This window comes from Equus przewalskii, chromosome 6 (genome assembly GCF_037783145.1).
Source record: "Equus przewalskii isolate Varuska chromosome 6, EquPr2, whole genome shotgun sequence".
In the NCBI taxonomy this organism is placed as follows: domain Eukaryota; kingdom Metazoa; phylum Chordata; class Mammalia; order Perissodactyla; family Equidae; genus Equus; species Equus przewalskii.
Window position 1 is genome coordinate 91249286 of NC_091836.1, and position 72089 is coordinate 91321374.

The 72089-nt window shown below is 38.8% G+C and overlaps 1 long non-coding RNA gene across 2 annotated transcripts; it reads right to left on the reverse strand.

Annotated features, from left to right (window-relative positions):
- Positions 1 to 8492: 8492 nt before the first annotated feature.
- On the reverse strand, positions 8493 to 24840 carry LOC139084016 (uncharacterized). 2 transcript variants are annotated; one of them, XR_011541292.1, is made up of 3 exons: positions 24716 to 24840; positions 22603 to 22708; positions 8493 to 9245 (listed from the first exon to the last, which is right to left on the reverse strand). It is a non-coding gene; the product is annotated as an uncharacterized lncRNA (long non-coding RNA). The 2 variants fall into 2 exon arrangements; XR_011541293.1 differs by lacking the exon at positions 8493 to 9245 and adding an exon at positions 21485 to 22512 and having other exon boundaries at positions 24716 to 24837.
- Positions 24841 to 72089: the final 47249 nt, after the last annotated feature.

The window sequence follows — 72089 nt, forward strand, 5'->3', positions numbered from 1 at the left end:
ATCTCATTTCACTTGATTCTACTAATGAACTTACAAATTATTTCATACACCTTAGAGCTGTAGCAGAAGAATTAAAATAATATTTGACATATCATCCATCATATGAAATTACAGTACCATTCTCTATTTCTTCCTAACAGAAATGACCTTTTCTTTCCTCTGTGCCACATATCCCCTGTGATTGGAGTTGTGACTAAGAGCCATTGTTCAGGAAAATCTTATTCCATCTGGTTTGTGGCCATAGCCAAATCCCAAGTATCATAGCACAGTGTTGACCAGATGCGTATTCCCAGTAATCGTTAGGTAACATGGTCAACCTACCTCTTATAAAGGTGATATATTTATCCAATCTTGGACTAGTTTCCTTTTTATCTGTGGTGACTGGGCTATTATAGACAGTGACAAAGGCCAAACTGTGCAATAATGCCCTGTCATAACGTAGGTACAGTCTCATGTTCCCATAGACATCCACCCCTCACCTGGCCCTCAAGATCACTGGACAACAAAGACTCAGATTCCAAAGTAGACCTTGATTAGAGGACAAGTCCTCTCCCAGCACTATTGATGGGGAAAGTGTTCAATTGGAGTAATTATTTCACTAGCCAAGTTACTTATATCTTTGTCATCCTCTCAGACTGATTTACAGCCACAAGCAGTCTTCTGGAAGGGACTTCCCACTAGCATTACTATGTGGCTAGATTAGCAAGCCTGTTTCTTAATAGTGAGACTTTAACAATGCTTTTTAATTTGCTTCAGTAGTAGCCCCCAAACCAGCACTTAAGATCACCACAAAGCATTTGGCAAAATTTGGCCCCTACAGACCAAGCCTCCACATGTATTGTTGCCATTGAAACTATCAAGTTCATGCCTTTTGGAACAATAATGAGCAACCAAAAATGTTATATACTAACGGGACTTTCATTTGTGCATAATCTGCTATCAAAGACATCTTCACGTGGCTGGAAAATTAGGCTTCACATCAGTGTTCCTGGTGTGCCTCTGGAGAGGAGTGATCTGGACATCAGGCCACCACATCACACCCGCTTTACCTTAGTTGAGACTATCTGGCATCCATTTCCCCTTTTTTAGATGAATTTCATCTATATTCACTTTTGATATAGTCAAATGAGCAAATCAAGCTAGAATAGGCATTGTCTGGGTTCACATCTGAGATATCATTTATTTGCAAGAAATGTGAGGTGGGTTACTTATCTCTCCGTGCTTCACATTTCTCAACTGTAAAGCAAAGCTACTGTTAGCATTTACCTCACAGAGTTGTTTCAAAGATTAAATGAGTGAGTGTGCTTATGTAATAAGAATAGCAGTTAGTGCATAGTATGTGCTCAGTAAATGATATTCATCATTATGGTAAATTGCAAAAATTTAAAATAACTTTGAAGATGGACTTACGGTCACAGACATTTGAGAGAAACAAAGTGGGGCATGAGCTGAGCGAGACTGTATAATTGGAAGAAAATGAAGACGTGCCTTGCCATTTATTCTATGACTTTGCTAGTGAGATTGAATGGAAACCTGGAAGAATTAACACCAGTCTGATTATTGGCTGATTACTGTTAATCAGGGAAAATTACAATGTCAAAAAGAAATACCATGGCTCTTGGCAATGAACCATTCCAGCTCCTCTCAAAAGAAACAGACGTGATCAGTTCCGGAGACCTACATCACGAGAGGTGAAAAGAAGGAATTACAATAGAAGCCCTCGGAGCCGGAAATGGGATGCATTTATCAGGTAGTGCTATGGCATTTGGCTGTATCAATCACATTTTCTAGTTTCTGTATCTGATCTTTTGACATCTGGGGCCTTGCTGAGTAGGGAGGGACTGACTTTTCCAGGGTTAGCAGATTCCTAAAGACAGCAAACAATTCTCCCAGGATGCCAGCCAATCCATCTGAAGCCCTGAGCACCTCCCCCTCCACCCCCTGCTGTCTTCCTGGGCTCTTGCACTTGCTCTTCTCAGAGGAGTACAGATGCTGTTCCTCTGCCATAATCTCTCAAGGGCCAGGCCTCCTGCAAAGAGGGACAGTCACCACATCCCAGAGACCACTGAAATTATTCGAACTAGCCATTTTACAGCCTGCTTAGCCCGCTTACTCCGCCTCCCCACTTCCTTCCCTCAAAAACTACGGCAAAGGCTCTTCTGCAGTCCCCCTGCCTCTCTTTCTGCCACGGTTCCCCTCAGTGTTCTCCTGCGTGGCCCCGCCTGGCTGTGGAGTGCCCTTTCTCTTGGGAACAGTGAGTTATAAAAAGTCTTTCAGCAAGATCATTTCCTGGTCTGTTGGCCTAACCATACCCGAATAAAAACAAAATCCCAGATATGTTTTGAAACACTGGCAGATACAGTTTCTTTTTAATTCTGCAGAAAAGCTGTGAAGCTTGACAAATTCCTCAGAAATGGTGATTATATCTTTTTTTATTAGGTGGCTACTATGGGCTCAATGGTTTACAAGGATTTATTGCAAAATGAATTTTTTGTTATAAACCTACTTGGTTTTAACCATTTTTAGGAGGAAAAAATAAAACACTGTTGTCAAGGCATCAACTAATCTAGATTTTACTAAAAATGCAAGGGAATATTACTATGATGAAAGTGGCTGCTTGTGATAGCTAGTTTTTAGATTAGAAAAAGGAGTAAGCAAATATCTGATGTAATATATCACCTTCATAATAACTAATAATTCTTTTCTTTTTTGAGCACTTACTATTGTCCTGTCATTGCCTTAAGAGCTTGGCTGTGCATTATTTCATTGAACTCTAATGCCAAAATTAAAAGGTATATACTATCATAACTCTCCTCCAAGTTATTGATGAAGAAATAAGCTTAAATTGGATAAGCCACTTGTTTGAATGACACAGAGTTAATAAGCAAGAAGTTAAACTTGGGTAGTCTGGCTTCAGGATCTGTGATTTTTACCACTGTAGTGACTATCATTGAACCATGACAGTCACCGTTGTCAACCACTGTCCACATTCTCACGTGCGTTCATCTTATGCATTCATGTGATGACGGTGATGACGACGTCTTCAATTTATTAAGTATCTGCAAGGCCCTGTGTTAGGCGCTCCACCCATATGATCACATGTGATGGTCACAGAAAGGCTATTATTGTTATCCTCATGTTAGAGGTGAACACACTGAGGTCTGAAAAGGTTTAGTGATTTTCTCAATAACACAGAGTGAGTCAGTTTTCAGACACAGGATTTGAACCCAAAGCCAATGCTTTTGAACCAGAATTTGGGAAAAGTATAGAGAACATGGGACTAAAAGGAAAATGTTGTTCACCATCAAGAAGGGCAGAGAAATCTACGTAGTAGAGAAGGCAGGATGTTTGGAGCATGAAGGAAGAACTGTTGTGGGGGCACATGACCTAGTTTGCATGGAAAGAGGGTAAACAGAAATGGGCTCCTCAGCTAGCACATTAGGCAGCAACTTGACATTGAGTGAAGAATATGCCAGTTGAATAAGGTTGAGGAGGGTGTTGCCAGCATCTGTACATCACAGAGTCTTGAGAAACATAACACGTCAGAGCAAGGCAAGTGCATTCTGGAATTCTGAGAAACTGTGTAACTGGGAGTGATTCTAAGGGGATTTATGCTTAAAAAACTCAAGGCACTAGGTTTCTCTATGATTGGCTGGAAGACTTGGACAACACACCTGACTATGAGCTAGAAAAGTGTCTGGTATATATGTCCTTAAGGAATGTTAAAATAAAATAAATTATAAAAATTATATTTATTACATGTATACTAAATGCCAAACATTGAGCAAGGCACTCATTTTTTTATATTTTATTTCATCAAATCTTGTCAAGAGAAATACAAAGCAAATGTTATTAGACACACTTTACATCTGAGGAAATAAAACATGGATTGGTCAAGTGAATTGCCCAAAGTCATACAACAAATAATTGATGACCTTAGACTTCAAATCCAGATTTGAATAAGTTCATAGATCACTGTAAACAGTTTTCAAAGTAAGCTCTCTGAGGTTAGGGACATTATATATTTTGATCATCACTGTATCCATAGTACCAAGAAGTGGTGGCATTTCTACAGCACATGGTAGGCATTGTGTTGATTAAGTGATCGTTATATCAACCTTCGGTATCCTGAAAGAATCCAAGATCATTTCCCAGAAGCATGCCCCCACTTTCTTGGGCTTTGCTGAGGAAATGTTCATCATCTGTGCTGCAGCTCTTTGCGTCGGTCATTCTTGGTGACCACTTCTCAAAGAGGGCAGTCCTTGACTTTCATATCTTGATTTCTTTCTAGAGTAATAATTATATGTGTAATCCACTCTTTGCTAAGTGTATTTAGACGTCAATGGTCTCTTTAAGACTTCTTATAACCCTTTGAAGTAGGCTGGTCAGAATTATCTTATTTCACAGATGTGGAGAGCAAAGCACATATTTTGTGATCGGCCCAAGATCAGATAATCTCTATGCATTTTTGTTCTCTAAATCCATGTTTGGTAACTTATTTTCTCACTTTAGTCTCACTTCTGGCTTTCTTCATGTTATAACATCAAGTTTTTGTTTCCAAATTGGCAGAGCCCTTTTACATTGGCTGTTTCTTTTTATTTTATTTATTTATTTATTTATTTATTTTCTTTTTGAGGGAGATTAGCCCTGAGCTAACATCTGCTGCCAATCCTCCTCTTTTTGCTGAGGAAGACTGGCCCTGAGCTAACATCTGTGCCCATCTTCCTCCACTTTATATGTGGGACGCCTACCAAACCATGGCTTGCCAAGTGGGGCCATGTCCGCACCCGGGATCCGAACCAGCAAACCCCAGGCCACCGAAGCAGAACATGCGCGCTTACTACTGCGCCACCTGGTCAGCTCTTCATTGGCTGTTTCTTGATAATAGACTTTGAACTCATCAATCATTCATTGCAGGGAGAGGTTCCTCTTGCACCACTGCTGTAACACCTATCACATGGTGTCGTAATTCATTATTAGCCTGAAAGGTTCAAGATGACCTGTGCTCTGCCTTTGGAGAACTCTTCATAACTTTTGGAAAATTATAGTTGTTTAGTAAGTATTTGTTAAGTAAACAAGTGTTTGTTTTCTTTTTATCATCACTACTCTCACCTGTTGTAGCTACTACAGCTAGAAACCATGCTATACTCTCTTATTTTCAACTTCTACTATAATAGAAATGAAGTTATCTTGATTGTTATAAGTAATTATAGTGTTCAACTACAAAAGCTCTTAGAGAATACTTAATAGGAGTATTTGTTATCGACTGAGATATTGCTAATACCTCAAAATGTAGTAGCTTGAAAACAACATTTATTATCTCAAGTTTCTCTGGGTCAGGAATCCAGGTGTGGCTTAGCTGTAATTCTGGGTCAGGGTTACTCACAAAGCTGCAGTTACAGTGTCAGCCCAACTGTAAGAGACTCAGGAAGCGATGATGGGAAGGTCCATCTCCAAGATCACTCTTCTGGCTCTTGTCAGTCCTTTGGCTTTCACAGGCTGTTGGCTAGAGATGTAAGTTTCTGGACACATGGGTTTCTCCCTAGCGTAGCTAACAGGGTGGTAGCTTATTACTCCCAGAGTGAGGATTCTGAGAGAGATGAACAAAGAGAGAAAGAATTGTATACAAGAAGTGACAGTTTTATGGCTACTTAATCGCAGAAGTGACATCTCATTACTTGTGCTGTATTCTATGGTTGGAAGTCACTAGGTCCAGCCCCCACAGGGAGGGGGTTATATATACCAGGGAATGTGTGCAAGGAGGTGCGGATCATTGGTAGTCGTTTTAGAGGCTGCCTACCATAGAAAAGGATTGGTGACCTTTTTTGATTAATTCATTGTGTGCTAGTGTTGACTTTTTTAGATGAAATAAACATTTACTGATTGAGATAGTATATTAACAATTTACCTTAATATCCTATCTTTATAGACCAATTTTTTTAACATGGATTCCACATTTCTTTGAACCTAATGCATTGATCATAAATAATACATAGGAAGCACCAAGCTGCTACTCGTCTTTGACTTCTTTGGTCAGGATTTGTGTGATGTTTGGCTTTATGTAGGGCCACTATTTATTTCCCTTGTATCTGTAGAAACTAAGCTGTCCAGGTGTTATCATACCCACAGCGAACACAGGAAAACTTCGAGGAGCGAGCAGAGGTACTATTTTTATATTCTCTTACAAAAGGAGACTTAGATATTTATAGAGCAGTTTCTCCACCTATTGAATCCACAACGGCCAAGACTCAGCTCATTCAGTTTGACTCAGTGGGCAGTGAAGTGCGTCAGTAGGTGTTATAAATTCCTATTTGTGTTCTTAGAGCCGTAGCTGCTAGCGTGGTTTCAACACTTTGCTGTTTCTGGGAGTGAGTGCTAACACATCATGGTCCATAGAGCCGAAAGTAATATGAGCCTCCATTTTTCACCAAGAAAACCTCCTCCCTCTCCCCTTTTTTTAACAGTCTTTGGAAAACCACAAGGAAGCATCCAAAAGTAATGCTAGAAGCTTCTACAACCTAGCGTTAAGAAGCCCCTTTCCTTCTCCTCTGCTTTTATTCTCCCTCCCAATCCCCATCCCCAGATGTGCTTGCCATAGTGGCTACTGTGAAATTGTAAATTTTTATTTTTCCAAAATAAGTTCTGAAATGTATCACAGTGATGGAGACAGGAAATCAAGGGCAACAGTTAAACAGTTAAAAAGAGAGAAAAAAATTTCCGTGTTGTTCAAGCTATATGTAAAGAATCTGTTGATGTTTTCTTGTCTTCAACAAGTATCTGAAAGGTAAAAAGGTCATTAAACGTATAAATGTATAATAAACAAGTTCTAGTAACATTATTGAATGTAGCTTGACCTCCTGGTTTTCTACTGTACTTTCCTCTATCTACTTTAGTCAGATAGACCCCAGTAAGTTTCTCCCATCCATAGGAAGGCAAAATTACACTGACTGCCATGAAACATGTGTAATGGCCCCGCATTGGAGCAATGGGAATTCAGTGTTCAGCAACTGCAAAGTAGCTTGGTCTGATTAACCCTCATATAGATAAAAATTATGAAATTTAGACAAAATATTATCCTTTAAAACATATTTAATGGAACTATAGATTTAGCAAAAGTAGGCAGAAAACAGAAGGAAGTCAGCTTTTGAGTATGGGAATGATACTGGGTAAGATTTGAATATCTGTGGCTTTTTGTCTGAGGGTGGGCTATTCAAAGCTTAGTATTTACTGGCTGGACATGTCAGAAGACAATTTTCAGGGCTGTCAGACTAGCAGGAAAAGCATAGAGTCTTACAAAGGAGGGAGCTGCAGGGAGAGAAAGCTTCAGAACCTGTACATAAATCCTTTCTAAAAGCTTACCTGAGCACTAAACTACACATGCATGGAAGATACTCCAGAGATCTGGGCAAACACAGCAGCTGGAAGCTGAAAGAACTGGGCAAAGATTTTAGATTTCTCCTAGCATAAATGAGCTAGAGATGGGAGTTTGAGTCCAACTAAACAAAGAGTTATCAAACAAATATAAACTTTTCAGAGAGCTTGAACTTAGTCCAGAGTCTCTGAAATATATTCATCACAATTTCTGGACATGTTTTAAGCTACGTTGTGGAGATTCTGGGTTCTGTTGTTCTTCTCCAAAGAGTGTTGATGCTTTGTTTTATCAGGTTACACTCAGACTCCTAGCTCTGTCTTGTCTGTGTTGAACAGCATTTCCAATCTGCGTAGTTCTTCTGGTCTTAGCAGAAAGCCACTTTGAGACTGCCGAGTATATGCATGTTTCAGGAATCACATAACTCTGCCAATTCAGTAGAGTTTATACAGAGAATTAGCGTTTATGTACGGTTAATTGTCATTGCCCTGAGCCCAGTTGGTCAGGCCAGAAAGATGAGTTTTCAGTCAGCGTTACAGCTGCCCTGCACTGCACATGCAGTTGCCCCTCAAGCTAAAGTTGGAAAACTGGGGAACTTACCCAGTGCTGGGCCCTCTTCCAAGTTTTGACTCACTGCCAAAATCTGACAGCTTTTGTCCATCCTCCGGGGACTGTGTAATTTTCCTCAGAGTTTATAGTCGTTTCTTTTGGGAGAGTCCTGTGTTAGGAGCTTACTACATGACACTGGAAGCAAAACTCTCTCTCGGGGACTAGAGAGGGAATTTTAACATAAATAGGAGAGTTGTAAATTTTTTAACTGATTTTTCTATGCTATCTTTTTTGAAGGGAGTTTGTTCCACCAATCTCAAAGTTTTTGAAGAACAAAGAAACAGAAATGAAAAACAAAAGGAAAAAGATCTCATCTAACATCAGATCTTTCCGCAAAGATATCTTATTGGTAGTATCAATGCCCTCTAGGCCAAAACCATACCATCAGAGGGACAAACTTGGGTTTATCGGAAAGAGGCAATAAGGGAGACAGCACGCTAAAGTGAAATGATAGCGGTCTCAGTCAGAGGGTCTAAGGAGAGGTTTTTAGAGGATTGAGCACATGACAAATTACTTAATTCGGCAGTTAAATAAGTTTTTATTTAACAGTTGGGAGGCAAAGAGGAGGGCCACAGCTATAATTGATATAGATGCAGTCATCACTGATGTTTGCGAGAAGAAGTGGAATTTTGGTCACATGTGTGGTTTTGTTCTTCTTTTTGTCTGTGTTCAGACATAATTACAGTGGTCTTGTTTTTGTCTCCTGCCATCACAATCAGCTCTGTGAATTGGTTTCTGTTTGGTACGGCATAGTCTGTAGAGCCAGATTATCTCCAGGCTGACAACAGTCAGGGCTGCTTTTTCTCTTTTTCAGTAGAATTATGACACACAAGTTATGTCATAAAAATAGTGATACAGTTAAAGAAAAAAGAAATTATTTGTGAAGCCATTTTGGTAAATGGCAAACTTGTAGAGTAAAAAATATTCCTTGGATTTCTTTTCTTTTATTTTCGACAAGGGAAGCTGAGCCCAGGCTTGTTAAGATGATTGTTACCCAAAGTGGTAGTGTGCTTCTGGCATGTGCTTCCGGCATGTGCTTCCTTCCTGCGTTCCCGGTCAGAGAGGCCACTTTAAAGTTCAAACTGAGAACTTCTCTTTCTTTATTTTTGGAAAAAGACTCAGTCCTCACAAAGAATCTTTGACGCCACATAGCTCCGAGTAAGCGAGAATTAATCAAGCAGGAATAGCACAGGGGAACAGAGATGCTGCTCTATTAGCAAGGCTTCAGCCACTTTTCTTCTAGCTGGTGACTTCACACCATGGGATGCTGTCAATGGAAAGAGCTTTCCAGCATTATTATATTAATTGCATATCTTTTCTTTCTCTTTTCTATTAAACCAAGGAAGCAATTAGGTCTCTTAAGAAGGTCATTCAAAATCAATTCAAAGTAACATCTGAGAAGGAAATATATATTTTGATGATGAGAAGCAGCAGAAAGAATTTATCAATAGTATTCCTTCTATTCAAGAAATACTGAGGGGAATTCTTCAGGATGATGGAACTGAATCTACATGAAGGGAGGGAATTATCGGAGGAATAAACATTACCAGGAATATAAAAAATATGTGAGGAAAAACAAATATTAAAAAATAAAGACTATTGCCTGTTTAAACAACAAAAAGGGCAATTTGTTGCAAAATTTATAAAATAACATTAAGATACATAACTATAGTAATATAGTGAAACTGATAAACTCACAAGATTAATTAAGACAAAAGAAAATAGCATTAATTATTCATATCAAGAACAAAAGAGAGGGTATAGTAGAGAAGAGTAGATCATAGGAATTTTATTGATGCCACGTTGGTTTATAACATTATGTAAATTTCAGGTGTACATCATTATATTTCAGCTTCTGTATAGACTGCTTCGTGCTCACCACTAAAGGTCTAGTTTTCATCCATCACCGTATGCATGACCCACTTTACTCCTTTGGCCCTCTCTCTCCCTCTAGTAACCACCAATCTGCTCCCCATATCTATGTGTTTGTTTTTTTATCTTCCGCATATGGTGCAAACATTTCAGACATTCTTAGTTCACAGTATTAAACTTACATGCTTCCAGTAACCAAGAGATGCTTTTCCTAGGTAAACATTCAAGAGAATGAGTGTGTTATGTCCACAAGAGACTTACTACAATAATGTTTATAACGAACTTCTTCATGAGTGTCCCACAGTGAAAACAACCCCAAAGTCTATCGAGAAGGAAATGGATAAACAACTCTGGCATCGTCATGCAACAGAATGCTACGCAGGAGGAAAAAAACAATGATGCACACAGCATGTTGCAGACCACTGATGAAAGGAATGATTGATAGCACAGAAAAGCATGAAAATGAAAAGAAAGAAAAGAGAAATCACCCATGATTTCAGCACCTTAAGATGCTAACAGCTTTTGTAAAAAGCGGAAGTTTTTCTCATTGAAGAAGTTTTTCCAACTACGTAAAGGTGTGTCTGGTGTCTAAGAAGCACGCATGCCACATGTATGAATGAGTCTTTTTTCCTATCTTACATGATTGTTAATTTTTCAGTTGAAAGGGGAACATTTCTTCAATGACTCTAAGATATTTAATAATTTCAACTTTTTACTCTAAATATTAAACAAGAACATTTCAATTCTATTTATGACAGTTATTAAAGCCCTTCCTAGATTATTTCTTAGAATTTATTATTTTTATTTGATTATGCCTTTTGTCCAATAAAAGAAAAAAAAGTATGCATGTTTTATGCAAAAAAATGTAAATATCCACAGTACTTAGTAAACTCGTAGGTAAATATGATGAAACTTAAAGATGGCGTTAGATGTTATAAAATATAAAAAGGACAATTTTTAAAAAGAAGGAAACTTGCTTTGATCCAATTCTGTTCTCAAATACTCTTTTCTGAGATTTGTACTTTTTTCCCCCCAAGCTAGTTAACAAAATGACAAATCTATCCTAACCTCTGTTTCTAACAGGAAACCTCAGAGACTTCCAAAGTGACTGTGCCCTCCTGCGTGGCCGAGCATTTACAGAGAATCAAGCGCATTGGACGCATTGCACACCTGCGGTGATCGTTATGGCTTAACTTGTTCTAAATGAAACACTATTTGTCTAAAATTAAGAGTTAGCTTTAAACTCTGTCTCTCATTAAGAACAAAAGATTATTATATTATACCATTCTTTACTCAAAATGAAAAACTAGACATTATCTTTCTGAAATTTGTTTTATAACTGTTTTCTAAGAGTACTTATGTTTTTGACGGGGTTAAAACCTGCTGGAATTCTATCTAGGCCAATAGTTTCAAAATGCTAATACTGTTGAAATGATCTAAATATATTTTAAAGCTCTGAATATTTGAGTGTTGCATCCCCATAGAAACAGTACTATTGCATCCCCATAGAAACAGTACTATCACTCTGTTTCAACACGAAGTGAGCACAGTTTTGACATTGCAGTGTATCTTCATTAAATTTTCCATTAAGTTAAAATTAGTTCCTAAATAGGAAAAATTTATATTGAACAGGAACAATATATCAGAATTTGAGGGAAATAATTTGCACCAGTAAATAAACAGATTATTGTAAGCTCTTGACATGTAATTTTTTTTAAAGTAAAATTATACCTCTCACTCAAACATAAAGTGATTTTAGTTGATTCATTAATAAATGAGAGCCATTAAGATGTTAAGCCAATCTAAAGGCCACCTAAGGAATTAGGCATATAAAACAGTTAAAAGAATTTAACATAAAAATGTTGAGTTAGATACAAAATTGTCTAATGTCCAGTATGGTCATGAAGCACAATCTCTGTGATTTTCTGTTCCACTGGACAGAAATTATTTGCATCTTCAACAGACAAAAAGCAGCGAGTAAATCTCCGTCCCTACAGAGTTGTAAATTGCATAGTCAATAGAAGTGGAAGTCAGCAGAAGGTGAAAGAAATTTCACCAAGAAGTGCTTCATGCCATTCACCAGCTGGGCTTGTAGGAAGCACTAAAAGCCCCATCTAAATATGCAAATTCCATGTCAATTTCCACTGGAAAACTTAATTGTTAGCAGAAGTTTTTCTTATGGTATGACTTTCTTAATTAAGACCACAATTTACTTATATAATTGCTTTATCGGAAAAAAATATACAAAATTTGGAAACAGGTTAAAGATCACTCTGTGGCCATCTGACTAAGAATTCTGACCTTCAGGGCTTCAATGGTTGGGAAGGTTAATTGCTCACCTATCTCCAAGAAAAGGAGATAAGATTGGCTCTCAGCCTCTCTCTCACAGGACTCTGGTTAGTGCTTCTAGCTAGACCATGTAAGCCAGGTCTTAGGCTGGTTGCCTTCTTGCCTAAGCAGCTTATTTCAGAGGACGCTACCATAGATGGCTCTCACTAGTGAGGAATAAGGAAGTGAGCAGAGAAGTCTCAAATTAAATAAAAGGAAGTAGTGTGAGGAAAGTCTGCCGCTTTAAGAACTATGACTAAAAAAGTTATTGGGACATGATGACTTTATTGTGTATTTATGTAAGAAAATAGACCAGAAGGGAAGAGAGGGTTGATGGCAGTGGGAGAATGTTTAACAAGGAATTTCTACCACCGCTCCAAGGGCAGGGGTCCTCACCATTCCTGTCCGTCAGGATTACTTTGTTGCAATGGAGCAGTGACTGCTGATGTCCCCTCATCCATCGTCTGCAGGAGTTCTTTATTGTAGTTTGTTGCTTCTACTCCATCATTATATATGGGGGGGATTAGACTTTCTGTGGAGAGGACTGCTTGTCACCCCAAAGTCCTGTAATTAGAGCTGGCTGCAAAACTGCATTGAGCTTTATTTGCCTCTGTTGTGGAAAGGCTCATGCTCTATATGTGGGAAGAGTGTACATAGCTTCTTAGGCATCCAGGGGTGCAGATTCTGATAGACACCATTAACTGATTCCCAATATTGATTTCCTCCCCTCTTTACATAGTAGGAGCCCATGCCCCCAGGTGTAGTCACCAAGCAAAATACAGCATGCCCAGTCTCTCTTTGCAATTAGGTGAGGTAATGTGACTATGGGTGCGCTGACAAGATATGAGAATAAATGAAGTGTGCAATATTCCAGTCATCTTAAAAATGCAAACCTTTGCCTTGAGCTTTCTCTCCCCGACCTCCAAACCCACTCAACCCGGAATACGGCACAGACTAGAGAGCCATTAAGTACCGGGTCAAGGTTGGCAGCACCAATCTCTCAGCCCTGGGTCACTCTGTTTGAACAGCACACTAGGGACAAATAAATTTCCATTTTATTTAATCCACTATATTTTTTTGATCTCTTTGTTGGGAAAATTTGTTTTTTTCCCTAAGTAATACAGATGCCAACTTACATTCATTGGATAGGAAAAAAAATTACACCTGCTAGGATGAAATATTAAGGAGCAGGAACAATCGCTTTGAGGAGCAATTTGGCAAAGTCTAGCAAAACTGGCAATGCCCATCCATATATTACCCAAGAATTCCACTTCTTGGGTCAACTCTAGAAAGATGTTTTACACGTGTGCACAAGAGGACATGTGAGAGAATATTCAATGCTTCCTCGTGTGATAGCAAAACATAGAAGAAAATGTAATAGCAAGAGTGTTTGAAAAAAGATGATCATGTGTGATAGGAAATTTATAAGAGTAATTTCGACAAAGAGAATTTTGGGGGAAATTTCAGGGGAAAAAAGCAAAGCTTACTTTGTTTTTTGGGAGAAAAGAGAGGGTGATGATATACCAGGAAAGCAGACATGAACCTGAACTACATAGTCATCTGAGAATGGGTTAGTGAAGACGATTGCTTCATTCACCGGGATGATAATGTAACAGTTACAATGAAAGCATTCACTGGGTATAAACATTAGTAAATCTCAAAATTATAAAGTTGAATTTAATTTTGTAAGCAAAAATTATTTACATATTTGACGTATGCAAATATTAACACAAATCCATAGTATGTGTGATGTTTCCTATTCCTGCTGTAACAAACTAACACAAATTCCAGTGCTTAAAACAACATAAATTTATTCTCTTAGATTCTGGAGGTCAGGAGTCCAGAATGAGTCTTACTGGGCTCAAACCACAGTGTCTGCAGTGCTTCTCCCTTCTGGTCCCTCCAGAGAACATGTTCTCTGTCTTTCCTCTTCTAGAGGCTGCTGGCATTCCTTGCCTTCCAGTCCCGTCACTCAGTCTCTGCTCCCATGACCACATTGCTTTCTCCTCTACTGTATTCAAATCTCCCTCTGCCTCTCTCTTGTAAGGACATTTGTGATTATATGCTGGGCCCACCAGGATAACCTCCCTGTCTCAAGATCCTTAATTTAATCACATCTGCAAAGTCTCTTTTTGCCACGTAAGGTGAGATTCTAATTCAAACAATGCAAACTAGGGGATTAGGTTGTGCACACTTAGGGGACTATTGGTCAGCCTACCACAGTATGTATAGTTTATGTGTACGTACACAAGTGATAAAAGTATAGAATATGCATGAGACTGATACACATCAACTTTAGGATGATGGTAAAATCTGGGGAGGGAAGGAAAGAAAGAGACAGGTGGGGCTTCATCACTTTTTGAAACATTTATTTTCATTACAAAAGTGCGGGTGCAAATTGGACAAATGCTTGCATTTGTTTAACCATGCTGTTATATTTCTGTATGTTTAAAATGTTATGTAGTGAAGTAATGAGTTGTTTTGTAGAATGTTCCTCAAGATGGGTTGGTCTGATGTTTCCTTGTGATTAAATTCAGGTTATGCATTTTTGACAAGAGCACCACTCAACTGGGGTTGGACTCTTCTCACTGCATCGGACCAGGAGACATAAGTGTCGCTATGTCTCATGATTGGTGATCACTTGGTTAAGATGTTGTCTGTGAAGTTTCTCCACTGTAAAGTGACTCTTACCCTTTGAAATTTATAAATATCTGTGGTAAAAAGTTTGAAACTATACAAATATCTTGTTTCTCATCATACTTTCACCCACTAATTTTAGCATCCATTGATGATTATTGGCCAGAAATAATTATTGCTACAGTTTTAGTCAAATATTGATTTTCCATTTCTGTCATTTCTTCCATATTTGTTATTTGGAATTATACCATTAAACAGAGCATTACCTAATACTTATTTATAACAGAATGGGGTCATAAATATTTATTTTGTTCCATGGACATTCTGTTAAATAACTACTGTTATTCTACAAATGTGCCAAGGTCATGAAACACCAAGAAAAATTGAGCTGTTCCAAATTGGAATAGACTAAGGAGACACGACAGCTTAAATATGTGTGACTCTGTACTGAATTTTAATTTAAAAAAGGACATAGGTGGAGCAATTGGCAAAAACTGAATAATTTATATCAATGTTAATTTCCTTGTTTTGATAATTTTACTGTAATTATAAAAGATTAACATTTGGAGAAAGTGAGTGAGGTGAATTCAATAATTCTTCGTATTATTTTGGCAACTTTTTAATGTCAAGGTTATTTCAAAAGAGAAAGCTAAAAATGCAAATAAATTTTTTAAAAACTATAAAGTGAAATTTAACCTTCATATCACTCTAAAACAGACTCTTTTCATTCAATCACACATCTTCACATATCTTTAAAAATAAAAGTTACATAAAGTTTCCTAATGTCCCACAGTTGGTAACTGTGATGGACGTCCCAGGAAGCACTTTTCCAGTCTTTCCTTGCGAAGTGGTGGTGTGTTGTGTTGGCCAATCTGTTCTGAAAGAGCTGTATGACCCTGAACCTCTTTCTTAACATCTCTAAGACTCATTTACAAAGTGAGGAAAACTGCACTGACCTCACAATATCATCATATAGATCAAAAGAAATAACACATTTGAAGAGGTTGACACAATTTCTGGAACATAACATGGCAAGAGTTGCCAGATTTAACAAATAAAAATAGACAGTTAAATTTGAACTTCAGATAATAATTTTTTTTAACATGAACACGTCCAAAAGTATAAGACATGCTCATAAACATACTAAAGAAACATGTCCTGTACTTTATCTGGTGACCCAAAATAAGGCAGCTATAACTGGTAGCCATTTTTATCAGTGAAATTTGAAAACGATTACCATACATCTCCAGTGGTACATCAAGGAGGTTTGAAAAGCACAGAGGAGTTGGGATGGGGTGAAAGGTAGTTGTCAACTGGGGAAATAATATTTTTGTGGCAGCCCTGATAAAATATCAGCTCCGACAAAGTCCTTTCTTTCCAACGAAGAGGAAAACAGAAGACGAGACAGTTATGTAAAGTGAGACACAGGGAAGAAAAGGAAATCCTGGTGCTGTGGGGCAGAACTATGGACTCTAAAAATTAGGGACTCCTGCCCGCCTCACTTTCCGTGACATCCAGCATGGTTTGGCTCATTAACTGAATTAATTAAGCACTTTAATTAAAAGTCACATTGGCTATAGCAATCAATCAATCACCAAGGTTGTCCTAGTCCCTAAACTTGTCTGTAAGGGGAACATCAAATTTTGTTAATTCTTTCTGGGCACACACACAAAAACCGTCTACGGAAGTATTACTTTGGTATCCTAATTCCCTTTGCCAGGAACCATACTTAGCAACGACTATGAAATGTGTATTATTATTTACATCATTCTAAGGATCGGCAAACAGGCTTACAATATCTTAGCTACTTTATCATAGTCACAAGACTAGTAAGTGACAGAACTGATATTTGACACCACTTCTGCTTTTCTTAAATCAAGATCTAAACCATTTATCAAAACTCATTGAACAGTACACTTAAAAAGGGGCAATTTTACTGTATGTAATTATACCTCAATAAGCTTGTATTTAAAAAAAAGAAAGGAAAATTGGAGTTTTGTGGGCAATGTGAAATGTGAGTCATTTTTGTTCATTTTCTTATTAAAAGCACAAAAAAATGCTATGTAAAATGAAAAACAAAGATAGAAATTAAGAGATGAATTTTGGCATCCTCTGTGCTTCATTTAGAAACTTCGCTCTGCCCCTCAATGGCTGTATGCCTTTGGAAAGAATGACTTAAGGTCCCTGTGTCCATTTCTTCATCTGCAAAATGGGCTTACAATGTTTACTCATGACTTCTTTGAAGATTTAACGAAGTCATGTATATCAAGAGTTAATGGATCCATTCTATGTACATAGTCCATCATGGAGACGTAGTAGACTCGCAGTAAATGGCCTTATTATTGGATTTAAGCAGGTCTTTTTCCTCCATCTGTGAAGGTGAATTGGAAGGGAATAGAATATAGATTGGTGAATTGGAAGGGAACAGGACATAGAGGGAATAAGAATCTCTTATGGATTCGACAAGCCAGGTGTGGAGATGGCAGACAGAAGCATTGATGCTTTGTATCACTGGAGATAAAGCCACGAGAGGGACAAAGAGGCAAAAGGCTGATCAAGGAGGTGGCAGAAAAACAGCCAGGACACAGCCCATACGTCCACTAAGTCTCCCCAAAGATGGGAAGTTCAAAAGTGGTGTCCTCGGGATTCACGCTTTTTCCTTTGCAAGATCTGTGGTTTTGCCCTCTGGAGAAAAGAATTTATTCAGGAAACATTTATTAAGTGACTCACAGAAGCCAGGTACTGGAGGTTTGTGTCCTGAAACTGTCAGAAATAATCTCTTAATATATTTGGGTCATCGAAAAGTGGGGCTGGTGGAAGCCATTAAGATATTGTAGCCCACTGATTTCCAAATGTGCGTCTTAACTTAGACTCCTTCCTTATCCCAGGCAGACCCTGAGTGGAAATGCTTTGTTTGGGAGGTAAAGTGAACATCAGGAAAGAAGGACAAGGAAGGAATGTCCCCTGAAATGGTCCACTATGATGACGGATTCCACTGAGGGTGAGCTGAGCTTGGTTCTTGGCAAAACTGGAAGCCAGTGTCATATATGCCCCTCGGAGTACTAGGGAACCAGAGTGCACAGCTCACCAATTCCTGCAGAGGATGCTGAGGTAAGGATGGGGCTACCTCCTCAGCATTTCTGGTCCTCTCGTGGGCAGGCCAAACACAGGAGTGGAGACAGAGACAGCCCTCAGGCAAAAGAAAGCAGTTCTGGCAGATAGGAGTTGGGCAGGTTTGCACTAAAATTGTAGGAGGAAGGGGATGTGGGCGGGGTTAAAGGCTTTGAACCACCACTTTGATAAGAGCTAGGTTAAGCGAACATAAGTGAGTTTTTATACTCCAGGTTTTCTCAATTCTGTTAGTGTGTGAATATGAATGTACATCATGTAGCTTTAAGGTAGGAGCACGCCATGAGTGTTTCCCAAACTGTTTGACAAAGACTCCTTTTATTTCCCAAACACATTATAAGACTAGAATTTCTTAGAAATACTTTAGGGTTCTAAGATCTAATCCAATTGCTTTTATTTTAGAAATGAGGAAAATTACATCTAGATAAGTAGCAATATGCTCATAAGGACTAAAAGTACAGGAATGTAGAAAGAGGAGATAAGTTTATTTGCTGAGAGTTAAGGCAATGGGGCTCTAAAACACGTGACGGGACTTTCCTGTTAAATCTATCCTGTGGTTAGCTTCTTCATTCAAGCTCATTGATTCTTCTCTTAACCTTTAATAATCTGGCTCTATTTTCTGAGACCAAAATTTTCCAGCAACGTGTGTCTAAAATACACATTTTAACTACCACATAAATTATGATTATTTAATAAAATATGTATTAAGCATTAGATAATATGATATCTAATATTAGTTAATATATATCAATGCCATTGTATTATGCCATTGTTATCATGAAAATTCCACCTCCCATGAAGAGAGAACTTGTAATTCTTTATTTTCTATTTATTAGCCCTATGAGAAGATTATACATGTAGGGTTATCCTTACTAAGTGCGGAGGCTGAGGCCTAGAAATGTTGTCAATTTTTAAAACTGGTGACATAACTTAGATTTAGAACCAAGATTCAAGATCAACAATCAAACCCTTGGGCCAGCCCTGGTGGCCTAGTGGTTCAGTTCAGAATGCTCTGCTTCAGTGGCCGGGGTTCAGTTCCCAGGCACAGATCTGCACGACTCGTATGTCAGTGGCCATGGTGTGGTGTTGGCTCACATACAAAACAGGAAGATTAGTAATGGATGCTAGCTCAGGACAAATCTTCCTCAGCAAAGAAAGAAAATAAAATCAAACACTTGCCTTCTGACCAGTTGAACCTGGTGCTTGTTCTACCAATTTCCTTCCCTTCTCAAAGTTCTTGAGTAAATGATTTAGAAGATTTTAGTGTTGTAATGGCCTGATGTAGAGTTATTGCTTTCTAAAACATTCTTCGTAAACTAGTGGTTTTCAGACGAGAGTTTTATATGGCATACCTTATGAAAATGCCCAATGTGAAGGAAAACCATGATGAAAGACACACCAACTGACCTCAACACACAATTGGGCTATAACGTAAAAAACTTATCCAAACAATGAAATTATTTCTCTCAGTTTGTTGTTTTTATTTGTATTGACCCTAAGTTGTTTCCAGTCCTGGAGATCAGCTGCCTCTAGACAACTGGTAGGGGAAGTCAAATAAAGTCACTTGAGTGTGGAGTCAGGCTCCTGGGAAGAAATTGATCCTAACAGAAAGAAAAGCTTTAATATAATAGCAAAGACAGTTTACCAGTCAGAGGGGACATTCTGAAAAGCATAGATTTCTTGTTTGAAGAAGCTTCTTGCAAGGTCTCTATGGAATAACGCAAGAGATATTTAGTGGTAAAATTCCCAGTTAAGTGAAAAATACAAAAATAGGTATGTCTCTTAAAAGATTACTAAACATTTTGAGGTTCAAAGAACACTATTTAGGATCCATCAGAAACAGCGAAGGGCAAAAAAGGGAGAGAAACAATCCGGACACTTCACACTGGGAAAACTCTGCTTATGGCCCATTTCCACTCCACCGTATGGAAACTGGAAGGAGACTGTGGAGCCAACGCTCACAGCAGGTACACTCTAAGTGTTGAGTGAGGTCAGAAGTGAAATAAGAATATATTCATCACGTGGAACCCATGTCACTCCAGGAAAACTTAGGGGGCTGATTTTGCTGGAAGTTGGGGCGCTACCTTACAAAGTCAGTTTAAGACACTTTAAGTTATGACGACAGTAATAGAAATAAAAACAGCAATGTATATGTTTCGGCTATTTAGTTTTCAAAGCACTTTCACATATATAATAATCTTTAATTTCAAATTATTCGTTACTCCTGGAATACAGAGGGTATCCATATTGTTACTGTTGCCATGTCCCTGAGCCCAAACACATTTCTTAAATAGACAAGGTAAATTTTTTGTTAAAGTTTTACTTATGTCTCTGAGGTCTTTGCATGTATTAAAATACTGTTTCTAACCACTATGCAATCTACTTGATTGTGAAGGTTGGAATATTCCAGTACTTGCAGCAACCGTTCCTGTAGATATATTTCCTTATCCGATAAAAGTGAGGTTAAGAAAATTTTAGAGGTTTTTCGGCAAGAATCAGTAATTTGCAAAGTGGTAGAACAAGAATAAATGTAGACTCTTTTAAATTCCATTATTGTATTATGCTTTGCAGATGGTAAACTTTACAATGCAAGATTCATACTATACAAATCTTGTTTCACTTAAATATGACACGGAGAATTACTGTCTAGTGAGTGCTGCAGGAATTCATTGACTTAGTCCGCTCACTGACTTGACACTTTACCACATAAATTGGTTCCACCCTTGCCGCCACTCAAAAGACTGTTGAACTTCGCCATTCATCAACTATGGCTTTGCCAGCCATCCACAGAACACACGTTCCAGCTGCCAACTGTATTAGCTTTTCTGCATAAATGTATCAGAAGCCATGTGGCTTAAACAACACTCCTTTCTTAGCTCACAGTTTATAGGTGAGAAGTGCGGGCAGGCTCCCATGAGTTCTATACTAAGTGTATCGCAAGGCTGAAATCAAGGTGTCAGCCAGGCTGGGCTCTTACCTGGAGGCTCTGGGAAGAATAGCCTTCCATGCCCATTCAGGTGTTGGCTGAATTCAGGTCCTTGCAGTTGTGGGACTGAGGCCTCTCTTTCTTTGTTGGCTCTCACTTGGGGGTATGCCTATCTCCTTAAGGCCACCCTCACTCCTTCGCATGTAGCCCCTCCATCTTCAAATCCACAGCAATGCATGGGGGCTTTCTCAAGCTTCAAACCCCTCTGGCTTTTCCTTTTGCTACCAGTCAAAGTTCTCTGCTTTACAGGGCATATGTAATTATATTGGGTCCACTTAGGCAATCTCAAATAATCTCCCTATCTTAAGGGCAACCGTGCCATAATACATAACATAGTTATGGAGTGATATGTCCTCATATCAGATACGTCACCCTCGATAGGTCATCTTTCTAGGGCCATTTAAAAAACTCTACCTACCACATCAACTTTAATTTTAAGAAAATATTTAATTTAAGAAGTTAGCCATGCATGTTTTAGCAGCAAATTAAATTTTTATGGCAATAGCTATAATATAGTCAATTCATGAACTGACTTTAATACCAGAACCATATAGTTGCTTTTTAAATATTTATTGCTATACTTGACATGTAAGGCATCTATCTATTTGCACTGGGATACATTAATATTTATTTTCTAAAAATAGGTTTGGAAAACAATCATGTGTTGAAACATGTAAAGATAATATATGTATTTCAAATGTCTGACAGCTTTAAACCCAAATAGCTGAAAATTGAGAGAAAGTGACCTTCTTCAAATTTGTTTTGGCAACATCCTTTTGAGATGACGAAACCAATTCAGTCTAGAAACTTCTATCATTACAATTAACAGAAGAAGTTGTAGCTGACTTTTGTGAGCTACAAAAATGGTCACTGAAGGAACCGCCAGTAGACTCTACTGTTAAAGAGATGATTTTCTCTATGAAGTTAACAAGTTTTCTAAAGGAGTATCATCCTATAATCACTGTGGCTTAATTTAGAGTAAAGCGGCTTTTGGATGGGCCGTAACCATTTCAATTCCTCTTGGATTAGAGATGATGAAAACTTACAACTTTGGTCACGTTTTTTAGAATGTAGTTACTTTAAATCCTTTTGGACAGAGGAAAGATAAATCCTTAATAACTGCTTACATGACCATTAACCTGGTTTCATATACCAAAATGATTATAGCGTGGTTAGTTGACAGGCCAAAAATTTGATTCTAAATGAAACTAGGTCCACGTTGTAACTCTTCTACTTCCTCATTAGAATAACTGTCATCATTTTTTCTCCCAGCCTAAGTATATATTATAAAAAAATATATGTTAAGCTTATTAATTGCCCCTAGATTATTCGTGTGAATAATGGAGATGGGAGAATCTGGCCTTGCATGGTTGTTGAGGAAAAGTTCTGGGTAAAAGATGAGCACATCACAGGTGATCAGTAAGTTAGTTTCTCTTTTTAGCTGTCCATCGATTTTCTCATCTCATCTGAACCTGCCTCCCCTGATTGCAGAGACGCACTCTTCTGTTTTATGCCCCGCCATCTACCATGGGAGGAAACCCCATATTCCACTGGTTTGAGCATACTTGAGGGCTTGTGTCACCTGGAAGAGAGAGACTGGCTGAGACCAGCACAGCTAATTGTTCAAGCAGTGGAGAGGAAATAATGGGAGAGATTTAGGGATGAGTATTACCTTTTACTTTTTGATGTGTGGCAAACTCACTGGTGATCATTTTCCATTCAAGGGCAGAGCAATAAAAGCATTTTTCTTTTCTCTTTCTTCCTGTTTCTCTTTTCCTCTTGAAAAAAGAGAAAAGATGCAGAAATTTTCATAATCTGAAATAGATTTCCTCAGAGGAAGACTACTTAAAAGAAAAATGGAAAGGTGTAACAGAAAAAATGAGAACTTGACTAAATATTTCAAAATCTTTGGTAGAGTTGATTGATTATTTTTCTTTGTATTTCTCCAATAATAATAATAATAATAAAAAGGTGTTAACTAATCATCTTTCCATGAGGGTGTAAAAAAGCACATGCGAGTCCAGAGACAGACTTTCCTCACTTGGCAACTGTCAGCCTCTAAGCTTCAGGCAACTACAGAGGTAGGGCTGCGCCACAGCGAGTGGGGTTCTGGGTAATTGGAAGGCCTTTTATTTTTTTAGTGCAAGTTAACATTTGACTTGTAGATTTTATAATTGGAAAACTATATTTGTAAGCCTCAGGAAGTCAAAGGAGGAAACAGTCATCACTGAGGAAGAAACAGAACAATTTTATTCATAGGATATTTGTCTAGATTGCTTTGCATTTTTTTCCTGATCTCATTTTACATCTAGGTTGAACCATAGGAAACCGATGTCTTCTTAGTGCCAAATGAGTCTAATTGTGGGCAGTTTCATACGGTTCAATTGAATGGATGAAATAGACGTAAGACTTGTGATGGGTCTGTGACAGGTAGCGATCATTTTCCATGATGGGATGGCTCAAATGAAGATCAGCATGTTTTGTCAAAGTTTAGGCCATTCTATTAATCATGACATCAGTTTTCCTTCATTTATCTAATGAATATTTATTTATTTATTTATTTTATTTTTTTTTTAAGATTTTATTTTTTCCTTTTTCTCCCCAAAGCCCCCCGGTACATAGTTGTGTATTCTTCGTTGTGGGTTCTTCTAGTTGTGGCATGTGGGACGCTGCCTCAGCGTGGTCTGATGAGCAGTGCCATGTCCGCGCCCAGGATTCGAACTAACGAAACACTGGGCCGCCTGCAGCGGAGCGTGCAAACTTAACCACTCGGCCACGGGGCCAGCCCCCTATCTAATGAATATTTATTGAGTTGTGGCCATGACTGACATTGTCCACGCATAGGGCATAGTCCAGCACAGACAATTTCCTTACTTTCACAAAACTTACATTGTAGTGAGGAGAGATGGAAAATAAATAGTGTAAATAAACTTCATGTGTTAAATAGCAATAATTTCAAAGGAGAAAAAATAAAGCAGGAAAAGAGGACTAGGGTGCGGTAACGGGGAAGGCAGTTTGAAGGGGTCCATCGCAAGGAACGGGAGAGGCTGGAAAGGAGTGAGGGAACGGGTACTGTGACTGTCCGCTGGAAACCAGGACAGACGGAAGAAACAGCGAGCGCAAAGGCTCTGAAGCTGGAGTTCCCCTGGTGAGGGCAGGAAGCCTGTCTGCTCAGGAGAGAGTGAGCCTGAGGGAGAATAAACAAGAGACAAGATGAGAGCACTTAGCACTGAGCACACACACAAGAGAGAAGGCAACGAGGGCTAAGCCTCAGGACAGCCCAAATTCTTAGGTTCCAGCAGTTGGAGGAGGCATGAGCAATACACTAAACAAGGAATGGCCAGAAGTATACAAAGAAAATTGAGTGATTGAGGAATCCTGAAAGCCAAGTGGAAAAAAAAACATTATTTCAAGCAAGAGAATGCGATCAGTTGCCACCTTTTCCCATTCCTTCCACAGGAATGGGGGCTACAGTTCTGCAGCCAAGCTTTTACCAAAGTATAGTGAAGAATATAGGAACTGAACCAGTTCTTATGATGTTTTTGCAAGGCAGGAACCTCTAGGTTATATAAAATCACGACACATTAAATATATCTGTGTTGCTCCATCCTCCTCTAATAGCTGGGAGCAGCATGGATGATGTATAACACGGATACACTTTAAACACGGGGCACATTTCTGCCTATGTGCTGTGGATATTCTATTGATATTGAAAATCTTCTTGAGTCTTCTTTACAGAATACTGTAAGTCAGAGGAAAGCTTACACAGAAATACAAAAACCTACCTACTTGAAAAAACAATCTTCAGTTCTTCCTCCACTTCTGAGTTCTTTGTTTACTGGTAAGTGATGACTCCAGCAACTCAAGTGGGTCTTGAGAAATATCAGTAACCTTTAACTCACACTCGTTTATGAAGTCGTCTGGCAGTTGCTTTTATACACAGAGCTGATTCCGGAGACAGCTTCTATTTCCAGCTCCACAGATGAGTCATTTAACCTCTTTGCGCCCTTTAAAGATAGGAATAAATTGTTCCTTGGCGTCCCTCACCAGGAGGAAATGACTGTTGGTGAGATAATGTCTATGGAACAATTTGAATGTCTCACAAAAAAAGTGCCAAATGTTTCCAAAGCACCTTGCTGGATTTTCTCACCCAGAAGCTGAAGAGGAAACCCACGAAACTGGATTCTTTCAGTGACTTTCTGAATATCAGGGATGAGGGAGATCCCTTCCGGCCTGCAAGAGGGAAGTCATCGCTCTGGTTGTACAGTGGTTTCAGGAGGGAGACTTGCCTGTCTAATAAATCCCTGATGAATAGTTTCTGCTTACACAGTGGTTCACTAGGCATATCAAAAAGATGCACATGGAACTGTCAAAGGCACGAAGGATTCCAACTTCGGAGAATGCAACTCTCTCCCTTGTTTCCTGGTTTGTGGCTCTAGCGTCTACTACTTTGGCCTAGGCAGCAACTCTGGGAGTCATGCTAGTGTTCTTCTTTATCCACCACATCCACTCCTTTTCCAAGCCCTGTCCATGTCCATCATCACTTTCATACCTAGCACTACTTGCCTCTTCATGATTACTATTTCTCCTTAGTCAGTCTACCAGTGTGCTCTTGCCTTGGTTATTATGGTCTTCTCCCACTGATTGCTCAACTTACTGTCTTACACTTCTCCATTTCATGCTTCACATCCATGGCACATACAATTCCTTTTGTCTGGTTCCTGGTTCTTCTATCAACCCTTTACCCTACCACTCCCAAAATACAACCTTTGCCCCAGCCGTGCTGAATTATTCATTGTTCTCCAAAAGCACAGTGCTATTTCATACCTCTGGCATTTGCACATGTGACTTCCATCAGGAAGTTCCCTCTCTCCTGCTGCAGGAGCGACACTAAAGGATGGTGGTTCCAGGGAGGGCTTCCACAAGGATCAAATGCCATCCTCTTTTATCTAACTAGACATCTTTGGACAAAGTTCTGAATTTCTCTGTCCCTCAACACCTCTTCTCCAAAATAGAGATAGTAATAATACCTACATCATAGATTGCGATGAGGTCAAATGAGAAAATTTATGCAAATAAAGTCCTCAGCATATATTAAGAAGTCCAAAGCATCAGTTATTACTTCTATATTTTGGCTAAGTCTTACTTACACTTTAAGTCAAAACTTGCCTATTTCCTTCTTGTAAACCTTTATTACCACCTCCTGCCCCATAGTAGGGTAACTGCTCCCTCCCTCTTTTTTCCTACTCCTTTATCTTACGTAGACAGTATAATAAGCCTGACGCCTGTGTGAAATTACTTGTTTACATATCTGTCTTCTACACAGGATTATGAAACGTTATTCAAAGCTGATCCGGGTCTTATTTCCTTGCCAAATTCTGGCAAACAATAGGTTCTTAATAAATGTGTATCAAAGAAATAAAACTAGCATCACTGACCTTCTTCATAAAATATCCTGCAGAGATAAAACCAAGACCTCTCTTTTCTTCTCCTGGAGAATACGTGGTCCCCTAGAGCTTCTTGGTAGAAATGGCTTTGGGTTTATAAGTGTGATTTGTTTTTCCAACTGACTTCCTTATGGACATGCAAAACCACAATGATATGTTCAATAGAGAGTCCAAAATGGCTTGTGGTAGTTACAGTTTAGCACGCTCTAGAGTCGAGATTTTTATCACAATATATTATGAGTTTCACACTTTTTGGTAGCTAAAATATTTGGGATGAAAACTGGTTATTACTAATCTGTCTTTACTGAACCATGTTGATTACATAGCTTGAGAATGGGATACTGAACGTGTACTTTAAAAATGCAGGTTCACATATAAACTGGAAAATTTTTAAGTTATCCATAATTAAGCCCTAAAACAAAACTCTGCATATTAAAATGGAAGCATTGATAAGCTATAATTTTATTATAAAAAGCTAACTTATTAAAATTTAATTTTAAAAGTATGAAAAGCCAACAATTTTTAATTCTTAGAATTGACGTTGCTGTTACTATTTCTGAAAGCATTTTTTTTTTTAAAGATTTTATTTTTTCCTTTTTCTCCCCAAAGCCCCCCGGTACATAGTTGTATATTCTTCGTTGTGGGTCCTTCTAGTTGTGGCATGTGGGACGCTGCCTCAGCGTGGTTTGATGAGCAGTGCCATGTCCGCACCCAGGATTTGAACCAACGAAACACTAGGCTGCCTGCAGCGGAGCGCGCGAACTTAACCACTCCGCCATGGGGCCAGCCCCTCTGAAAGCAATTTTTAAACTATGCTATACGCTGAAAGAAATAAAAGAACTGCAACTTTCTTGATAATAACAAAGAAGTTTCTCATTAGGCATTTGGAAGACATTGAATTATATTTTTTTTTAGTAACTTGACATTTGTCCCTAATAAACAAGTTAAAAAAAAAGTGATCAATAACAAATTGTTTTTGCTTCGAACACACTCCAGTTCAGTGAGTCATGTAAATAAAAGATGAAAGTAAAGACATCTCTTATTGATGGCTTCTAGAAGATTCTTGTTTCTTTCTGTACTGCTTTGAGCAGCTTAAGATGGTATCATCTCTTCCAAAGTAAGGTTGGATGGTAAATGTTCATTCTGCGGTCCTCTTGGCTCCCACTGAGCTCAGTGAATCTCTTGGGGCAGCATACTCTTTAGTCCATGGCGTTTAAAGTACCAATGCTTTGTGTAATTTCAAATAGTTTGGGGAAATATTCCTTATGAAAGGTAGAAGTAATACTTTAGTTTCCATCCTAGATTACAAGTCAATCAGAGCTTTAGGATCTAGACCAGAAGTGTTTAAAATTTTGAATATTAGTTCGGTTTTCAGGGATATGAAACAAATTTGAAAAGAAAACGTGACCTATCACCAGGATAGTGAGCATGTTGAGTTCTCTGTTTGGGAATGGTGCATTTCCCCTGTTCTTTCTTAATAGAAATGGAATACATGCATGATCCTGGCCTGCCACTTACTAACTATATGTGGGTTAAGTTACTCAAACGTTCATGTCTTAGTTCTCCTTCTGTAAAAGTGTTTAATCACACCTACTGTATTAATTTCCTATTGCTGCTATAACAAATTACCACAAATTTAGTAGCTTAAAATAACACAACTTTATTCTCTTACAGTTTGGTAGGTTGAAAGTCTGACATAGATCTCACTAGGCTAAAATCAAGATGTTGTAAGAGCTGTGTTCCCTTCTGGATGCTGTAGGAGAGAATTCATTTCTTTACTTTTTCCATATTTTAGAGGCTTCCCACAGTCCTTCGATCTTGCTGCCTTCCTTCCTCTCAAAGCCAGGGATGTGGCATCTCTCTGACGATTCTCCCATAGTCACATTTCCCTCTGACTTCAGTCGGGAGAAGCTCTCCACCGGTATGGACGCATGAGGTTAGACTGGGAGCATCTAGATCATCCGGCTTCTCTCTAATTCAGGGTCTAGACTGATCACAATTTCAAAGTCCCTTTGCTATATAGGGTAACATATTCACAGGCTCCAGAGATTAGGACGTGGGCATCTTTGGGGGTCTATTATTCCACCTACCACAGCTGCATTGAGGTTTTCTGCATCAATTAGAGATGATTTTGTGAGGCTGTACAGTTGCAATGACTGAGCTGTGAGCTGGCAGTTACAATGACTGAGACAAGTTCCCTTCTTCTCCAAGACTTTTCCTTCTCTGCAAACTGTGGTGCTTAGACCATTTTACTTTTAAGTTCTTTTTCCAGTGGTAATATCTTGTAACCCTGGAATGGTGATTCCTGGAGTAAAAATATTTGGATTCTACTAAATTAAATGGAGGAGAGTGATTTAAGCTTCTTAAAGTATGTTTAACCTTAGTCAAAATCAATCTTGATTAAAATCATGATTCACTACACTCAATTTTAGTTTTTTAGCTTCCTAGTTTCTTTTTCTGAGCAGTTCTAAATTGTTATAAGAATTGATATTTTACGACTTTCATTATTTCTTAGAGGTCTCCCGAGAAAAAAATAAAAAAATTTATTTAAAATATAATAAAACTCATTCTATCTTGAAACTACCATATGAGTCTTGAATTCTTTTATAAATCTAAGATATATTGTTGGATCTTAGTGATATCATTTTTCCAGTATCTTTAAACATTTAGCTATTTTATTCATCCTGAAATTTATTTTATCATTGCTTATCACTACTCATCAACTATTCCCAAGAATACTGTAAAAATAGAAAATAAAAAAGAAAATATAACAATGAAATCATTTTGGCCAAATATTCCCTATTTGTCTCACACTTCCTTGCCTTTGCATGAGTTGTTCTCTCTTTCCAGAAGGCCTTTGTTGCTTCTGAGACCCTTCCAAATACTTACTTAATTTTTAAGTTTCACTTCTAGCCTATCTCGTCTGTGAAGATTTCAACATCATCTCCAGATCACTTTGGTGCCCCTTAATTTTTTTCCCACTGAAAGAGGAACCACTCTAGGTACCTCTTCCTTTGTACCTAGTCCAGCACACATAGCAGGCAAATATTTATCTATTGAATATGCTAAGTTAATATGAGCATCGCTAGGGGCTGGCCCCGTGGCCGAGTGGTTAAGTTCGCGCGCTCCGCTGCAGGCGGCCCAGTGTTTCGTTGGTTCGAATCCTGGCGCGGACATGGCACTGCTCATCAGACCACGCTGAGGCAGCGTCCCACATGCCACAACTGGAAGAACCCACAACGAAGAATACACAACTATGTACCGGGGGGCTTTGGGGAGAAAATGGAAAAAATAAAATCTTTAAAAAAAAAAATATGAGCATTGCTAATAATTCGAATTAGGCACCAAACAATTTTACTTTAACAAAAGCTAAGGAAACCATGAGCAGGTGAGGTTATCAGGGGCACATGATGGCTTTTAAGTGCTTTGTGCCATTGCTCAGCCCACCCAGCCTGATCTCAATTCTAGACCTTTTGATTCAATAATAGGTTTTAAGAGAACATCTCAGACTTCACAGAATCACTTTATCGGAAAGAACCACACAAGTTATTTATCTTTTTCAAAGTTTGCATTTCAAATATTATGACCCCTGAGAGGTTAAGTGACCTTGTGCAAGATAACATGGTCATCTCGACTTCAGGAGCTTTCTCAACACTGACATAAATATATTTGTTAATTAATTTTACTGTTTAAATGAAGACCCAGGCATGGATCAGTTTCTGAGAAAGACTTGATATCTTTTCATCCTTAGAGGAGGATGAAAATTACCCTTGAAGGCTTTCTGCCATATTCTTAACTATTCACACCTTACTTTCTACTAGGCATAAATACATGTCCAGAACTTGAGTTTATGTTTTTATTCAACAAACCAGAAAACAAATCTTTTTCTAAGGCTGCCTTGGCACAGACTTTCAAAATCTGTCTCAATTTTATTTCCTTATCTATTTATTCATTTGTTTTTGTTTCTGTCCTCTTTTCTGCTACTCTTACCCTATGAGTCGTAAGAATGACTAATGACTAATTTGAAATCCCCAGGCTTCTGTCCACTTCCTAAGATGTGTGCTTTTGCCTATCCGATTACATGCTCTCTCCCTCTCTTACTCTCTCTCTCCCTCTCACAGAGGCTAGCTTATTGTTTGTACATAGTCAGTGCTCAGTAAAATATAAACTGAATTAATAAAAGCAAACATAAATGTTTCCTACCCAAGTAAATGTACCAGCTGATATAAACAAATGTTGCATGATGCTTAATGAATTTAGACAAAGTGTAGTAAACTCTTAAAGTGTATTTCAAACAGCTATGCCCTTGCTTTCCCCACACCCACCAACCAAAATCCACATGAAGTTTTCTATTTGTCATTTTTGAATGCCTAGGATGCAGACTCCCTTGTCTTTTATTTAAGTAGGCCTTCGTATAAAGAAATGATTTGTAAGTCTACTGGGAACATGCCTGGCAAATTGTCAAACTGTGTTGCACTGGCTCCCTACAAGGTCAGTTCACCAGACAGTCTAAGCAATCTCTGCTCCTTGCTGTTTCCATGGCTCCCTCCTTAGCTACATGCCCACCATGCTTCCACCCACGTCAGGCTGTGCCTCCTTCCGAAGTTAATCAGCATTATCATGCTTGGTACATACTTTGGCTGCTCAATTAATAGATGGCTAGGGTGCATATTTACTGGCCATTGTCCATTCCTACAGTAACTATAAAACTTATCCACAGGAGAAATAAGTTGGAGTCTCTGGAGCTAGGAAAACCTGGTTTGTAATATCAAATCACCCACAGAGCTGGTTTGTGATTTCTCCTTCCCTGATGTGTTCCAGAGCTCAGACGGCAGAGCTTTGAAAACTCTGCCACAGAGAGGGAAGAGAGACTGTTCAAGGAAGCTCTGGAAAGCTGCAGAAAAACATCCCAGACCTTATCCTTATCTGAAACGGGGAGGCTTCCTATGGTTGCATTGTACCCTTTTGGTCAATAACACATTTTTACTTAAGTATTAATAGTTTGGGATTATTACTGTTTTCTATGACAAGTTCATAAAGAATTAAAGCGAACCTGCGTCATCCTGAGGGAAGACACAGTCGTAGTACTAAAACAGGGACCCGTGTCTACAAAGCACGTAGTGAGGACGGTGGATGTTCAACAAGTGTGCAGCAAATGTGAATCCCCTCCTTGGCTGTTTCACTCTTGGAGGCAAAGTACCCACACTATTTGCATCTCCTAATGAATTACTTACTTTATCCTCTCCAGTTACTGACAAGAGTCCATAACGTTTAATGTTTTATAGTCATACAACTCCACCATATTTACAATCCATTGTTTACATCACTATTTATCAAAAATCAAGACCTGGAATCATTTCCAGTCTTTTGCTGCTGGAAAATATGCAGCGCAAGCACATATCTCTACGACGTCTTTTGCTTTTGCAGCGGCAGGGGTGTGTGTGTGGTAATTTCTTTAGACCATATACTCTGGACTAGATTTCTCAGGACTAAAGATACAGAGGTCTTACAGTCTTTATAATAGATTGTAGGATTGTTCATCAAATGGACTAAAGTAATGTTAGATTACTATTAGCAATAGCATTGTGTATGTTTTATTTTCCCTGAAGTCCTGCCAATTGTGGGTCTTTATCATGGCTTATGTGTCCTTGCCAATTATATTAATAAACAGTGATACTCCATAAAGTATGCATGTGAATATTTTTATGTGTTGACTTGTCCGGGTTACTGCTGTCTATGATACTCAAACCTGAGGTTGTAGGAACTGTCGAGTCTATACAGCTAATTCTAGGTGCTTGTGGAATTATGGAACAAGTCCAAACAAGTTTGGCAAGAATATATGTTGGGTTAATATTTTGTGACCTTGATAATTGTTATTAGTTATATTTGTTTTGTTTTTTAGATTCAAGTTTTCACCAAACAAGAGCACACTATCTATGAAAAAAGAGTTTTAATTCTTGACTCCAAATCAATATGACTTTTAATTTTTTTCTTCCTTCGCAGGGGGTCTGGGGTCAGCTCCCCACCCTAAATGGGTCCCCCAACTAACTGCCCTTGCCCCTGCATCCTTCCTGGAGTGTCAGCAGAGCCCAGTTCAATCTTGCCTTTGTTCTTGCCTGCTGTGTGCCTCTTAGAACCTCAGTATCTTCTTCAGTGATGGCAGTCACAGTGGCACTCAAGGCTAGACAGGCCCTGAGCTGTGATCCTGACACAGGAACCCCCAGCACTGTGTGTTCAACAAGAGGGGGAATGGAGGTGGGTGATGAGGTCTATCATCTTGGGCCTTGGAGCTGCTGTCAGGCCTGAATGAGGGGGGAGAAGCAGAGTGTGAGCAGAGCAGGGACAGGAGCATCATGTTGCACAGGGCTACGGGCAATACAAATGAAATGAAGTAAGAAAGTTGCTGACGGTACTTTGCACACACATGCAGAAGGACCGTCACTGTCATGTCACAGGTCAGATGGTCACAGCTGTGCCTCCCCCTTGGCAGGCACCATGGGTTCTGTCCTCAGTCCCTCATTTTGCAGACAGGGGCTGTGGACTCAGATGTCATCTCACAGACTATCTTTTTTTTTTTTTTTTTTGCTGAGAAAGATTAGCCCTAAGCTAACATCTGTGCCAGTCTTCCTCCACTTTATATGTGGGACACTGCCACAGCAGGATTGACGAATGGTGTGGGTCTGTGCCCAGGATCCAAACACAGGAACACAGGCCACAGAAGCCCAGTGCCCCGAACTTAACCACCACGCCATAGGGCCGGACCCTCACACAATTGTTTTTTTAATGTTAAACTAATTATGGTGCTATTAATGATATTGTTTTTGTCAACAAAAATAATCCATAACCAATCTATAAATGAAAATTTGGGTGAGTTTATTCTGAGCTTAAATCTGGGGATTGATCCTCTGACACTCCCGCTGAGGTCCTTAGTCACCTAAGGGCGCCTTTTGGTAAAGGCCGGGAGGAGCAAGTGTCCCTTTTCTTTAGAGCTGAGCAGGTTCAGTCTCTCATTTCTCTATCAAGAAGTTTATTCAGACCTTATAAACACAATTCTTTCCAATTTAAAGCCAGATTAAAAGGACAACCAACCCGGCTCACTCTAAGCTCCTCTAAGCCTCTGTGGCTTAGGAATTCTCTCTAGGTTTTTCTCGACCTAGGAACTGTACCTGTACCCCTCAAAACCTCTAGTCTTAAGACCTTACCCAGCTCATATAAACTCTTGGACCATCAACTTAAACTAAGGAGGTCCGGGTTTCAGGAGAACTCACCAAGGTTACCTGAAGAATGCAGTGATCCAGCGGGCTCAATGGGCCCTTATTGGTACCGAATGCCAGTTCAGTGTAGATTCCAGGTGGCCTCTGGTGGGTTTCTCCGAAATCCTGCCGCGACTACGCCAAGAACTGTCGATGAAAATAATCCATAATCAATCTATAAATGGAAATTTGGGTGAGTTTATTCTGAGCTTAAATCTGAGGATTATAACCCGGGGCCTTTCTTCCCGAAGGAAGAAAGGACACCAAAGAAGTGGGGTGCACAGACTGGTTATATACCCCCAGAGAGGATGTTTCACATAGGATTGGAATGTCCCTTTTACAATAGTCGCGAGACTCCTCTGTCGGCACAGCGATTGACGGAAATAGCAGGTAGGTCTTCTGTCTCAGTGAACACAGCAGGGTGGCAGTCTGTTGTCTCCAGCTGGGTGGTCACAGTTGAGCTGGGTGGACAAAGGTGAGTGCAGCAATCAGTTCCTAGCCTAAGGAAAAATGCTTATCCCTAAGGAAATGCTAGTGTGGGGGGAAGTTGCACCTTTATCTCAAGGGCCTTTGTTCTGGCCGTAGGAAATGGTCTAAGCAGATATGCAATGCGTGCTCAATAGCCACAGTCAGGCCCTTTTGGAAAAAACAAAGTCAGGCCGAATTAGGTTTATACCAAATGGCTTCCTCATACACTCCAATATATCCTATTGCTTGCCATTTTTATTTGTCATTTTCTATAAAGCAATTCACATTAATTTCACACACGCATACATGCCATTAAATGATCTTCACCAACATCATTTAGTTGGCAGAATATTATTTCCTTGTATGGAATGAAATATAACTTATTTAACCAAACCTTTACTGTTGTTTGTTTAGATTACTTCAAAACTTTCCCCCATGGTAGGATAAAGACGTTTACTTGCAGTTTTGTATAAGTCCTTTATTTTCTTCTCCCTCAGGATACAAAAGAGAATTATAAATAATGTGAAAGATCCTGCGGACTGGCTCACCAAACACTGGCTCCCACCGCCTTCTAGATTTCCTTTTGCACCACAGCGTTTGAGAAGCTACACTTTCCAAACTCCAGGGTCATAGATTCCACCAGTCAAATTCTTTTTGTAGGATGTGGAGATTTAAGTGTGACCCTGAGGTCATGGCCGTGGGCAAGGAGACTGGCCCTCCCATGAGCACAGAGGTGGCAGGGTTGAGTTCTCCTGCAGCATCTGCAGCAGACGTGGTGGCTACGGGCCTGGCGTCATAGGTACTGAGTGGTACGTGGGAGCAGCAGTGGTTTGTCATGTTGTGCAGCTCTTCAGCCTTGTTGGGCATGTTTCCCAAATCGGTTGTGCCAGGATTTGTGGTATCCAAACTGGGTTCCTCAGCCCTTCCTGAGAATCTGTAGATGAATACTCTTTAATAAATCTTCCTTGGCTCAAATCAGCTAGAGTGGATACTATTGTCGTCTACCAGGAATCTGGAAGGACGTAGGTGATGCTTCTGAATTTTAGGTTTTGAATACATATTGTGTAATTTCTGTCCAAAATATTCGTATCATTTACATTCCCAGAAGCAGTGCACAGAAGTTTCCATTTTCCTGAAACTTCATCATCACTAGATGTTATTGTTTAAAAAAAATTAAACAAGGCACTCTGAATAATTTCTGATTATACTGATTAATATTGTACTATTTCATAGTATAATATTAATATTATAATTAATATTATACTGCCACTCTGGAGGCAGTATTTCCAGTGGCTTCAACTCCTTTAAGTCATTTCTTTTCTCAAAGACATTTTAATTTAGTCACTCAATTTCTTTAAGACTCTTGAATGTTACATATTGAATGTCTCCTATGTACACATAGTATATATATGTTACCTAATTAAGTCCCATAAACCCAGTGATTTGGGATTTTAGCCATCAACCCATTCTACAAACTGAGATCAACTAGACTTACCATGTTACACACTTTATGAATATACGTACGGCAAGTAAATGGCAGAACAAGACTCGAAATCCAGGAAATTGGACCCATTAGCTCGCACTCTCTCCAGCTCACCACTGCCCTACGGAATCATCTGTGACCTGCACACTCCCTCTCTTGTTCTGTGTAATTTATAAGTTATGTAAAAGTTGTCTCACCTTTAATTATTTATGTGGGTAGAAGAAGCAATTTGTAAATAAACATTTCTTAATTTAAACTTTTAATCATGGTTGCTAGTGCACTAGGCTATTTTGCTAAAAGATAAGCACATGGTATTTATGAAAGTTGCTTCAGTCAAAGTAAATTAGGTTGCTTAGGCTGCCCATTCTCAGATAACTGACTGCTATGCCCATTTCCACTGCAAACAATATGAAATTGTATGCGTATTTATCAAACGTGATTTGCATACAAGTAACATGTATAAGTCCCATTCTTGTTTACTAGGATATGAAAGTACTGATAAGGATGATGCACACTATTAAGTGAATAGAACATAAGGTGCTTCTAAATTGCCCAGGACCCTAGTGAGCATGAAGAACTGAGTCTGATATGGAATATCCGGAAACAACGTTAGTCTTTTTTTTCCATCTCTTCGAAGAGTCCTGAGTTGCCTGCATACTGTTTGGCTAATGGCATGAGGTCCTTTCCAACACCTTGCACTGTTTAGTTAAGGAACAAACCCAAGCAAAGAATCACTTTGATGCAATATTTGGGAGTAAACAGCAGGCAGAAGTAGTAAAGTTACTAATCCTGGAACAGGTAGTTTGTACCTTCCTTTCTGTCGGCTCATGGCTGTTTCTTTGCCAAACTGCTGACTGTGACTGCTTGTTAAATGAGGATTTATGTGTGTAACAAAGTAAATGGTACAGTTTTCAGGTCACCTCTTCTGATTGATATCTTGAAGCCAGGTCTTTAACCTGAGTCAGCCAAAATTCTAACCTCAAAGTGAGCATTCAAACGTAATAATTGACACTTATCTCAGATCAAATGTTCATCTTCCAGGCAAAGCTCATAGCTCAGTCCTCTTTGCTTCCTTAGCACCTTATGTTTACTTTATTTATTGCACTTCTCCTACATTATGTTATTTTATTTGTGAACATGTTGTTTTTACTCCCTAGATATTTCTCTGCTTGAGATTTTTACGTACTTTACCACTTGGTTCAGTAGTTGAGTTTGTGAAATGAGAATGAAATCAATGCATGAACAAACAAACCTTGCTCAGTTGCTAAGAAGTGGGTTCTAGAATTCTGGAGTGTAGCACAGAGAAAAAAAAAGATATCAAAAGGAAAGTTAGTGACTCTGCGTTTCCTAGGGTGTGTATATTTATAAGGACTTGTATAGATAGTTGACACAGCTAAAATTAGTGCTACAATCTAATGTGACTGGTTAGGGAAAAGAAATAAATGATTACTATAGTTGAGCACAAGCACAGATAAATTCAGTCTCTATTGACATGTGATTTGCACAAACAAAAGAATACTATATTAACACACAATTGGAGCACCTGATGCCCTCTAAGCTGAAATTTTCTAATTGTTAAGATGATGATAATGGCCTTTGACCCATATATCTCCTAGAGTTTATAGAAGAAATGAATAAAAAAATATGTGAGAGTCTTGATGAATAAGTCATTAAAGATCAACACTGCTTTAGTTACTGTTTTGCCACTTATTGATCTGTTATATAGTATTTAAATTTCCTAACTCTGTCTGTCCATTCCTTGAAAGGAATAAAGGTAATTCTTTTCTATAGTTGCTGCATAAGCCCAGGGCTTCCACTCAACCGGCCAGGATTTCTTTCAATATTGATATCAGTGCAGAGAGCTCCAGTAGGGGTGAGATTAACTGAAAAAGAATAAAGCTGATGAAATACATGGTATTAAGGATATTAGCTGATTTTTCCCCCTAAAATCACCAAGTGGCTGATTATTGAAAAGTAGTTGAGACATTTATGATACTTTTCTTTTTAATTCAAGTACTTTTTAACCCAAACATACACATACAAAACCGAATATTCAATGACCCATGTAGGGGAGGAAGACATTTCCTCTTCCCAAATGGGGGTTCGTCTGGCTGGAGAACGAATTAAATTCACATGAGACAGAATAGCAAGAGAAAATTAAACAGAGCTTTAAGAGGAACCATGGCCGGGGGCCTTTCTTCCCAAAGGAAGAAAGGGCACCGAAGAAGTAGGGTGCACAGAGTGGTTATATACCCCCAAACAGGGTGTTTCACATGTGATTGAAATGTCCCTCCCACAATAGTCACAAGATTGCCCTGTCGCACAGCACTTGATGGACACAGCAGGTAGTGGTCTGCTGTCTCAGAGGGCGTAGCCAGAGGCAAGTCTATTGTCTGGAGCTGGGTGGTCACAGGTGAGCTCAGCAATCAGTTCCTAGCCTAAAGAAAGATGCTTAATCCTTAAAGAAATGCCAAAGTTGGGAGGGGGAGGGAAGTCAGTTACAGGAGGTTACCAGACTAGCACAATAAAATGCAGATTTAAGTCCTTGCCTTTGGCATTGATTAAGAGTTTCTAGAGAGAAGGTCATCTCCTTTCTTCTTCCTGGTACAGAGAGGGAGGCACCTTTACAGATAGAGATTTACCTTACAAATGTAAATGTGTCCTAAGGAAGGGCAAGTTCCATTCCTCAGAGCCTCCTTCCCTGTCCCAGTTTATCAAAAGCAATCAGCCTCAAATAATCCTGATGCCAAAGAGACATATCTTGGGGTGGCCAATTCCAGGTCCCCACATCCATAAAAAAATAAATTAGTGATTCATCTGGATGACTTTCCATTTAAATCAATCCAAAGAAAAAATTATTTGAAAATAGTCCTATTACAAGTGTTAAAATTCTCACTAGACAAAAGGAAATTAGTAAGATAGTCATTTCTCTTAAGATGTTCAATGTCTAGTGGGAAAAATAAGGTAATATTATACAAATAATATTGATTCAATCAAAATATAACTTGACAAATACCAAAAGTGAGATATAAAGCTCATTATGTAGGCTTTTGGCACTGTGTGGTTATGAAAAACATAGAATTTGTCACACTAAACCCTTGTTTCTTGAAACTTTATATGTAAGAAATATTGGTAAATTTGGATATATGGATGAAAAGGAAGTAATGCGTATATGTGATCTTTCTATACTGGCTTTAGCATTTCCCAAGTGAGGTATGAAGTCTGTTCATTTGTTCTAGAATTTGGTCTCCCAATAACAGTGGTCATGGTAATAATGACCACTCTCTGTCCCCATATCTCAATGAATGGTGTCACCATAGAGCCTGGCTATGTCACTCAAGCAAGAAATTTAGGACTCATATATAGCATCTCCCTATACATTCAACCTATCATCAAGTCCTGCTGATTTTACATCTTCAACATTTCTCAAATGCCTTCTGTCTTCATCATCCTCACTTATAGGGCCCAAGCTTAGGGCCTCCTCTGTCTACTACTTAAACTATTGTGACACCCTTTTTTGACTCTCTGTCCCTAAGGGATGCCATACTTCTAAGGAAAATCTGACCATGTCATTCCTACTTTGCAACACTTCAGTGGTCTCTCATCACCTTTTGGGCAAAAAGAAGTTCTCTAGCATAGCTTACAGGGGCCTCCATTGTTAGGCCCTGCTTCTCTTTCCCTTTATCACTGCTAGTCCTCTTTCACAAAGGATGCTCTAGTAACAAAAAAGTTATTGGGATTCCTAACAGAGACCATGGTATGTCAAGGTTCGGAGCTTTTACTAAATTCTTTCCCTGTGTTTGGAATTTTTTCTCTCTTTCTCTTCTTTTATTGTCTAAGTAACCCATTTTCTAATATGGAATTCAGTTATCTTCTCCATTAATATATTCTAGAGAGCCCCAACCCCAAGGATGTGTTAGGTGAACTATCTTTGCACTGGCAGACTGCTCATCCCTCTATCCCAGCGCTATAGTGTGATGGTTAAGACTGGGGCTAGGAAGATTAATGCAAAGAGATTCAAATCCCTTCTCTTTCATTTGGGAAATTACCTAACATTTCCAAGAAACCATATTCTCATCTCCAATGTGAAGTTTAAAATGATAATTAAATCATCAGCTTGTTGTGACAATCACATGGTATTATGCAAATAAAGTAATTAGCAGAGGACCCAACACATAGGAAAGGCTCAGTAAATGTTACCCGTGGCACCAACCCTTACTATGGTGAAGTGAAATTATTTCTTATTGTTTTCCTCACTAGACTGGGAAGATTTGAGAGCACAGCCCCTGCATTATTCATCTGTGTTTCTCCAGAGGTTGGCCCGGTGCCTGAAACATGGTAACCACCTAATTGCTGTTTGTTGAACCAAAACAAGCATATTGATCTTGCTCTACCATTTATAGATACTATTAGGTATATTGTCACATTGTAAAAAAAAGAAGAACTCATTCGCTATAGACTCAGGTATTGCATCTGTTTTGTAGATGAGGAAATTAAGGCATGAAGGGGTTAAGGTAATCGTCTGAAGTCAAGAACTAGGAAGCAGCAGGCTAGTTCTGGCACTAGATTTTCTGAAAGCCAAGGGTTTGTTATATCTACTCTAGCACAAAGCATTCTCAGCATGGAAACACGGCTTCTTCTGACAGGTTTCCTCATTAGCTACAAGTGTCAGACATGGCATTTAAGCTTGTCATCATTTGCCCTTAACGCATCAAGGAATTCAGATTTTGTACCAAACAAAACCCATAGGTGTGTTTCTGGTGGCAACATAAGGGGTTCAACAAATGACCCTATATTGATGCTCGAGCACAGCTCATTTCCTGAAAATTGCAATGGACTACTTGATTGGAATGAAGCATTGGACTGTAATGAGAATCCCCCTATAAAAAACTTTTCCTGGTAAGAGAAAGATTATTCATGGAGAAAAAAATTACAGTGACTTTTTACCTTCCTAAAAATACCCAAAGACTTGATCACAAGTAGGCCATAATGAATACAAGTAATTAAAGCAGCTACCTACCGATAAGCAGCAAGTCATTTTCTCTCTTTAAATTTGACTACATTAGCTGAGCAAGGAGAGTCTTGCCTGCCTCTGTCACTGGGAGCACCAGGCCTGCTGCAGTGGGCTTGATCTACTCTAGAGTCTTGCTGTGGCCAGGGCTTTATTCCGATCCTTAGGAAGACTTTCTCCCCCCTGCTGTCTATCCAGCACTTGTCCATTCTTCACAAAGAGCATATTCTTTCTCTCTGGGCTTTCTCCAAATGAAGGTATCATGGGCTATGTAACACATTAGGTTGAAGCATATAGAACTGCCAATAATCAACAATTTCTGGCCTATAAAAAAATAGAAGATTCTTATGTTTTCAATCAAACGTAGGTGCTCTGAACTCACCATCTACTACTATCCATTCCTCAATTTGGTATTCCTAAGATCTGAGAGTCCTTTGTTTGGAAAGTTGTTAAATAACCATACAAAAAGCCCTAAAGCATAATACATACAGAAATATGCCTATATGTCTGAGTTTGTGTGCATATCCTGCGGATGTGTATGCAGATGCACAGCCTGTGAAGTAATGCAAACAAATGAGAAGGGAAAGAAAGGCAACTTTTTTTATGGCCTCCCAAATGCCCCACTGCACAATTAGGGTCTCTTTTTTATATTCCTTTATTTTAGCTTCACAGCCTTGAAAGTAGGGCCTCATTATACCCATCACAGAAAGAAACAAACAAGCAACAGTGACAAAAGAAGAAAAAAAAAAAAAACAGCTTCAAAAAGCCAAATCACTCAATCAAAGTCATGTAAGCTTAGCCAGGTTTTACACCCTAGCCGAAGAGTCTCAAGAAATCCCTCTTGTCCTCTTATTTTTACTGCACAGTGCCACAACATGTTTATTTATTATTTATCTTTATATATTTATTTTTAAGTTATTTTATCTATTTTTAGTCATAATTTATATACATATAATTTTCCTGCAAGTCAAACCAAGAAGGGGCATTACTGGACACTTTTGTGAACGCCTTGGTGTGCCTTTGTGTCAGCGTGGCATGACGCACTGCCATCCCCCACGTCTGTCACCAACATAAAGCCAATGAAATTAGCCACGTAGACTGTGAAACATAAGCACAATTCAGTTTCCTCTGTGACAGATCAAACACTGCTATACCTGACACAAAAAAAACAACTAAAACAAAACCAAAGTGTCATATGAGTGTCATTTTGTGAAGAGAACTAAAATTTCTGTGCCAACTTGTATCATTCCAGTTAAGTGCCTCTGTTTATAATGCTAGTGAGGGAATAATTTTATATTTTATACTGTTGTGATAGGAAAGAGAGTACTGTGATATGCACTCTCTTCATATATATATATTATAATATATATAATGTACATATTTCCTGCATGACAGCTGCTCAATGAATATTTATATATTTATTGATTCTCACCTTCAGTTTCATCCTCCTTTCGCAGTTATTGCTCCTATTTTCTTATTCAACCAGGCAAAACTGTAGACATAAAGACTTCAGATGTTCAAAGAATCTGAGATATTGGCCACGTAGCCCATTATGAGAATGATAAGCTACAGCTCAGAGATGAAAGGCTTCTTGATATCGATCCCAGTCACTGAAACTGGAGCTTTGTGATTATGTTTATGATGGTAATTAGGGTTATACATCAAATAGAGGAGGGATGTCAGGTGTTATAGGAGTCTTTCGGTGCCCCTAGAAACTTGCTGTTTAAAGTTCTGCTCCAATGCTTAAAAGGCTTGATTTTAATCATGTGTGTGTTTTTACAGGAGTGTTATTGGTTATTCTTCTTCGACTTCATTCATGACATATGGGATATCAACCATAGTGACAGCATGCTCCACATCACTAATCATCAGGGAAATGCAAATTAAAACCACCATGAGATATCACCTCACACCTGTTAGAATGGCTAGAATCAAAAAGACAAGAGATAATAAGTGTTGGTGAGGATGTGGAGAAATGGGAACCCTTGTGCACTGTTGGTGGGAATGTAAATTGTTACAAACACTATGAAAAAAATATAAAGGGTCCTCAAAAAATTTAAAATAGAACTGCCATATGATCTAGCAATCCCATTTCTGGGATTGAAATGAAACAGGACATCAAAAAGATATCTGTATTCCTATGTTTATTGTAGAATTATTCACAGTAGCCAAGCTATGGAAAAAAGCTCAGTGTCCATCAATTGATGAATGGATAAAGAGGATGCAATAAAAGGAATATTATTCAGCCATGAGAAAGAGGGAAACCCTGCCATTTGTGATAACATGGATGGACCTCAAAGGCTAAGTAAAATAAGTCAGACAGAGAAAGACAAATACTGTATAATCTCACTTATATGTGGAATCTAAAAAAGCCAAACTCTTAGAAACAGAGAGTAGAATGGTGGTTATGAGGGGCTGGGGGTGGGGGAATTGGGGAGATGTTGGTCAAAGGGCACAAACTTGTGGTTAGGAGGTGAATAAGTTCTGTAGCTCTAATGCATGGCATAGTGATTACAGTCAATAATATTGTGTTATATACTTCAAAGTTGCTAAGAAACTCTATCTTAAATATTCTCGACACAAAAAAAGGAATAATTATGTGATGTGATAGAGATGTTAGCTAACACCACAGTGGTAATCATATTGCAAGATATAAATGAATCAAATCAACACTTTGTACACCTTAAACCAGCACAATGTTTTATCTCAATTCTCTCTCAATAAAAAAAAATAGTGATAAAATGCCTACTATGTGTTAGACCTTTACTGTGTGGTTTCTGTTCACTATCTCCATCTCGCTACGTCAATATGAGAAAGGTATCCTTATTACCCCATTTTATAAATGGCAAAACTACACATAGACTAGTAACTGGCACAAAGTTACCAAGCTAACAGGTGGCAGACCCAGGATTGCCATCTAGATCTCCCTGAGCCCCGTATCTGGGCTGCGGATCAACGGTCATCTGTTGAAGTGTTTGGGGAATCACCACCATGCCGAGTACCAGTTTCCATAGTGAATTTTAATTTAAATAACATGTACACATTACAACAGCAATTAGCATTACGGAAAATATGGACAAGTAGAAAGAAGAAACTAAGAAGTGACATTAAGTTCCACCCATTCAGAGACATCCACTCTAACGCCTTTGTGTGACTGTTTCCAACAACCTCCGTCAGCCTGGATACGTGTCTGGAGGAACAAACCTGTACTGACAGAATTTGTGTCGATCCACACACATACCTGAGTCGCCCCTTGATCTTGCATTCTTCTTCCTGTCTCTCCTCAGGGCTGTAGGCAACCTGTTTCTGAGGTCCAGCAGATTTCTTCTTCTCCTCAGGAAAAACCATTGAGATAGTCCTAAAGGCAAATACTGTACCTAATGAGGGACCTCAAATCATTGTTCATTAATCCAACAGCTTGCTGCAAAGCATGCTGGTATTCTACAAATAAACCAATTGACACCAAAAAGTTAAGTGGACTTTTTAAATTAGGCAGAGACCACGCTCATTTTCCTGGGATTAGCTATAGGTAAAATGCATGGAAAAAGAATTTAAAAAAACAATGTCAGAACTTTGTAATTTTACTAGTGTTTCTATTTTAGCATGTATTTTTTTTTTTAAAAGATTTTATTTTTTCCTTTTTCTCCCCAAAGCCCCCCGGTACATAGTTGTGTATTCTTCGTTGTGGGTTCTTCCAGTTGTGGCATGTGGGACGCTGCCTCAGCGTGGTCTGACGAGCAGTGCCATGTCCGCGCCCAGGATTCGAACCAACGAAACACTGGGCCGCCTGCAGCGGAGTGCGCGAACTTAACCACTCGGCCACAGGGCCAGCCCCTATTTTAGCATGTATTTTTGAGATTGTTACTGCTGGATGACCCAGAGTGAGGTAGAACAGGGTGCTTGTACCTAAATTCTAACTCACTGGGCTTAAACAGGAAAGAAGATTTATCATCTTGCAAAACTGCCTCCAGGGTTAGTTAAATTAGTGGCCTAACAACGTTATGGGATCCAGGTTCTTTTCTTCTTTCTTCTCTGATGCCTTCAGTGAGTCAGTTTAATTCAAACCATGGTTACAAGATGACTGGCAAAGTTCCAGGCATTGTAGGAAGACTTTCATCAGAAAAAGAAGGCCTTTTTAGCTCCCACGGGTGATAGTCCCATATGTGTCAGTTTGGCCAGGCTGTAGTATCCAGTTTTACAATCAAATGCTAACCTAGGTGTTGCTGTGAAGGTATTTTATCGACATGATTATCATCTATAATCAGTTAAGTTTTAAAATATGATTCTTGATAATCTCTGAGTAGAACTCATCCAGTCAGTTGACAGGCCTTAAGAACAGACCCGGAAATTCCCTGAGGAGGAAGAAATTCCACATATGAACTGCAACGTCAGCTCCTGCCTGAGACGTTCCAGCCTGCCCTTCCCGGCAGCCTGCCCTGTGGACCTCGGACTTGCCCAGGCAGCCCTCACAATTGTGTAAGGCAGTTCTTTTCAATCAGTCTCATATGTAGATCTTACTGCTCTGTTCCTCTGATGGAACTCTAAATGATACAGCAAGGTTCTCTTTTCATCAGGAGTAAAAGACTTACCACACAGCCACTCCCAGAGGTCTTTCTGCCATATCACATAAAGCAGAATTGTATCAGATATCTCTTCTGAAAATAATTGCTATGTAGGATAAACGAATTTCCATTTATCAGGATTCACCCCCGTTGCTTAGGGTAGCGGTGGACACAGGAAAAGACAAGTGCAGATTTTGTTTCCAAAGTAGACAGTCATTACTGAAAAATTTTAGAGAAGAAAACCATCAGCACCCTTCCTTCACACTCAGAAGTGCAATATTCTATAACAGAAAGATGATTCATCCACGAATATCTCTGGGGTTCCCATCTAGGTTCTATCCCAAAATCCTCATGAGAATCTGGCTAGGTCCCATAACCTCTCTGGCCTTCAGTTTCATCATCATTAAAATGAAAAAGCTGAATTAAGTGAACTTCAGGCTACTTCTAGCTTATTCTGCAATTCTATTCTTTACAAACTTGGTCAAATTAACCACATACTCATGACCCAATTCATGCTCGTCCTCCTGTATCAAGTCCTCTGTCACTGCCCCAGAGAAAGTAAAGCTCCCCTCAGCATTTTACCAGGCCCGTATCACCACACTTATACTACTGCTATATATAACTGTAAATAATGTGCGTTATTTGTGTTATTTCACATTAGGTAGTAAGTTCCTTTAAATAAACAACACTATCTTAGTCATCGTAAAATCTACACTGCCTGGATTAGTGTTGGACCTACAATAAAGGAGTAGGCATCTGAATTGAATTAATGCACCTGTACTGCCATTGCGTTGCTTGACAGAGCACTCACTAGAAAAAAAACTCCTACTTTTCTGGGTGAGGGCTGAAGCCAGTAGCTTGCGATAAATGCCTCAGCCTAACTCCTATCCTCCATATATTAGGAACGATGGTTAAATCATCTAAGAGTGACCTTTAGAACTGACCTAGTGTTACAGTGGGAGGACCATCCAGTACAACCTTTGCACATTTCTGGGAAGCTTGCTACAGTCATTGGTCACTGTTACTCAGAATCTATAGGATAGTGACATGGATTTAAGCTGCTTGAAACATTAAATTGAAGGTCAAATAGAAACTAAAACAGATACCTCAAAGCAATACTGTTTTTCCATACTGAGTTAAATATTATTATTCCTGGTCCCAGGTGTGAAAGGCACCCTAAGGAGATACCCAGCAGTCACAGCAAATCAGACAATAGGATCCCAGCTTCTTGCTTGGATCAATCAAGAAAGATGTGTAACCGTCATAATTATAACCTGCATTGACACTGTTTTCATTTCTTTCCTATTTTCTAATTCGAATGCCTATCGTGTCGTGTCTTCAGTCTCACATTATTTTATATGTGATAGAAAACTATAAAAAAACCTTTTTGGGAGTCATTTATTATGTGTGGAGTTTAATCACCATCGAAGGACACACGCACATGCAAGGAGGTCTGCATTCATTCTTGCACGCCTGGCGCTGCTGACAGCACCACTCTAGGAAAATGAGCACACACAACACACAGTGACCCTCAAGTTGTGGGGTGGATCTGAACTGCGAGATGTGAAATAAGCTACCATTTTCAATTTTTGTTAACAAGCATCTCCTGATATAAAACACATACCTTTACCTATGTCAGATCCTGTTTTCCACTGTTTGACATGGCATCTATGCAGTTTTTTAACTCAGGTCATTCATTTATTTAATAGCTATCATCAAACACGGTCTACATACAAGAAACTGAGCTAGGTTCTTGGTTTGCAATAATTAACAAGACATTTTCTTGCTGGAATGTAGTTTATCGTCTCTGAAAGTATGAGATATCTAGTTATTTAACCAAAACTAACTCAATTAAATTTAATATGTATTTATTGAGCCAATACTACGTACCAGTCACTGTTCAAGTCATTAAAGATACATTAGTAAAAAATGTAAACAAAGATCTCTGCTCTCTTAATTAACATTCTAATGACTACAGGGTTGCCAGATGAACACAGGACAGTGAATTAAATTTGAATTTTAGATAAGCAATGAATAAATATTCACAATTACCCATCTTTTTTAAATCTGAAATTCAAATTTAACTATGCAGTCTGCATTTTTATCTGCTAAATCTGCTAACTCTATTATGCAATATTAATGGCAAGAGTCCATTAATATTCAATATAATATATACTAAGAAATCCAATGTATTGGATGTTAAGTGCTATGGATAAGACAAATTATAAAATGAGTTTAGAAAATTTGAGAGAAGGGGGAGAGAGGCATGATTTAGTAATGGATAGAGAGCTCTTAAGAAAGTATAATCCAAAAACCAGATAGGATTTTTTCAGTGTGGGTCTGATTTAGAAGGAGTCCTGAAAGCAAAGCCTTGAAGATGGTGAAGAAGACTGGAGGAAGTTACCTAAAATAGGTATCTGGGTAAACGAGTGCTGAGAAAAAGAGAAAGTCCTGAGTTATTCATGGAATGTCCTAGGAAGGGCCAGACAAAATTATTGTAATATTCCCCTAAAGAGATGATGTGGGCTTGGAGTAGAATGGGAGCTGTGCAGTTGTTGAAAGGCGGTCAAATGCTGGATATATTTTGAAGGTGAGCCAAGAGGATTTCTTGATGCATTGTATTTGGGGTGTGAAGGAGAGGTGCTAGCAATGCATCAAGGGCTTTTGACCTGAGGAACTGGAAGGATAGAGCTGACATCACCCCAGATGGTGAAAGCTGCAGAACTTGACAGATTCAGCTCTGATCACACTGAGTTTGAGATGTACTTTAGATGTGCCAGGAGAGACAACTAGTAGGCATTTGGATACGCAAGTTTGGAGTTCAGAGGAGATGTCTGGGCAAGTTTGGGCATTGTCAGCATGTAGATGATATTTAAAGCCCTGAGAGAGAGGCTATCACAAGGAATAAATGGCGATAAAGGGAAGAATTGTTTCATAATCTAATCCCTGGGCTGAAAAGAGACTAAAATTAAAAAATAGCAAACAAATAAAAGAAAGAAAAAAGATGTAAAGGGAATAAACAGAGGTATGGAAAAATAGAGCTTGATGTTCTGGAAAACAAGTGAATGAAATAAGTCATATACTATTCATAGGTCAAGGTAGAGGAAGACAGACAATTGACCATCAGTTTTAGTATCTTGGATGCCTCTGGTGATCTTGAAATGGGCATTTTTTTGTGTATCTGGTGGGAGGGAGCTGTAATTGGAAGTAGTATAAGAGGGATGAGAGAATAGATACGGAACGCAAAGTATAGACAGCTCTATAAAGGAGATTTGTTCCAAAAAGAACAAAGAAATCAGATGTAAGATGTTCAGAAAACAAGGTTAAAATTTTTTTTACCATGTTTTTCTTCCTCCGCAAATCCCCAGTACCTGGTTGTATATCCTAGTTGTATGTCCTTCTAGTTCTTCTATGTGAGCCACCACCACAACATGGCAACTGACAGACAGGTGGTGTGGTTCCATGACCAAATGATGAACCCGGGCCACCAAAGTGGTGAGAGCACCGAACTTTAACCACTAGGTCATCAGGGCTGGCTCAAAATTCTTTTTAGCGCTACATAAATGAGAGTAATATTTGTGAGCTAATGAGAATGACCTGTAGACAGAGTGAAAGAGATAATTAAAAGAGTGGGAGGATAATTGCTGGTTCATCATCCTTGAGTAGGGGATGAATCCAGTATTAAAATGGAAGGATTTTCTTTAGATTGTAGCATAGAAAGTTCATTCAATGTGTGTAAAGTTTCGGTTACGAAGGTTGAATAAGTTCTGGAGATCTGCTATACAACCTAGTGCTTTATGTGTTGTGCACATAAAAATTTGTTAGGAGGGTAGATCTCATTTTAAGTGTTCTTACCACAAAATTTAAGGAAAACGACACACGGAGACTTTTGGAGGTGATGGATATGTCTATTTCCTTGATTGTAGTGATAGTTTCACAGGGGTATGTTTATGTCCAAACTCATCAAATTGTATACATTAAATATCTGCAATGTTTTGCATATCAGTGATATCTTAATTAAGCTGTTTAAAAAAACTAAGTTCATCTTTAGCATTGAGCAGGCAGAGCATGTAGGTAAATATGTATAGAGCGTCTCGTAGGATTTATCCAAAAGATAAATGGCAGTTTGCCTAAAAGAATTCAGAAAGCTGAGAAGAATAAAACACTATTCCTACTTTAACATGCCTTCTATTTCTGTCCATGTTCTTCAAGACTCAGGTCAGGCTTCACTTCCTGCTCTCTGCTCCTATGGTGCCTGGCGTATACCTTCCCCATGCTACACTCTGAGTTTTGGAGGCAAAGGCCATTTCATGTTTACTTATTTTGTTCACAACTTTTAAAATCTTAGAATATGGCTAGGACACTTCCTAGAATATATTTTTTCTTGGAAATTGACAAGAAAGGACAACAACACTGTTTCATTTTTATGATGTTTTTTGTTGTTGCTTGACACATATTTTTACATAATTGGATGAATTCAGATCTGTCATTAGGTTATCACACAGGCAACTATAGAATCCAAGAACAAAATGCAATTAGACAAAGAAGTCAGTCTCTCACTTTCCCACACTAAAAGCAAGTTATTTTACTTAGACATGCATACGAAACACTTCAATAGGCAGCAAGGTCAGTTTCTCTGTGCCTGACCACGCTGAACTATATTATGAATAATACACTGAATAACTCCATAGTACCTGCATAGTTGGAAAATTATCCACACAAAAATGTTGAGAATCTGGCTGCCATCAAAGTATATCTTAAAAGTAAAACATTGCATCATGTCAAACCATGACAATGCTTCTTTGTGTAAAAATTTGGGACAAAGACGGCAGTAATGAGTTTTGAGAGATGTGCCGCTACTTGGTATTAAAACTATACTCTTCCCAATTTGATGAGAAAGGATGCTGCCTGGATGAGGAAACCAGCTCCTTCTCTTGACAGAAAAGTTTGGGAGGGGGGCATAATCTGACGTAGAGGAGACAGGCAATAGAATTGTGTCGGATAATCATTTTACTGGAAAGAACTCTAAAATTGGAAGTTCTACCATTAATTAATTACATGACCCTGGGAAAATTACTTAATCTCTCTGGTCTTAATTATCTATGTGCACAGAATGAGGAGTTTGGAATCAATAATCTTCAATGTCCCTTTAAAGTTCTTATATTCAAGGGCTTGCTCACCAATTTCTAAAATGAAACCTAAAAGCTGACAAGAGCAGGCTCTTTGCATTGAGTTGAAGCTGTAAGATCTATAGGGTTCTAATTCAAAGACTGAGACCCTCGTGCTTGGTCCAAAGCTGAAATTATGGAATGCCAAGTATTCTTGGTTTTTCTGTAAAGGCCATGGATGATTTTATGTGAAGATTTTTGTGAGGATATCTTGTGCCTTCATAAAAAATAAACCAAATAGCAAAGCTCACATTGAACACGAAAGCAAAGCCTCTATGTCATAAAACTGCCCATCAACTTGAGTCACTCCTTTATTCCAAACCCTTTTATCTAATGAAACCTCAAGCATTCTGGTGTTGTGGAGAGTACAATGAGTTCAAAATTGGGGGCTGGGTTTAGAGTACAATTTCAGCTTTCCAGCTCAAATAGGTGTCCTCATTTCAGGATGTGAATGATTGAAGGGAAGTTTCGTTCCACAATGGTGACCCTCAATGAACCATCCTCCTGCAATTTATTTCTGTGTTCAGTCTTCTCCACCATTGCCTCTGGGTTAGACTAGATGGCACATTAGCAAAGTGTTGACAGCGGGCGCTTGATATTCTCTTGCTCAGAGGTGAGACCCAGGGGCCATAGCAAACACTGGACAAGGGAATTCATGTAGCTCAGAATGATCAAGATCTAATTCAAAAAGCTCTATGCTCCCCATGAATGACTTCTCAGTCTTTGCCTGGTTTCATTGCCATGAGCCATTGAATGTTGTGTGTTGTCCATCCTTCTCTTTTTTTGAATGGGATGATTTATTGCTATTATCCCAAGATAGAGCTGTCATCCCAGATCCACCACCACATACAGGGTGTATGTGTGTGTGCAAAGAGGTGAAATGAGTGAACTTTTTATTTCATAGGTTGCCAGATAATATGCAGCTACAACTGGATCTAATGGCAGAAGACCACACATCAATGGATATCTTGGACTTTAAGTTCAAAGCAGTTACTTGTTCTGTCTCCTTTAGAAAAGGATGAACAGGATATTTTTATATATCATAAGAGAGGAAGTGAATATTTGATGATCAGAAAAATATAATGTAGCAGGGATCGATATTTTTTCACCAAAACTTATTGTCTCCTTTCTCTGGAAAGATAGCAAAACTATCTTTCCCAGTCTCTCTTACAGATGAGTGTGGTCATGTGGCTGACTATGACCCAGTGTAAGTTAGGCAAAGTGGATGTTTGCTACTTCTAGGCCTGTCCCATTAAAATATTCTATATTCATTCCAAAAACCATTATGCAGACTAAAAGATATGTATTATACTAGACTTCTCATCAAAGACTATTTACCCAGAAGACAGTGGAATAACAGCCTTAAAGCACAGAAAGAAAAATACCGTCAGCCAAGTAGTCTGTCTTCAGAGAAAATATGTTTCAAAAATGAAAGTGAAACAAAGACTGTTTCAGAAAAACAAAAGCAGGGAACCCTGATGGGCAGCACACCCCTGCTATAAGAAATGCTAAAGAAAGGTTTTCAGGCAGAAGATTTATGATACCAAATGGAAATTTAGATCTATGCAAAGAAATGGAGTGTTCCAGAAGCGACAAAATTAAATATAAATATATAAGATATATTTTTATTAGTTTTAATTAATCTTAAAGATAATTGACTGTAAAGCAAAATTAGTAGTAAGGAACTGAGGGGTTTGTAATGTGAAAGTAAAAAATATAAAAACAGTACAAGAAAAGGAGGTTGTAATTTGGTATACCGTATTGAAAATCTCTTATATTTACATAAAATGGCATGATTTTACCTGAAGGTAGATGGTTATAAACTAAAAATGTATATTGTAAATACTACAGCAATCACTGAAAATGAAATAAAAGAAGTAAAAACTAATAAGCAATTGTAGAGATAAAATAAAAACATAAAAAATATTGAATCCAAAAGCAAAGAGGAAAAGAAGACGATAGGAACCAATAACAAGTGGTACAAACAACTACGGCGACTTTAAATCCAACGACAACGATAATGAAGTTAAACATGAGTTCTCTAAATATCTCAAATGAAAGGAAGAGATTGTCAGATGGGGTGAAAGAAAGCGTAACCGGATTACCTGATGGCTCCCAGAAAATGACGTTAAATAGAAGGTTATAGATAGGTGCGAAAGACAACGTTAAACTGCTGGAAATAAAAACCGCAACTTCTCAGACCAAAAAAATGCATTAAACGGAATTAACAAGAGATTAACCATTACAAAAGAACAGATCAGTGACCTTGAGGTCATGGTGATAAAAGCTATCCAAATGAAACAGAAAAAGACTGAGCAATTTTAACAGATAATCAGAGAGCTGTGGGACATCCAGCAGTGAAACGTCCATGTTATTGGAATCCCCAGAGGAGACACGTTAAAACCCTTCCCACAAATAAAACTGTAGATGTAGATGCATTCACCGAAAATTCCATCAAGTGCTTATCGAAGAAAGAGGTCCAAATTTATTTAAAGTCTTCCAGAAAATGAAAGAAGAGTGAATATATTTCAACCTATCTATGAAGCAAGAATTACTCTAATATCAAAATCAGACAAAGATATTTAAAGAAAAGAAAACTGCAGACCAATATCCCTTGTTAATACAGATGAAAAAATTCTCAACAAAAATTGGGCAATTTAAATCCAGCAATATATAAAAAGGATAACAGTGTGAGCGGGAAGGATTTATCTCAGGAATGCAGACAAAATTGGAACTCAGTGAAGAAGTCTTTACAACAAATGCTGCTGTTGCCAATGGGATACTCACATAGAAATACACCAAAAACAAGACAAACCAAAATATCGATCCACACCTCACCCTGTGGACAAAATTAACACAAAATTGATTACAGACTTAAGTGCAAATGTAAAACAAGAGAGAAAATCGTGTGACTTTATGTTAGGCAAAGATTTCTTAGATGCAACCTCAAAAATATGATCCATAAAAGAAAACAAAACATAAATTGGACTTCATCAAATTTAAGAAATTCTGCCTTTACAAAGACACTGTTAAGAGAATAAAAAGACTCGCTCTAGACTCGGAGAAAATATTTGTGAATCATATATCTGATAAAGGAGTTTTTCCCAGAATATATAGATAACTCTCAAATCTCAATAATAATGGTAAAACAATAAGAACCACAGCAAACAGTTCAATAATAAATGTAAAAAGTGAGCAAAAGATTTAGATAGACAATCAAAGAAGTTATATGAATGGCAAATAAGCCCCCTCTAAAGCTGCTTAACACCATTAGTCATGAGGGTAACGCAAATTAAAACAGCAATGAGATATTTCTACCCACCTGTAAGTATGGAAAAACTTTGAAAGATTTTCCATATCTAGTTTTCGCAAGGGTGTGAAGCAACTCGAACTCTCAAACAGATAGATGACGTGCAAAACGACACCGCCGCTCTGGAAAACGGTCTGGCAGCTTCTTAAAAGTTAAATATCCTCCCCCCATATAATCTCGCCAATCTACTCTTAGGTTTTTACCCCCCAAAATGAAACAAAACGTCCATACACATACATTAACATGAATGTTATAGCACCTCTTTTTGTAATAGCCAAAAACTCAAAACATCCTAAAGGTGCATTAACAGGTGAATGGATAAGCAAACTGGTAGATCCATACAATGGAATGATAGGAATTCTACTGTGCAATTAAAAAGAATGAACTACATATGCAATGATATGGATGAATCTAAAAGTAATTATGCTGAATGAAAATGACAGTTCAAAAAGACTACATGCTATACGATTCTGTTTATGTAAAATTCTTGAAAATGCAGGCGTCTTTGTAATAAGAGAAATCAGGTAGCTGTTGCTTGAAGGTGGGGCAAGGGCGGGAGAAGAATTACAAAGGAGCATAGGGAAATTTTTCGGGTCATGTGTATTCATAATCTTGATTTGTGATGTTTTCAACAATGTATCCAAATATCAAACTTATCTAATTGTATTTCTTAAATGTATGCAGTTGACTATATGTCATTTTTTTTAAAAGCTGGACACAAATATTTTGCACAGCTTTATTAAATCTATTGAGGTACCTCCATACATTTGCATACTCAGCAATAAAAATGAATAAACTATCTGCGATAATATGCATTTTGTACAAAAAAATGCTATGCTGGGTAAAAGAAGCTAGACTCAAGCTACATACTGCATGATTTCACTTACAGGACTTTCTGGAGAAGGCAGCATTGTTGGGACAGAAAACAGATTAGTGGTTTCTAGGAATGGAGCGGGAGGGAGTAGATTGATTACAGAGAGGCACGAGGAAACTCCTGGAGGTGACGGAAATATTCTGCGTCTCTTCTGGGGTAGTGTTTATATGACTGTAAACATTTGACAAAATTCATAGAACTATGCCTCTAGAAGAACTGAATTTTACCTATGTAAATTAGACCTCAATAAACATGCCTTAAAGACACGGTCTAAATCGGTATTACCAAATACCTTTCTCATCCCTTCAATTAGCTACATTCGTATAATCAACAATCATCCACTATGCTGAGTGCAAGCCGCATGGTGCACGGGTTCAGTATATGAGAATTCTAAAGACACATTTACACCTTGTTTTTCCCTTCCTAATGCCTTTCTCTTACATAAAAACATTTTATCTTGCTGCACTTGTCACAGAGACTTTGGAGCACTGCTATACTTAAAGTGATGCATTATAACTTTTCCTAATATACGGAAGAATTATAGGAAGAAAGTATAATCAAATATGAAAGATTCTCATCAAACGATTTATTGACGTCTTTCTTTAATTGATTAAGCGCGCACAGTCTCTGAAGTGGTTTCCCAACAATATTTTAACCCCTTAATTCTCAACTCACGAAAATTTCCCTGAGCTGTAAATTTTGTCATTTATTTTATGAGAACAATAGTAGCTTCTGATGTTTCTCAGATGTAAAATGATACTCTAACATCACATGTGACGTTGCAAATATATATTTTCCTGTACCCTATCTTCTCCCAGCATTTCTGTCATCCCTTTCGTTCTTTTCCACTCCCTCTCCTGTTTAAGAACCTCTGCAGCAACACCAGGAAACAGCCACGCGGGGTCCACGGCTCCTCTCCGACATCTCGGGGCCACGACGCAGCCTTCCTCCCCTTGGCCGTCCGCACCTGCTCCATGTTGTGATGAGTCTTTTGGATATTTTGCTGATATAAATGAAGGATAGATTTTTATAATTTCATTCCGTCTCCTGACTGGTAGTTTTTAAAATAGTTATTTCAGTCATTAGAGGTGAAAAAAAATAAAAATAAATCCCACAAAGCCCAAGCATTCAAACTCTACTCTCTTTGCTATTCTTTTTCAAAGAAATTCAGCAATACTCTTGCTGAGGCCTGCTCATTCCAATCAGATCTTAGTGAACCTTGACACCCTATGTTTTCAAGAGGCTGCGTACAAAAAAATAACAGCAAAGGAAACTCAGTTGTCTTGTTTGCCTTTACAGAAAATAGCCTTCACAGACCTTAATATTGCAAGCCCCGTCTTGTGCAAATAAGTGTTAACTGAGATAGGCTGAATAATGGTCCCAGAAAAATACCTAGCTCTGTCAGAACCTGTGACTATGTTACTTATATAGAAAAAATGACTTTGAATATGCAATTAAGTTTTTAAAAATCTACTATAAGCCATGCAGCTAATTGAGGGGAATCTGGCATTATAACTGTCTTCCTGTTACTAAATTAATCTTTAATATTTCAAATTAGGCGTCTTGATGTTTCTTGAACATGGTAGATATATCACTCACTTAGTGCTTTTATCAGTTATCTACTACTACAAAATCAATTACTCAAAACCCAGTAGCTTAAAATAACGAATTTACGTAATCTCACAGATTTTTGTAGGTCAGGCTGAGATGGGTGGCTCCACTTAGGGTTCCCCATGATCTTGCAGTCCAGATGTTGGCCAGGGCTGCAGTCATCTGAAAGACTGGCCAGGCCTGGAGGGTCCACTTCATGACGGCTCATTCACATGACTGCAGGCGAGGAGACCTAAGAGCCTCACCAGATCGCTTCTTCCTGGGGTGTTTGATGTGTCCTCAGGACATGGCATCTGGCTTAACTCAGTGAGCGATCCAGAGAAGGAGACCAAGACAGAGCTTCAGTATTCTTTCTGACCTAGTTTCCAATGTCACACACTGTCACTTCTGTTTTATTTGATTCATTTGAAGCAAATTACAAAGTCCAGTCCACACTAACAGGAAGGGATTTGGATCCAATTTTTGAAGGAAGTTTCAAAGAATTTGTGGACTTCTGTGAATCATAGCAGGCCTTTGCTTTGGCTCTCCCCATTGACGAAAGGATCTCCTCTTTGATTTCTATTTGGATAACTCCCTCAATTTCAAGTCTTTGCACCAATCTACCTTGTCAATGAAACCCACCATGACTATTGTAGACACTGTTGGTGCTCTGCCCAGATCTTCTCATTTTCATTTTACCATTTCCTTCTGCACTTTACTCACCTTTCCTTCTAACTTATGCACCTGTGACACTCTTTGGAGGATTGTTCTCGTGCTGCTGGAGCTTCCTTGCCATTTGCAGACACCCAGAAGTGCCTGGGAGTTTACGTTCCACCTTCCTCCCTTAGCCAATGACTGACTAACGTGGAAGTGTCACAGCCCAGCCCTCTGATCTCTTGTGGAGACAGAAACTGATTTCCACTCCAGAGCTCCTCTGAAGTCTCAGGCTGGGGCCAGTAGTTTGCTTGAAATTGAAACTTTGTTTGTTTTCTTCCTCTTATCATTATGTATTATCCTGCTTACTCCAATCTATTACCATTTTCTCTTGATAGCACTTTTAATAAATAATATGCACACTAACATTGACTTCTGGATCAGCTTCTCAAGAGCCTGACTTAGAACTACCCAATTTAATCCTGCAAAATGCATACCACCTACTAATACATCTCTGATGTCCCTTATTTCTTTACCATTCACAGCACCTATCACCTTCTACTATACAACACAATTTACTTCCTTACCCATTTGTTGTTTACTGCCTGTCTCCTACAACTAATAAGTAAGTTCAGTTGGAGCAGAATCATTGCCTGCTTTGTTTTCTATGACTCTTAGTAGGTATGGCTCCTTCCATTATTTGGGGAATGTCAGAAAGTTCCCTGTAAGGGTGATGCTCAGTGGCTAAGTAAAATTGGACAAAGTGTCAATTATCTTGGAAGTTTCAAGAACCCAATCACAGTCTAGAAAGCAGCTGGCTGCCTCGATGATTCCTAAACTTTGGACATTTTGACAATTTTAAAACAAATAAGGTCTTTGGGAGGAATTAATATTGACAAGCATCAGCTCTAGGCAAAGGTGCGGAGTAGAACCCTGGCAGCCAAAGGTCTTTCTTAACTTCACCTTGATGAGTGAAAGTAACCTTAGCCCCTGTTATTCTTTGCCGGAATGAAGTCTGATCATGAATAAGCAAGAACAGAAACTAAAGGTCTCCTACCACCCCCCACACTAACCATCTAACCCAGTGCAGAATTCTGATCCAAGAGTTTGGAGCAGGGCGTGTGTGTTTGTGTGTGAGAGACTGTGAGCACGTGAATGTTGTATACCACATTGCTTTTTCCTTTTCATAAATGTTCTCTTGCCATTTCTAAGTTTTCCATGTATTTATTTCTTACTGTTGACATAGGATGTGAAGGTGGCTGTGGATCTCACCCAAAGCCTTCTTCGGCATACTCTGACCTATACCAGATAGCCAGCGTGGAATGAGCATCCATTTCACCTGTTTCTTGTGGACCTCGCTCCTGGGATCTCTCTTGTTCCAGTTCTCCACTTGTGTGTAGCAGCAGACATTTTATATCTTTGATCTTCCCTTTCCTTTCCCTTCCCCCGTGGCTGTTAACAATGATGGAGTATAGTTTGAAAGAATGTGGATGTGAAAAAATAAAATTTATATCTTGGTACTCTTGATTTTTACTTTTCCAACTAAATCGTAAATATTCACTAAGAGCCGTATTGATCTTATCTACTATTTGACTGAATATAGAGAAATGGCTCATTCACTGTGCTAATGTCAGGGAGCCCTATATTTAAAATGTGTAAGCCATCTACCACAGTTTGTTTGCATCTTTCTAATAAATAATGGATGATTTTACTTATTCTTTCATTTCTTAAATAATAATTTATTGAATTCCTACTATGTCAGGCATTTTTCTAAGATCTAAAGATACAGCAGAAAACAAAATAAATAGTAATCTTCATCTTTATGTCGTTTACAACTTACTGGGTTTCAGAGACTGTGCTTAGAGCCTTACCGAGTATGCCATTCACACAGACTGTAATACTTATATTATGCCACATGGTGGCCTTGGCAGGTAGAGATACACTAAAGACAATTAACACATGAAATATAGTGAATTTATTTATTCAGCGTATCTTGTTGACTACTTCGATGCACCAAACCCTGTTCTACTGACTTGAAATACCCCAAAGAATAAAATAAGCAAAAATTCTAAATTTCGTGGAGCTTCTATATTCTATTGGGAGGAGGCAGACATTAAAAAAAGTTAAAAATAAAATTATAGTCATTGCTAAAAGGCAATGAGTCCCATAAAAAATAAACAAACAAACACAGAGAACAGGGTGACAGGAGCTGAGGACGTTGGCATCGCTAAGAGTAGGCACATTTTGTAGCAAGATATAGGGTGGTCAGTGTAGATATTACTTGAAGAAAGTGAGAGATTTTGCCAAATACCTAACGGTAGAGTATTCCAGAAGTGGCAGCAGCTAGATCAAAATTACTAAGATGTTGCAAAGGATAAAGGGGAATCCAGTAATATCAGGTCTTGTGGGTCATTGCAAGGGCTTTGATTTATAATCTGAGCAAAATGGAGATACCCTGAAGGTTTTTGAGCAGTGGAGTGAAGTAGTCAGACTTATGTCTTGAAATCATCACGTTGGCTGCTCTCTTTTGATAAAGGAAGCAAAGAACCAGAGAGGGGTCACAGGATAATTGAGATGAGAGATGACGGTGGCTTGAACAGGTGGTAACATCGGATGTGCTGCTCAGTGGGGAATTTGTGCAGATCTTTTAAATAATAAGCCAACAGAATTTTAAGACTGGACCTGGGGTTTAACAAAAGAGGGAACTAAGGTTGACTTCAAGGTTTTTGACCTGAGCAATTGAGAAAATTTAAGTGTGGAGTTGCTATCAACTGAGTGGGCAAAGCCCTTGGGGACAAGATTAGCAATTCGGTTTGGACATGATGAGTTGAAATGCCTATTAGACATCCACACGGAGAAGCAAAGTGAGTGGATTTACAAGTCTGGAAACAGAGAAAGTTCTGGGCTGGGGATATATATTTTGAAGCAAGTTGGAAGACAATAAGTGCAATGGAGACTCATAAATCAGAAAAATTTTCATTTGGATGGGAGATATCCTCACTGAGAGGATAGCCTTTGCCTAAAACTTGAAATAGGCAATGGAAAGAGTGACTCAGATATGAATGGGAAGAACGTTTCAGGGCATGGTAACAGAAAGCACAAAGCCGCTGGCTGCTGGGATTAGAAGAACGTGCCTGCTGTGTCCAAGAATGGCAAGCGGGGGCAGCGTGGCTATGGCGGAGAGAGCAGGGAGAGCAGAAGGAGGAGCGGTCAGCGAAGGAGGCTGCAGTGGATCATGGCAGACATCCAAGGCCTTCTGTGTAAATAAGTGAAGGGAGATACCAAGGATTTTGGTAGGCGTAGTGATACCAGCTGACAAGTCTATAAGGAACATTCTAGCTGCTGAAATGAGAAAATATTGCAGGACATGGAAAGATGAAAGTAAGAAGAAACTTTTGGAAATTATTTTAAAAATCCAGACCGGAGATAGCAGTGGTTTGGACAAGAGTGGAGCAGTATATTTAATCATTTATTATTATTATTATTATTATATTATTATTATTGATATTATTATTTAATCAACCGTATTTCTGTAAAAGACATTAAGAATGTGAGAATTTCACGTCCCTAATTTCATTTTATTTATCAAATGTTTACTGAGCGTCTATGCAGTGCTATGCATTTCTGAGGAACTCTAGGAAATACCGAGAAAAGTGAAGAATAAATATTGACCTCAAGTGACTCATATTTGAGTAGGAAATTTAAGATTTTTTCATTAATTACAATACACACTAAAAGATGAAGAACGTCATAAAATAAATAGTAACAAAATATTACAGCAATTATCTTAAGAGAATCATGATAAGAGCCTCAATTAGTGAAGTCATCCTGGAAATGGAGACCGGAGGACTTGCCTATTTTATTCCACCTTGAATTCCCAGGTCCAAGTCCACAGCCTGGCACACAGAAAGTGCTCAATACATAGTCACATGGCTTTCTCACAACAAGGTAGCTTACTGTCTCCAAGCCAGCAAAAGAATCTCTCCCTTTTCAGCAAAAGCCCAGATCCTCTTTAAGTGTTTTTCACCAGATTAGGCCAGGCCCATCCACAGCCACATCCATTTTGGTTAACTCAAAATTAACTTATTTGAGATACTAATCACATTCAAAGAATCCTTCACCTTTGCCATGTAATGTAACCTAGTCACAGGGGTGACATCACCTCAGATTCACAGGTCCTGCCCTCCCTTGAGAGAAAGGATTATACAGGGTATGTATAGCACAGAGCAGGAGCCTTGGGGGCTGTTTCAGAATTTTGCCTACCATATCTCCAAATGTGCAAAACTGCATTTCTCATTTGCCACTACCCCACCCTACCCGCATGTTATCAGCTCCTCCTCATTGCCTGGTTTATGTAACGCTGTTACCATCCAGCGAGTTGCTCTCACCTAACTAAATGCATTTTGCTAAATTCTTCTTCGCCTTCTCCACTTCCCGTACCTCCTATCCGCATCTCTATGTTGAATCTACCTAGTCAGTAGCTATGGACTGGGCACACTCTGTGCTCCAGGCTCTGAGCTTGGACCTGGTGATTCACAGGCTGGGCACCCAGCCTCCGTCTCCAGGATGGCCAGCATTAATCTAGACCCTAGTCAGAATTTTCCTCTTACAACAGCTTTTAACCTGATCTCTCGGCTTCATCCTCTTTCACTCCAATCTCTGCCATAAACCGGCAGCAGAATGTTGGTGGTCCATATCTCAAATACGATCATATTTTACATTATAGAGTAGAACCATGTTAAATCCTTACTCTTTCGTTTGTATATTTTACTTGCAAATGAAGGAATCTTCGTTCAAACTAGCTTGAGCAAAATGGGGGTGTTTTTTACTGCTTTACAAACTGAAAACTCCAGGGGCATTTCCAGCTTTAGATTATGCTCTGGCTGCAGTCTCTCTTCTTTCACCACAGCCATGTTTCTGAGGTGTGTTCTTAGGGGGCCAACCTGGGTCAGATCCCTTCCTGAACTGATCACAGCTGTCAGGAGAAGGAGCGCACAGCCCAGCAGGCCCAGATTACATTGTCATTCCTGGATCCGAGGGGAGTGGATTCATCTCTAGTAAAACAATACTGACTGAATATGGGAAGAAATTAGGTTTTTAAAAGAAATTTTAATTATTTTATAAGGGAAAAAGGGAGGGGGGAAGGAGTCAGACACTGGCCGAACAAAACCATGTATGTCCAGAAGATTGTCTTAGCAATTAGCATGGGTCACCATATCCATATCCTTCATTTTGAGATACAAATCGTTTTACCACGTTGTCCCTATCTAATTTACTCTTTTCTCCGTGGCGCGTCTTTTGGATGGTTTTATGTTCCAACAGCACTACGTTATCATCTGCGCTCTGAGTGACCTCCCGGCTCTACCATCTCTGAGTCTCTGCTCTGCTTTTTCTGTCTGGAAGGCTCTCTCTGCCCTTCTCTCCAAGGAAACTCCTACTCTTTTGGGAGAAAAGCTCTTTTTCAACAAAAGCAGTTTCTTTGTGAAATTGTCCTTGTCTCTCAAGCAGAATTAATTGCCACCTATTCTTGGTTCTCAATGACACCTTGTAAAATCCTCTATTTTGGTCCTAATTGTGTCTGGTAACTTTCTATTTGAGTCTTGCCTCTTTCACTGTGGATTGAACTCAAAGTACAAAAGCCTATCTTATTCGCCCTTGTGTGTCTCTCGTGCTGAAGTATGATGTCTATTACATTAGATCTCAATAAATGTTTGTTGAGTTAATAACATTACAGAAAAGGAAAGGATACAACATTCAGACTTCTTCTTTCCAGCTGAAATAATGGGACCCTCTCTCAGCTATTTTATGGTAATATATTAGACTAAATATTTGTGGGGAAAAAAACTGCTATAGCAATCTCTTGCCAAACTAATTTTTACTCTTTATTTTCTATGTTCTTATCTATTATTTCCCAGTGATTAAATGTATTTTCCTGTTTTTGTAATGGGGTTGCCAATGGTGATGACAAGGGCCTATCTATCTTTAAATGGCTGCACAATAAGCAGAAATAAATTTCTTTAAAGGCTTTCAAGTACAGTCTGAAGACACATTTTTATTTGCCCAGGGAGACAATTGTGATATGCTTCCTCACTGATCTGAAAAGTTGTTAAAGGCACAAGCAAAGACCAACACACCACAAGTTGCCTGCATAGAGTCCTAACTCTGGCCACAGAGCGGAACACAGTCTGCGCTATATTCGTCTCTGCTGATGGTGGTTGGGGGGAGGTGGGGAGTGTTGGAGCACAGAACTGGGGAATAGGAGGTGGGCAGTGGGCAGTGACAAGAGGGTCTTCCAGGCTGTTGTGAGCCCACAAAAGATGACCGTTTATTCTTGTGTGCTAGATTACAGAACGTCAAACTTGGATGGGGTAATAGAGACCTCTGACTCCCAGACTAGTCTATGTATTTATTCACAGTTTACATCCAGGATACTTCCTAGAAGACATTTTAGTGACATACATATAATACAAAATTAAGATTAATAAAATAGAAATAGAAGAAGTAATTTGAGGTATTACATGCAAGAAATTTTTCCCTCTGTTGCTGGCTGGAATGTCCTCCTCTTTGGGATTTCTCAGGCTGCTGGCAGTGGGTTACAGACTTGTTCCCCAATGAGCTAGGAAGCTTGAAGGGAGTGGGGGGACAGTTAAGCCGTAAGCAAGGGTTATACCCCTCCCACTCTTGTCCACTTTGTATTTGGCATAGAGAATCAAAATAACTAGTTAAGACAAAGTGATGAGATCAATTTTCTATACATGACATACTTGCTCTACTCTGCTCGTTCCTTAAAATGAGACACATACACATATGCACACACATTAAAATGAAAGCAAGGGGCCAGCCTGGTGGCAAAGAGGTGGAGTTTGTGTGTTCCGCTTCAGCAGGCAGCCTGGGGTTCGCTGGTTCGGATCCAGGCGTGGACCTACGCAGCGCTTATCAAGCCATGCTTTGGCAGCATCCCACAAATAAAATAGAGCAAGATGGGCACAGATGTTAGCTCAGGGCCAGTCTTCTTCAGCAAAAAGAGGAGGATTGGCAGCAGATGTTAGCTCAGAGCTAATCTTTCTCAAAAAATAAAAGTGATAAGTAAATAAACAAACAATGAAACCAAGTGCTAAATCTGAATATAAATAAAAGACAGTGTGGTGCAATGGAAAGAGACCTGGGAATGGACAAGTTTCTTAATTTGGCTAAGTCTCTGGACCTCAGTTTCTCCAACTGTATAAAAGAATTCTTGGGGGCTGGCCCCGTAGCCGAGTGGTTAAGTTCGTGCACTCCGCTGTGGCGGCCGGTTTAGATCCTGGGTGTGGACCAGTCATCAGGTCATGTAGAGGTGACGTCCCACATACTACAACTAGAAGAAGGACCTGCAACTAAAATATACAACTATATGCTTGGGGAATTTGGGGAGAAAAAAGCAGAGAGAGAAAAAAAAGACTGGGAACGGTTGTTAGCTCAGGTGCCAATCTTTAAAAAAAAAAAAAACCAGAAAAATAAAAAAATAAATAAAAGAATTCTTGACTAGATGACTCCTTTGGCCTCTTTCTCTAGGAGTGCAAGTCCTTTGAGCACAGAGTCTGCAGACAGTGGACGTGGCCGCCGCGCTGTAGCTCTGCTCTGTCGGGCCCCGGTGTTCCTCCATCTCTTGTCTACCTATCGGTTTCTTTGATCTCTGATGCTGCTGAGATCTTTATTTCAACCACATCTTTCACTTATTCCTGAGAAATATACTCTTTTCTTCGGCTCCTTGCTCTTCTGCTTTTCTCAAGAGTTCGAGGATAAAAAGGTTAAATGCATATTTTGCCACTGCTGGATCAAATGTCAGTAAATTGTATTACATAACTTTTTTTGATGACCTTCTTTAAAAACCCATGAATGTGCCCACCCTTTTCGGGGCCTCCTTTCATCACTCTTTTTCTTTTATACTTCCTGAACTTCCTTTGAGTCACTTAATTTCTTCTCACGTGGTTTCTTCCGCTCTCCTCATTCCTCCCCGCTCACTTTCTGCCTTCTTCTCTTTTCTTCCTTCATGTTCTGTCTCAACATGAAATGCTCCATTTATCTCAGCCCAAGTTAAAAGTCCACAAAGCATAAAGAAAATGGTCATAAGTGATTGTCTAGTGCATAATTTAAACAATGTTTTGTATCTTCTTAACAAGTGAATGTCCTTAAAAAAAAGTAAAATCAGAAAGAACAATGCCATTTATGTCATTGTTAGTATCCTAAGAGTAGAAGCCACTTATCATAACACTGAAAAAAACATTCTTAGATATAATGTCCACAATTTCCATTTATGAAGGAAGGAATGATCATGGATTTTGAATGAGTAAGTTTTCAGTTGAAGTGTTGACTCTACCATTTACTCACCAAGAACAGAGCAAGTTGTTTACATGCCTGAAGCCTTAATAATCTTCACTCTTAACTCTGGATAAGATTACTTGTCTTATAATATTTCGAAGATGTCAAGAACTTTAGTTTCATGACTTCCTAGCTTTCCTGGGTGGCTGTAAAAGGGAAAAGAAAGACAAATAAACAAAAATTATAATAATTATAACTGCCATTTTTCTCTTTTTTGAAATCCTAATTCTCGAAGGAATTCATTGATACATGCTAAATTTATATTTCTAATATAAGAGGCTTTTTCTATCCTAAACTAGACTCTCTTTCATAGGTTATTCATGAATACATTAATAATACTTCAAGAACTACTAGGAAGGGACCTCTGGGTTTTCTCAGATTAATGATGTGGTGAATCCTTTGCCTAAACCTATTCTTTTAGGGAAATGTAATTATTTGGTGATAAACAGGTAAACTTCTGAAAGCCAAGCACTTATTGATTGTTACGAGAGATGAGTTTACTCATTCAATCTCATGAATACTGTAGTGAAGCCACAGTCTTAAAAAGTCTCTCTGCTCGTAGAGCTTTATGCTCAAACCCTCATCTCATTTGAAGAACAAGACACTAGTCCAAGGTACTAGGTAGACGTATCTCATTAGCATTATGGATTTATAGTAAATCCAAGGGAGTCAAGTTTCAGAAGGCCTCACTTCAGCAGAGCTTTTCCGAAGCCCTGAAGGCCTGAAAATTGTATTCACACAGTCATAATGTCTTCTGCAGCCGTATTGTGGCAGTAGGATTGACATACAATGAATTGGGCACGTTTAAAGTGTGCACATATGCAAACACTCATGGCATTCTATTGGTTCTGTTTCTCTGAAGAACTCTAAGACTAGCCTTTGGTAATTTACGTCTTTTAGAGAATGTGCTTATTTCATAAAAATTGTCAGATTGACTTGCATACAGTTGTTCAAAATATTTCTTTATGATATTTTTATGTCTGTGCAATCTGTGGTAATGTTACCTCTCTCATCTCTGGTACTGGCAGTTTGTGTCTTCTCTCCATTGTTTCTAACAGGGTTACGTCTAGAACTCTCAGAGCTATTACATGGAAACATAGTGCTCTCTGACATTTGGCCATGATTGGTCTGAAAAGATAGAATGCTTTTAACTGCAGAAAAATTGTGTAGAATTTTTTTCACCAGAAGTTTCTGAGGTGACCCCTGCTGCCAATTTGCTACAAAGAGTGCATTCTACAAAAGTGGACCTTAAGTTCAAAATCTCCAGTGAAACCCTCCAGGTTCTTTTTCGAGTCACTGATCTTTCCTCTAGAGTCTTATAGGATTTTTGTATTGGCATCAAAACACAATACACTGATTTGAGCTCTAAATTTTGCATGTTTTTGTGTTCCTCATTGAATAGGAGTTTTTTTAAAAACAAAAATTCTTGGTCTGTTTAGCTCTCTATTCAGAGACCTAAGAACTTAGAATGTATTCAATAAATTTTTTAATTGAATTGCTACAAAGGTGACCAAATTTGGCCAACTCGAGGCCATCAGTGACACTCAGGATGGCCATTTCTCAAGAGGCAGGAGTTGGAAACAGATAGAAGGGAGTTAAAGAGTGAGGGAGTAGGAGCCAGTGGGAGCAGCATGCTGCATGCTCGCGTTTTACAGCACATGGAGCCGCAATTGTGAAGTGAAAAGTTTCCATGACCACTCTGCATAATCGCCATTACACTGTATATTCTCGGCATTTTAAGTGAAAATTACTGCCTTGGCTCCTGCTCCCACTGTTGTCCTGAAAAGCTCAGCTCCCACATGACTTAGAGCTTTTAGTCCCAAGAAACACATTCAGATCACTTGGTTGAACTGGTTTTTTCAACTTTCCTTTTCTTCGTCTTAAATTTTCTATCACTCTCGTTTTTTCAAGTAGTCTTTTAGAATCTAAGAGAGTCCCTCAACATTTTGGGCAGCATGCATTCTCAGCAGCATATGAGGGGAAGAACTTATGTAAAGTTCCTGTGTTATCTCATGTTTGTCCCTAGGAACCCCTGCAAGGTAGGAGGAATTGTGTGTCACCTACCAGACTTGTATGATTTATATCTATCTATCAAACTGGTAGGATGTGTTTAGGATAGTTGGACTTAAAATATAAGCTATATGGAAATATATAGAGAGTTATGGGAGAGCCCCAGGGAGTTCTTAAAAAATACATATATATACACAGAAAACATATATACAATACACATGTATAATGTACATTTATATAAAATATATATACTTTTAAATATATAATATATTTAAAAACACTTTTAATAAGTATTTAAAGTATATGTATACATATATTCTTATCAGATAGATTGAAAGATAGATGGATAAATTTGAGACAATATGGAATTAGGGCAGGAATGTATGTTCTCAATGGCAAAAGACTTTAAGGAAAGTATAACCGCCCAAAGTGAGAGGCTATTATTTCCAGAGAAGCTAACCCAGGAGAAACACTGAAAGAAAGAGAGAGTTTACTTGGAATTCAACCTTAAGCTCAGTCAGTATAATAGGCTGACAGGACACCGGGTAACAGCTCAAAATATAGCCCCCAGAATTTTTCAAACCACACCACAACTTGGCTCAATGGCTTGTTGGAATAGTGTTGTTATTTATCTTACAGAACTTTTCAGGGAGTTTGCAAATAAGACAGTTTTTCTCCATCATACCAGAAAGCACAGTTACTCCAAGAAAAATAGAGAAAAGTCTTGTCCCACACAGAGGGCCTGAAGCTGGTAGTGACAGCTTGGGGACAGTTTATTGGGAAGGGGAAAGTACGGATGTGGGCTCTATTAAAAATGATTGCCCTGGGTGTTAGTGAGAGGAGTGTAGCCTGCCAGTCTTTTATCTTCCATCACTGCTTTATAAAATCTATTTAGTGTCTATGCTGTCTCTCAAGCAGAAAATCCTGAACTTCTAACTCACTTCCACATATTAAAGACTATTGTTCAGTGTAAAAAAAAACACCTCTCTATCACTCATAAGCATCATGACATTTTTCCCTCTGAAAAGAAGACTTTCCATCCCCACTCTCCGCATTACAGACTTAGCAAAGCCTTTTCTGTGACAGGAATGGACAATGGTAGCATCTGGGTGGGATTAAACTGAACCTTTCAGTTGCTGATGGTCAAGCCACTTTACTGATGTATGTATTGTAACTGTGTGTTTGCTTCCTCCTCTGATCACTGGATTTGGCTCCTTGACAAATGAGTATATATTCGTCTGTATTCCAGTGGCCAGCACAGCATCATAGGTACTTAATAAATATTTGGCGAATGGGCAAATAAAGAGGAGTTGTCATAACAGTTATCCCACTGAATGTATGACGGCGATGGTGGGAAGGGAGGTACTTTTAGTCATTTATCTGAACTTCACTACAGCTGCTAACGGCAGATCAGTCCAAAAATGTGAGTTGTCAATCCAGGCAAGAAAATCCCTTTATGATCTTATTTCCAGAGAGCCTGGTTCTAGTTTGCAATCATGAACTCAGAATGTGATATTCCGTAGGCATCACAGTCGTTGGCATCCAAGCAGCTTCCATAAGCATCCAGCAGTCAGTGCGCTCTCCTGTCCACTTTCAGGAATTTCCTTTATTTTGACCAGTTTGTCCAGATTCCTGGATCCATATGCCCAAAGAAGTGTCATAATGAGCACAAATGGGCCCAGATGCAAAGTCTAATGTGCTCCCCTCTGAATTCAAAATACTTTGCCCTTTAATGGCAATTAAGAGATTTAACGCATTCGTTCTCGTTCTCACAAAATATAAAGTTAATGTGATTCCTTTTTTAAAACTCTTTCGTTCATGCTTTAGCTGTCATTCTAGAATGACTCAATTTTTTTGTAATAGGAGTCTATCACCTATTTTATCAGTTTAGTGTTATTTTTTGGTTAATAAACTAGATTGTCATCACTCCATTCTTCCCTCCTGCTTTACTGTGGGGAATCGTTGTGGTTACTTATGTGTCGCCCAGTCGCCTGTTAAGTCCGTCTTGGACTTACAAGAGGACGCTGCCATCTGTCACACACCTGTCCTGGGTATGGGGTCCTCTGCCCCACATGGCTGCTTCCCACTCTCTCTACAGCCTCTTTTCACTGAGGTTGTGTCCGGAAGTTCCTGGACAGGCATCTTCCCTCAGGCTGCTACCATTCTCCTCTTCACTGCTCTGTCCCAAGCATGGTCACAGGCCTTCGTTTTAATTACCCACAATAACAGCCGAGACCAGAAGGTAAACTGTGAGGAGATATCATTACAGATTTAGGTACAAGGAGAGAAGTCTAACACAAAAGAGGAGTAATTTATAATGTCCACATAAAGCCCACATTCCCTGTGTCATTGCTATGGTGATCCTGTTGAGAACAGCGCTCGCTGTCTCTTCATGCATTTTGTCAACTTTTTTCCCACCTCCAGTGTCAATGCCAGTGACAACGCTTTATAGGAGAGTGTCTTCCTCCTGCCTCGGTCAGTTCTTCCGTCTTGGACTCTGATCTCTTCCCAGATCCCATGATTTACAGTAGAAATATTAACTTTTTCAGAGAAACCCATTAATCACACACAAGAGTGTGGTCTTTTCTAATGAGCCCTAACAGAGATCAATTACTCTCAAATACAATAAGCCAACAGTAGTATCTTCTAGAATTTCCAACCTTTGAAACCATTTAGTGTACAGTCAATGAAGAAAATATGAATAGTCCAATCCTGTTTGAAATTGATGAGGCTGTTTATCCTTGGTATGCCCTGCATCTTTTGTATATGTCTACATGTTCTTTCTGCATTGTTCTCACAGCTCTTCATCTCCTAAGAGCTTCGCAACTCTATCTTCCCATATTCATGTGGACAAATAACTTGGGAAAGACTAATTTGGGAAAAAGTAACATGGAAACAGTGTTATTCCAATTCTCCTTAGGAAAAGTATCATTCCTCTAAGGGATCAATAAAACATGTCCCAGAAATGAGTTCTTCTCTCACCATTCAAATTCAAACTAGTATTAGAAGATTAGCTAGTGAAATGAGGGAAGAAAGGAAATAAAAGGCATACAAATAAAAGGAAGGAATAAAACTGTCTCTTTTTGCAGATATCACGATTATCTATACAGAAAATACCAAGGAATCTACAAAAGTCCTCTTAAAACTAGTAACTATTATATAAGATCCCAAGATAAAAGATCAGTACACTGAAACCAATTTTACTTCTACATACTAGCTCACGGCTACCATTTGAATTTTATTTTAATTGGAAATTGAAATAAAAAATAAAACAATACCATTAACAATAGTACCAAAAAACTCAAAATCATTGAGTATAAATCTAACAAAATATTTATAGAATTTTTATGGTAAAACTATAAAACTCTTATGAAAGAAATAAGGCTTAAAAAAATAGAGAGACAGAGGTTGGCCCAGCGACATAGTGGTTAAATTTGCCACTGTGCTTCAGTGGCCCGGGGTTCACAGGTTCACTTCCTGGGTATGGACCTACACAACACTCTTCAAGCCACTCTGTAGTGGCATCCCACATACAATGTAGAAGAAAATTGGCACAGAAGTTAGCTCAGTGACAACCTTCCTCAAGCAAAAAGAGGAAGATTGGCAACCGATGTTAGCTCAGGGCCAATCTTCCTCACCAAAAAAGAAGAAGAAAAAAATAGAGATATGCTATGTTTATGTATGAACTGTGAGCATCAATATTAAGACATCAAATCTTCCCAAACTGATCCATAGAATCAGTGTAAAATTCCATCGGTATTTTTGGAAATGCCAACAAGCTAATTTTAAAATTCATATGAAAAAAGAAAGGAACTAGAACAGTAAAAATAACTTTGAAAAGAAGAACAAAGTGGCAGGATTTGTACTACTTGATTTCAAGTCTTATATAAAGTTACAGTAATCAAGAGTGTGGAAGTGATGAAAGGATAGATGTGCATAACAATGAAACAGAAGAGAAAGTCCAGAAATAGACCCACACACATAAGTGGTCCTAAATGATTATGTAATTTTGAGAAATGCAGAGAGCCAACTCAATGGAGAAAACAATTTTTTTAAAAAACAAATGGCGTTTGGAGCACATTAAGCCCAAAGTAACAGCAGCTCACCTCTGGAAGAATTTGAATCCTGTGGTGGGCAGAAAATGAATATTGAAGTAACAAAATCAAAACCCAGCTGAGCTGCTGAATAGATTGTCTTAAGGCCCCACACGAATGGCCTAACAGAGAAAAGGTATGCCCGTTTCTGGGTGTAAAGAGTATTGGGATGACTTTGTAATGTTAAACTTGGCTATGCTGAACTACATTTCCTAGAATTCATTTTGTATGTTCTTTTAGAGAGGATCACAAAGGAGATCCACGGGAGATCTGGAGGGGCAGAAGAGAAAGAGCAGCCATTTCTGTAGCTCACACCCTTTGCTGCTGGGCTCCTGACTGCCCTCCACGAGCATGAAGCAGCAGCTGAGTCTGCACATGCCCTTCCATCCCCTGCATCCTCCAACCACTTCCCTGACTCCTCAGCTAGATGTGTGAGCTTAGCTCTGTGACAAAGGGTGCCAGCTTCTGCAGGATAGTCTTGTCACACAGGACAGAGGCAATAAGAAACAATATGGGCTCCAGTCTGTTCTTGCAGGGTTCCAGCTCATGCTTGTGGGTTCCAGCCTGCCCTTGATCATCCCCACACTACAGCCATCATCCCTTTCTGACTGCCTGCCCTGTGAAATTCAAGCTCCAGCATCAGATAAAATCCCTGCGGAGATGGGTTGCCAGCTCCCACAGCTGCATAGGGCCAATTCCTTGTAATTGAATTGGGTTTTCAATTTACTTCCACATGTTCAACTCTACATGATTCATTTAGCGCAGCTGCCTTGACAACCAGACATTCTACACATTTCTAAACATTAAGTCATGAAGAACAGAAGTTTGTAAGCAAAATGAAAAAACTGTAGCTTTGGTTAATTAATCAATCATAATA